Raw genomic sequence first — 72,089 nt, 5'->3', positions numbered from 1 at the left:
TAATAATAATAATAATAATAATAATAATAATAATAATAATAATAATAATAGTAAGCAATCCATTTTATCCCCAGTTGTTTCACTGCAGACCATCATCTTGTTCCTAACCTATGAGTGAAACAGCTTTAAGCCATCCTTGGAGTAAGTGCCTTGTGTTATGTGAAATTCCAGGGAAGCTATGAAAACACCTTTATAAATCTTGGATTATGAACTTTGAAAAAAGCCCCAGATAAATTTTGCCTTTTCAAAATGAATTACTGCTGCATGGGAATTAAGCTAATTTTTAATGGATTGGAAATAAGTGGAAGAAGCATAGTAAAACAATAGATCAAACTGAGAAGAAACAATCTAGAACGTGAAGAATGATCGATACTATGAATATGTATGAATCTAGTTAACATTTTCATGAATGAGTTTAAGAAAATCTTTAAATTCTTTTTTTCCCCTTCAAGAAAGTTTCACTAAATAAAAACAAAACTAGAGCCATCAAGAACATTACAATTATGAACATCTTTGTGATTTTCAGGAAAGGCAGGTCTGGCTTGGCGATATCACTAAAAGCATATTGTTGCATAATGATTTCCATTTTCTGAAGCAGTGAGTTGTGATACTATTCAAGTTTAGCTTTCTTTGGATGAAGGAACACTGGTAATGGGTGGAATGTTTGAAACATTTGCCTATACTTACAAAAATGAAAAGTTACTAAAGCAGCTCTTCAGAGTTCATGTCGGGACCATGTTTTGCAAAGTGGTCCTGGGCAAGATGCTGTCAGTGGACCACTTCCCAGAATAAGCTTATCCTGTTCTTCCTGCTGCCCATTTATTTCTTTTCCTTCTCTGAGCTAAATGCTAATCTTTCTTGCTCTTATTTATAAAGGGAACAGAGGAATAGGCAGTAACATTAAAACAGAAACAAAAGTGGGCTGGGTATTTTATTGTGGTAAGTATCTTGCTGTTGTTACATGAACAGTCATGTATACCATTCATCTAGAGCAGGGGTGTCAAACTCAAGGCCAATGGGCTGGATCCAGCCCATGGGGTGCTTAGATCCGGCCTGCAAGGCTGCCCTGAAAACAGTGAAAGACCAGCCCACAGTGCCTCTGCCAGTGAAAATGGAGCTTGGCGGGCCACACACTCCATTTTCATTAGCAGAGGGCTAACAAAACAAACTAAAAGCAAAACAAAACAAAATGAGAAATGTTTCCCCTTTTGCAGGTACTCCTGACACAAATGATGTCAAGCTGGCCATGTCCACCCTGGCCACACCCACCTAGCCTTTCAAGGTCAAACACAACCCTGATATGGCATTCAATGAAATCAAGTTTGACACTGCTGAGTTAGAAGAATCTTTAATCTTTAAGCTTTGATCGCTTCCTCCTTCTGGCGAGATCTCTAGCTTTCAGAAGGACTTATATCCCTATTTTGCCAATGAACCACCACCCAACCCTTCCAGGGAATTAATGGGGAATCTGCCTAACAAATGATATGGCTGGGCTAATATTGTTGATGTAGGAAACATAAGCCCTGCCTAAAATGCATGACATAAATGTAGCTTTGGAATGCACCAGCAATGTCCTGACCAGATGCTTCCAATTATAAATCCACAAAATATTGATTTTAGTGCCAGAAGTATATTATAGAAACTGCAGACAGAAAGAACATAGAAGATTCCTACTGTGAGTTAAATGTGTTACAATTCAGGGACATAAGGAGTGCAGACAGTAATGCTAGTGTTTGACAATGAATAGTACATCTCCTCCAACCTGGAACTATCCTCATGCCTGTTACTTCAACTCCTATAATTGCCAGCCAAAGAGATACCAAGCTGGAAGAGTGAAACAAAATGCAGATGGAAATTGATGGCAAACTGAATTGGATGGTGCTGGGGGTCAAGGATTTTTTGCTTTCAATGCCAAACTGAACATTCCCTTGAAAGAGGCCATGTTGCGTTGGCAAGGACAATAGTAAGGCAGCTCAATAGCAACTAGTGAAAGTGATTAGAACTTCTATACCAAGTCAGGATCATGAACTTACTGATGGGTTAACTTGTACATAAAATCAGTCTGTCAATCCACTACCAACAAAAATATTGTGGATCTATCTGGAGTAGAAGATATACCACTGAAGATATACCACCACGGCATATGTCACTATCTTTTTCTTATCTTCAATTAACTAAATACCATTAGCTACTGCAGTATTTCTTAACCTTGGACTCTTGAAGATGTGTGGAATTCAACTCCCAGAATTACAGTCAGCATCTTTAAGCAGTCAAGATTGAGAAACACTGAGCTACTGTTTATCTCAGTTATGCAGTTTCTCCAAAGAATCTTGTTTATTACCCTTACTTGATAGAATTATAGTTCCCAGTATCTTCTGAAAAATGGAATTGCTAAACCAGTTTAAATTTCTAAAATAGATATGATGATTTCTCAAATGCCAGGATTTTTTTAAAAAAAGTTTGAATTAAAAAAAAATGTGAACATGTCTGAAATGGTGTTCTTGCTTATATGAAAATTCACTCCAAATATACCAGAAATGCAAAATGAAATATATGTTTCCCTAAATGACCCCAAAGAAAAACTGCACTTTGTCCTCCCTACCCCATCATTTCAACTGGAAGAAACCAGCTATTGATTTGGGCTACTTGAAATTTGACTACAATTGAAACAGTAAAATTGGCTTGACATATTATAATTTTCTTTGTAAACTGTTTCTGATGGATGATCATAAAAGCCCATGTGGTTTTAATAATTAATGTTTCATTAAATGATTTGATGAAATACTTTTTAATTGGAGGCAGGGAATTCTTTTTGGCTGCCCCAACAGTGACAGATTGCTTTAGTTAAGAAAGATTATTACCAACATTTCTCTGGAAGACAATGAGCCTCAAAGAGGTATTTGTTTACCCCAAAATGGAGAAACCTTCATAAATCAAGTTGTACTAATTAGCATTAATCCATTCAATAGCAAGCACGTCTTCTTTAAAACTTATTACCTCAAAGGATACAGCACCACTGTGGGCAACTTCATCCAAAGGAAAGTTTCATTAAATTCAGTAGGATTTTTTTCATGATGGATTACAGCCTAAATTCTGCTATTTCTCATTCTGGTTTTAGGAATATTTTTTTGTTTCCACAAAAAATACAAAACCAACACACGCACACATTTTAATCCATATTTGTTTTAGTGATTGATGAGAATTGTGTTTGGCCTATTTTTCTGATAAGAACTTTGCATGGACAAATGTTTTCATAAACAAGAGAGAAAAGTTGGAAATGAAAAACATTTGGGAGAGAAAATGAAAGTGACAAGAGTTCATGGCAGAGAAATTTTATTTCTCAAAATCTTGGATATTTGTCTCTGTATGTTCACCCATATTTCTAATGATTGTTTTGGCCCACCAGTGGCTAGCAGAGCTGGCAGCAGAGACGGACAATGAGGAGGTTGGGGAGGAACATGGGCCAGTCCTGGAGGCTGAGGAAGGCTCAGACAAGGGCTCTGCATCAGAAGCAGAGGTGGGGCCAGGGCAAGCTGGCAGTTATCAGCTGCCTTCAGAGGCAGACAGCAGTGAGGAGGGGGAGCAGCTGGAGCCAGTTCCCAGCTTGCGCATGTGCAGAGCTGCCAAAAGAAAAGAATAGTTATGAACTAAGGGTCAATGTGGGAGTAAAACCACAAGTGGATGGTGAATGGCTCCTCCCATACGGATTAAAAGAAGAGCAAAAGAGGAAGGGGCTTTTGCAGGAAACAATTCATTCGTTGCAGGAGTGTGAAGATCTGTTTGTGCATCTCAGAGACTCTGTGCCGAGTCCTTCCTTGTCAGCATTGTGTTTGAAAATATTTACTTTACTCCTAATTATACCCTTGAAAGACTGTTTGCCAGGCCTTTGGCTGAATGTGAATGCAAGAAATTCACCTTCATTTAATAAAAGGGGTTTTGCTGGGACAAAAAGTCTGCTTAGTGCTTTTTGGAGAAGCCTAGGTCAGAATAGTTATTAACTCACCATTTTGGTTACTGATTTTTTCTGAAAGGCCCTTTCCAACTACATACAGAGACTTCGAACATGAATGAAATCCTCATCAATTACAGGTCCTTCTTCTAATAAAGCAAAAAAATAAAATTCATGGCATCTTTTCTAGCCAAGAAACAATTTGACCTTACAGGTAGCCATTGAATCCAAAACTTCTGTTGCTAAGTGAGACTTGTTAAATGAGTTTTGCCCCGTTTTATGAGCTTTCTTGCCACAGTTGTTAAGTGAACTGCAGTTGTTAAGTCATTATGGTGGTTGTTAAGTGAATCAGTCTTCCCCATTGACTTTGCTTGTGAGAATGCTGCAAAAGGTGATCACATGATCCCAGGACACTGCAATCATCATAAATACGAGTCAGTTGCTAAGTATCTGAATATTGATCCCATAACCATGGGAATTCTGCAAAGTAAGTGTGAAAAACAGTCCCAAGTCACTTCAAACTGTCACTGAATAAACTGTCATAAGTTGTGGATTTCCTGTACAACTTCGGATGCTTCATATTCTTCTTTTACTGATTTTATATTTTTAAATTGGAAGCCTATTCCAACAGTCATTACAAATCAGGCGGCCTCCAAATGTAATAAACAAGCAAACAAAACTTTTTGCTCCATAAAACTCAATGAAGGAGAATGGAATTCCTGTAAATACAAGTCATCCCAAGCTTGAGTTTTCTAAGTCTTGAAATAGTCTATTATGTCTTCTATGTCTTCAAGGCAAAAGAGAACTGCTTCTTTCCTCCTCCACATTTTTCATAATCCAGTAACAATTGGCTGTATAGTTTGGGACCATCATCGTTCTGATATGAAAAATGTTCTATGGTTTTTAGATGGTCTGAGTTCTAGCATCACAGCTTCCAGTGGAGAAACACAACTATTAATTCCTGCTTGACAGTCTACCATGCTTATTCCGAAGCAAATTCTAATAAACTTTGCCTCAGATAAGTAAGAAATAACGATCTTGGATACTTTCCATATTTTTTAAATGAATTGGAGATGGTAAATGGCTCTGTGGGCATGCAGAGGAGCACACATCCCTGAAATTCCTCCCCTCTAGCTTTTTAATCAATTATTAACATTCCTTGTAATTTTGAAGAGTCACTAAATGAACTGTTGTAAGTTGAGGATTACCTATACAGAGAAGCTAAACTAACAATGAATTAAATCTTTTCTTAAAAGTAAAAGAGATGCTCAGGCAGGAGTTGAACTTTACATAAATACGTCACCCTCTATAAATTCAAAATAATTAAGAAAAAGTATACAATATAGGCACGTGTGTGTGTGTGCGTGTGTGTGTGCATGTGCGAAAGAGAGAGAGAGAGACAGGAGGAGGATAGAGGGAGGGAGAGAGAGCGAGCTTTCATTTTTCTAATCCTCAAAATCATGGAATAAATTATGGAGGGTGTGTTCTATAAACAGAAGCTCTCAGGCATCCTTGGGTCAGAGTTGGAAAAACTCTGGTCTGAAATGCTGGACAGCTGCTGCCAGTCATTACTGGCAATACTGGTTTACAGATCCCATGGTTTGGCTCAGTATAAGGAAGCTTCTAGTGTTCCTATGAGATGATCTGGAAAGTCAGTCTCCCCAACTGCAGAAAAGCCTGAAAGAAGAGGCTGTTTATCACGGCCAACTCTCCACTCATGGGATGATCCAGAAGCCATGCAGCCAAGCCAGTAAAACAAGAGGTGCAAACAAACATGATTAACACATATTTGCTGGCCTCCAGCAAATGCTGGCCTCCAGTCTGAATCATGACTCCACAGTGCTTTTTTAAAATATAGATTAAGTTCCTTGCCCAATAATTTTCTTTTTAAAAATACCTATAAATTCAACTTATTAATGTATGTGTATTATATCTCATCTGTTTTAGCTCTAAGATAAAGTCAAGAGGCAAACATGAACACAGAGGACAGAACCTAGAACCAAATGGTAATCAAGTAAAAAACACATTGAAATTCAATAAGATTTTTCTTCTCAAACAAAAAAGACTGGATTAGTCAAAGTGGGAGACTACGATACTTAGAGACCATGACCTACAGATTCCTGAATAAAATCCCAGTAATTCTGTGCTGATCTTTCATTTATCTAAACAAGCTCAATTATCTCCATTCCATTCTAACTCATTGCCAAATGGTGCCTGCTGATTTTGCATAAGCAGCATCTGATAAGTAAAACAACTGATTGAATCCTCTAGCTTTGCTGACCTCCTTCTTTTGCTAATCATTAATTTTTATCAATCAGTAATAACATTAGTCGCTCCCCATTAGCAGAATGGAACAGGCCTGACTTCAAGATTTTCTGTCCCATCTCTTGACTGTTTCTGTCCTCTTACACTGCATGCTATCATCAAATGAACTAAATATTATATTTAAAAAAGATTTGAATTTGAAAGGAGCTGAGCCATAAGTAGCATTTTTATTTAGGGTCTCTCTCTCTCTCTCTCTCTCTCTCCTTCCCCCCTCTGTCATATATATAGCTTTCTTAAGTTTTCGTGGGTACTTACATGTATGGTATTCAGCTTTGTTCGGCATTTTCCCATGTCATTATAGTTGTGCTTTTAAAATTGAAGCGACATTTTGGCAGAATCTCATCAGCCATCATCAGGCTTGTGTATTGGGTTCGTCTGCGTGTCAGGCTTTTGCAGCTGTTTCTGTTTTAAATTTGGTGCTAGCCTCATGCTTTGTTGGAATGTTTTTTTCTTCATCCTGATTGGTTGGGATTCTTGGTCTATGTTTATTGGTCTTGGAGTTTGCTGTGTTCTGCTTGACTGGTATTTCTAATATCACAAAACGGACAGAAGATGATTGGTGTTTCTAATATCTTCTGTTTGTTTTGTGATATTAGAATCATTAAAATGATTAATACAAAGGGTCACTTATGGATGGATAGAAAATGGGCTGGGATGAAGGTAACATCATAGAGATGTGGGAGAAAAAGATGTTGCCAGGCACATTTGTACTATGATTAGTTAAAAGTGAAGAAAGACCTGGAATCACGGTCTCCAAAAATCATCCACCAGGCTGGTCAAGGCAGTCTCAGCTGAATAACATGATTTGAAGGTAACTTAGATTGGTTTGACTAAGTTGAGCAAGAAAATAGTAATTTTTTCTCTCCCCAGTCTCATTATTGACAGAATGTCTAGTCATTTCTCAGAAAGGATATTAATAGAGCTGAAAGAAAAAGGTGCAGAAATATGTAACAGAGTTACCAGAGGACAACTTCTGTGGAAAGAAAGATCTTAATAGTTTTGTATTTTCCAAAAGATGAAATAAGGATGATTTGGTAATATTTTTCTTTTCCTTCCTAGCATTTTCCCACATGTCTAGGGTCTGCTTTTTTAAAAAATCAACTGAATGTGATTGTGACAGGAATTGACCAGTTGATCAGGTCTGACGCTATGTGGGCTGTGAGAGAATGACTGGCCCAAAGTCACCCGGTTGGCTTTCATGCCTAAAGCCAGATTAGAGCTCAACAGTTTCTGGTTTCTATTCTGGAGCTTTAACCACTAAACCAAACTGTCTCTTCTATTGCTGGAAACTACACCTTAGAAGCACAAGGAAAAGGCTGCTATGTCTCTGTAGAGCAAACTTCTGCAATCTTGTGCCTCTAAAGGAAGTCTCAGAATTCCCAACCACCTGGTTTATTAGTCACTCAATAATAGTCTCAGGACATTTGGACAATTCTAAGTTGGTATGATTTCCACAGACAAAACAAATAAAGAGATTTTACTTATAATGTTAGAATTTAAGGCCATGAAGGTAATGAAGCTGAATTTTACAAGGGAACCAGAAGAGAGAAAAAGAAATCCACATAATACAATATTAAATTATGAAATTTGCTACCATAAGATGTAGCAAAGGCTAAGTATTGTCATCAGGCATTACATGATTCTCTGTGTTTATAAAGGCAAAATAAAATAAAACCGACATTTGCTTGAAGAGATTATAGAGAAGCTATTTCATATATAGAATGCTACTTTTCAAAAGAAGAGTTCATTTTCTAAACAAGTGTCAGTTTTTAAGCTATTATGTTTTTGAACCGAACATCTAATTCTGTCACTTGCTGGCAAGCTAGGGTTGCTTACACGGAACTGATTCTTCGTCTGGCCAAGTTCATAAAGCACCTCTAAAAAATAGAGCTGGTGTTTTATTGGTGGTATTTCCCATTGGAGGCTGTAGCTGTGATCACTGCAGGGCATTCTTTGTAGGAGGAGATGGAAATACATGCTTAAGTGCTGTTCCTCAATAAATTGCAGATTTAATATTGACCTAAAATCCAGTTATTATTTGATTAAATAGGTCTGTTGGGCCCACAACAATTAAGCACTTCCTTAGCTGGAGGAATTTGGTTGTTAAGCTTTATATTTGTGAACAAATAGTTGTTTGAAAGTTTTTTCTCTTTTTTAAAAAAGTATGTTGTGTTCATGGATAATGAGAACCAGATTGGTTTTCTTGAAGTTTACTGTGTTGCTGGATCACTTTTCTTCCATAAAGTTCAGTCTAAAAATACTGTAATTTTCAACACACTATGGGTGGACAACATTTTCTAATAACAAAAATATTGCAAATAAATAAACATATCAAAGCCAGCTTAGGTTGATTTTGTACCTGTGAGTTGTTTTGGATTTGGATTTCCATTGCTTTAATAATGCAATAGTGTGATGTACATTTCAACAATCCAAACATAAATTATGTTACTAGGATATTCTCTTCTTCATATATACTCAGCAGTATACCCCACCCCCCAGCAGGTTCTACCTGGAAAAGATGATCTTAAAGGTAACAAGAGCCAAACCTATATGGCTAACAAACAGTGTTTTGCATTGGAGTTTTAAGTCTACTCACAATTATGCAGCTCCTGCAGAATAGGTGTTATTCTGCTGTACTGATTTATACCAAGCAGCAAGTAGGCAGCTGTGTTTTGAGCCAGCACTAGCTTTTGGGCTGACTTCAATGGCAGCCCCATGTAAGTGAATTTCACTTTGAGATATGACAAAAGAATGAATCATTGTATTCAATGTTTCCTAATCCATAAATGTACAACCAGTGAGCCTGCCATAGCTGGTCAAAGGCTATTCACTTCTACTCATAGAAGTCTAGAAGAATCCCTACATTGACAACAATTTCAAGTGGAACCCCATCTAGAGCAACACATGGTACTACAGCAGAGGATCTCAGTACTAATGCTAATTCTGGATTCAGTTTCAATCAGCATTTCCCAGCCAGATAGTCATGGCCTACAGGATGTCTCTTGATTAGCAAGGGGTAGAGATATAAAGTCAGATGTCATTAGCACACTGGTAATGACAAACCCCAAATAAATAGGCAACTTCCTCCAATTGCTTCATGTAGAAGATGTTAAAAAAGATGGGTGAGAGGGCTGAGCCCAAGCACTCCACACTGAAGTGGCCAGGTTTGAACTCCTTTACCCCAATAACCTCTAATTGGAACCACTGAGGAAGGAAGAACTAGGTCCATTGCAGAACAGTATCTTCAATCCCCAACCCTCATGAACAGTCTGAAAGGATACTGTGATGCTGCTAAGTGATTTGATATGAATTAAAGGAACATCAGTTTTCCATACCACTATAATTCACACAGAAGAGAAAATAATGCAGTTACTATGACCAAGTCTGAAACCTGATTAAAAGGTATATGGAAAAGTTGACCATGTTGTAAGAAAACAAAACAGAGAAAAAAGCATTCCTGGAGGATTAGAAAGTTGGTATGAAGAAACTTTCATCAAAACAGGATGAATGAAAATTGCATTATTAATAATAACAGGTGCCAAAATAATAGGTGCCAGAAGGAAAGTCCAGTAGAATAAAGTGATTTTTCTTTTAGAAGAAGGAAATTCAAACCTTCATTCAAATAATTACTTCCAGTCTTGAGCACCAATGCAGCCTGTTCTCTGAAATCCTAGAGATAAGAACTGGTCATAAAGACTGGAATAGCCCTGTGTGCATCAACTAACTAATTTGTAGCTTAGCACTAAAACATTAGCCTCATACATGTGTAATGAAATGGCAGTATTGACTTTTCTGCCAGCTTCAATGTGTTTGACATCTGTTCTGGCACCAGGTGGTACCTGATAAGCATTTGGCTATCAATGGTAATCAAAGAGATTTGGATAAAATCTGTGGAAATGGGTCAATTTCATAAATGTATTATCCAAAATGGCTATTATATTTTAACATGCATTCACATGATTTTGGAACATTTTAAAAAAAATTATGTTGAAATAAGAGAGGTTGCTATGTGATTGTAAACAAAAGAAAAATCTGCTTCCATACCCATAAGTATGGCCAAATGTTGTTTTAAAATATTAATTTAAAACTAGATAAAACTCAGAATGATTTGGTAATCATCTTAGGTTATTTGCATAGAGCTGCTCAGCCTCATAACATTAAAATATTACAATTGACTAATGTATTACTGGCATAGCTTTCAACTGTTTAACTTAGGCCTAACAAATAGGGCTTGGATGCCCATGCCTTAAACTCTATAGCAAGAGGTGTCAAAATGGTGGCCTGCAGACTGGACGCATCACACACACAAGCTATGCCTACCCTAGCTCTGAAAGGCAAAAAAGTCATGATATGTCACATGACATCACTTGACGTGATTGAGTTTGACACCCGTGCTCTATAGCACAGGTCTCCAACCTTGGTAACTTTAAGACCTGTGGACTTCAATTCCCAGAATTCCAGATTGAAGAAAAGCTGAACAGATGAAGTCCACAAGTATTAAAGTTGCCAAGGTTGGAGACTCCTGCTCTATAGCAACTCTGGGAAGATCTTCTGGTTTAAATTCATGGTTGATTCATAAATGGTTAGTTGGCTTGTTACAGTTGTAAAGGGAAAAAAATGAAAATCCTGAGGTGCCAGGCACCTTGCCTAACGCTCTGGTTATCTACAACTGCCATTGTGTATCAAATTCAACTTCCAACACACCAGAATGTCATTTATTTCTAGCTTTTGAAATTGTATGCTGAAATACTGAATATTTAGACATTCTTAGTGCTATGGCAAGGAGCTAGCATAGGGAATATTTGGCTTTTTGAATATTATTGAGCTACAACGTTCAGTGTTTCAGCCAATATTTTTATTTTATTTATTAATTTTTTCTGATGCTCTTCTTCCCTATATGGTGATTCTGGGTGGTGAATAAAGTGAATATGGACAATCGTGAAGCTGGAGCTGTAATTCAACCTCTAATTCAACATCTGGAAAGCTACAGATTTCCCTCACTGAGCTAGCTGATCCCTCAGCATAAGAATGAAGAGATGTTTAAACCAGTTTGACCACCCAGATTATAAATTGAACAGTTTATTCATTATGTTAATAGGTTATTAATTAATCCATCTATAGTAATTTAGAGTTCTTGTCTACTTTGATTTAGTTAATATATAAATCATGACAAATGAAAATGTACATTCAAAATTTGTTGAACTTAATTTCATATCCAATTGAACTAATTAACAAGAACATAGAATAATAGTAGATAGTTAATGAAGATAAACATCAACTTAATTTGATGACAGTGGAAAGTAAGGGCAAACTCCATGCTAAGAAACCGAAAACAAAAAGACCAATAATATTTTAAAATAAATCCACAGAATGTTTGTATTTAGAATATGTTGTACTATTTGGATAATTCTGTTTAGCCTCTTTGGCAAAACTTGCCTAGTGCCTTCTTTCATCACTGGGGGTTGGGAATGATAAGGATTGTACAGCAATTCCTTTCCTTTAGAGAATTTATTCTTAGTCTTGTCTCACTCTTCTTTCCATTCTGGCGAGTTGGATTTTATTCAACAAAAGTTTGTAGAAAATGGAAATGACATTTATTATGGGCCACCAAATGTATGAAAGTCCTATGTTCAGTTATTCACTCATCATCAATAATAATCTTAAAGCAATGCTCATACTATTTATATTAATTTTATAAAAACATTTTGTATTGTGGGAAACATCTGCTGCTTTGAAACAGGGAGAAACAATCTCTGACCCCAGAGCAATGTATGGTTTCTAAGCACTGGAAAATTAGTAACATGGTTTTCTGCTGATTTGCAAAATCAGCCTTAAAATACCATCAAAAACAGCAAATAAAGATTCTTGTATTCGGGGGTGGGAAGATAAATCAAACCATGCCATCTCCATTTTGCATCATTATAACTCCAGTAAGTGAAAAAAAATTCCTGGAGTTTTGACTTAAACTTCAAAAGATAAACCTGATACTGCAGAAATACAATGAGTAAATGAAACACATAATGGAGGACAAAGATCTTTCCTATTTGGTGGGAGCACAGAAGTAGCAGTTGATATGAATCAAAGGGCTTACATCTCTTCCAGAGGTCCATTTATTGCCATTATTAGTTGTGAAATGGTATATTTCACACATTTATTTTCTGGTGTTTATCATTTCTACAAAACTCCTGGGTGCAGTGACTTCTCTGAACAAAGTGTTCATTTAAAAAAATGTGATCTTTAAATTCTCAGTGAACGTCTGCTGGAATCTGCAACATTTATTTTGCAGAGAACTCCCTGTTCTTTTTTAATCCACTGCACAAACTACTGGCATGAATGTGAGACAGATTTCCAGCAAATAGAAAGTCAGCTATAAGTTACCTAAATCATCTTTTCCTTTAAAGTTCTCTTCCCACAGTACCTTCTTTATTACTTTTTCTTGCCCTTCTAAAACCCATTCTTTGTATTTGACTTTTTTAAATCAGTGTTTTTGTTAAAATTAAGAACTTTAACAATACACCCAAAATTCTTACTATATATCTCCATCTTGGTTGGTAAGCTCCAAATCCAAGGTAGAAGAATCCTTAGTATTTATCTTAATCCTTTTTAAAAAGGAAATTCTTGCCATCAGAAATCAATAACTCATTGCCTCACATTGCAATGAACAATGACATACATTCAATTTAGCAGCTACTAAGATTGTTGGCTAAGCAGGGACAAAAATAGCTACGGAAATTATTGAAGCATGGAAAACAGACTGTTCATCATTCAGCAGGAGTGCTGCTTTACTACCAGCTTATCAGGTACTTAGGAGCTGATAACAAAGCAGCACAAGGAAACAACAGCCAACAATTTAAAAGCCAGCTATCAACACCCCAATTAACAACTAAAAAAGCCACACACAGCCAGGAACCTCATAAATACTACACATAGAACAGCCCGATGCACACATTTGAGAGAGAGAAAAGTTCCCTGAGAATGTGCTCCAGCAAGAGTCCGAAAGCTTGGAAAACTAAATCTCTGGTTCCGGTGACCGACTCACATTGAATCCTGCAACATTATCCTGGGACATGTATATTTGCCTTCATTCATGAAAAATCAAGAATTTTTCTGTCTTCGTGTGCTAGGTGAAATTAATTTTTCAACAATTGTCTGAATACCAGACATTTCTCCTCAAAATTAATGACTCCCCCTCCTTCTTTTTTCCCTCTTCTAATTGGTTTAATAACCTGCAGCAGGCTACTAGTCAGATATCTCTTCAATTGACTTGATTTTATAATTAATTCTAATGCTTTCAGCACTTGTATTGCCATTCATCTAATAGATATCTCTGTAGACAATTGTTACCATTCTAAGAGCAGAAGGTGCTGACAAGAGTTATTCATGGATGGTCTACTGTAATTGCTTCATGTGGGACTGCCATTAAAGTCACTCCTGAAACTGCAACTAGCAAAAATGGCCTCGGTACTGTCATGTAATACCCATTCTGTGGGAGCTGCATTAATTGTTGGTTGGTTCTAAATGCAGTGCAAAAGACTGACAATAATCTCAAGCTATATGGATATTTACAGGTTATCTCCAAAGCAATTTTTTCCTAATAGATTTTACTCATCCATGGTATGTCTGCAGAGAACACTTACTGAGGATTCTGACCCCCTTCTGAGATATAGCAGGAGGAGCCTTGGAGGGAACATCTTCTGCAGGAGTTTTCCTCTTACGGAATGCCCTTGTGCCCAACATAAGATCAATGCCTCAACTGCTATTCAGAAATGTCGTGAAAACTTGTCTTTAAAAAAAAAACATTTAGGGATTGCTTGAGGAATCCAAAGTACTTGTACATCTGTTGGGAATCTGATAACACACGCACTACATTTAATCCACCATGAATATATTCAAATTCATCATTATCATAGGGGCGGATTGAGTGATTGAGGTCAGGTTACTATTTCTCAGCCCAAATTACCCCTGTCTGGTTGGTTATGGGGAAAATAATGAAGGAGGATGTCCTGTTCACACTATTGTGGGAAATAATGAAAAGAGGTAAGAATGAACTAGGGCAAAACATTACTTATTTTATTATGGCTCTTAAGCTCAAGTCTGTCAGAGCTTATTTCAATTCTAGACTTCATAAAACACTGTGCTGAGATTTTCTTCCCTTTTTCTCAGTGTACTTTATTGGCGACATATTCCAATTTATCTTCTTCCTATACTGTCCTCCTCTCAAATAGGCTCCTTCCTGATAAGAGGAAAAAAGATGCATCTCATCTTGATGAGCTCTGAGTACTGCACCATCAAAGTTCTGGTTGCAGCTAGTTGAAAAACACTGATCTGAGTGGCAGATCATTAAGAGGTTATGCTTTCTCTGTAAGGACATGGGTTGTATCAGATTTTTATTAACTGAAGACGTAAGCAAAGTTCCACAGATTAAAAGAAGTCAATGTTATTTTAAAAAGTGGTGAAAATGTCTAATTTTAAAAGAGCCTGTAATGTGATGTATACCCATTGGGTTTTTATATTTGGGGCAGGTGCTTATGTCATTAAAACACATAGCTCTTTTGTTTGTAGAGATTCTCAGTCATCCAGGTCATGGTTGTCCCAAAGGTGCTTTTTCAGGAAGCAACTGGACTTTCTTGTTTATTCTTTTGAAGATGGTTCCTTTCTCATCCAAGAAGCTTCTTCAGCTCTTACAGGATAGTGGGGAATGGAATTTCCTGTCAGAGCTGAAGAAGCTTCTTGGATGAGAAGTGAAATGTCTTCAGATGAAAACACAAGAAATTCCAGCTGCCTCCTTTGGGACACATAGCTCTTTTCTATTAGCTTGATGCTTAGCACCTTCTGTTTGGACTCAGTTCTCCAGTTCCCACCACCTTCGTCAGGTCCTTGTGCTAATAATGCTAGTAATAGAGCAATATCCAAGAATATTTCCTAGTCCAGAAATGAATTTATACTACCCTGTTGTTTATACGTGTGAGTCCTCTCCCACTTCCATATGTATTAATTCCTCACAGATTGAAGGCCTGAAAAGAGTTAACAGCAATTGGATAAGTTGGGAGCCAGCATATATATGTAGAACTAAGAAATGATTTTTTAAATTAGTGGATATAATGCTTGTGACATGGGTATGGATTTATCAACTTTTAACTTTAGATGAATATTCGGATGTTCCAACCATGGAGAAATGTGAAACCTCATGAAATTCTTACTTTTTCCCCCAGCTTAAACCCACAACAGAAAAAGCATGTGTTTGGATGGAGGAGTTTCTTTCAGCTTCCGTAACAAATGACATTATACACTTGTCCAGACCACCCAACTAGACTCTGTGATTCCATGAGAGAGGAAATAGTTTAAGCAGAAATTGCTTAAAGGAAGAAAAGTATAAAGGAGCTCAGTTCATGGATTTCCAAAGCATTGAAACTGAATGGCTTAGTTTAGGTCATGGATGGCAAGATGGCATTTTGTACCGTGGCCTCCAGCCTGCCAAAAGACCTCTCTTTTCTTATCATCTTGTTCAAACAAGGCCTTGCCAGAATTGTTCCGGACTAGCAGGCTCGTAGCCTGCAAATCTGATTGGCCTGCTGAAAGCCGATCGTGATTGGTCGCCATAGACTGATGCGATTGGCCAGTAAGCGGGCTGCCGCAATTGGCCCTGCCAAGAGCGGCAAACTCAAATCGCCTTCATTGGCTGCCTAGCCGCAGCCAGCCCTATATAAGGGGCTGCTGTGGCTGGGGTTAGTTGCTCAGATCTGAAGTCACAAATAAAGAGCTTTAGTTACTATCTGAGTCTTGCCTCCGTTCTTGAACCATCTTCCCAGATATAACAAGAATAGAATAGTACTCTACATGTAGTTCAAACATCTAGAGTAGGATTGACCTTTCTTGCCAGATATATGGAACATAGTAAGCCTTCTCACTAGAAGACCCCACTGTGCAGAGAAGTGGTTGCCAACGAGTGGGCTGGGGACCATTGGTGGTCTGTGAGAAAATTTTGGTGGTCTGCAGAGAAATGTCACCCCCAAACATCCCCCAAGGCAATTAATCCAGGCTGCATGGGAACACAAGGCTGTGCTGCCCACACAGCCTGTGGGAACACAAGGCTTACGTTGCTTGCATTGAGAACAGCACCAGGTAGTGAGGGGAGGGGGAAAGGGCGGAGGGGGGAACTTGCCCCACGTGCCCCATGTGCCTCACCTGGCCACTGGGCTGCTTCTTTCCACTTCTTTCTTTTTCTGCTTTTGGCTACACACAGCAGCAAAAGTCTTTCTTTCTCTCCCTCAAACTCTGCCAGAAGCGAGTCTTTGGGACCCTGCAAGGCATCCTGCTCCAAGAGACTGTGCTGGTGCGACAAGTCTCACAAAGACTCATTTCTGACGGAGTTTGTGGGAGAGAAAGAAAGACTTCTGCTGCTTCTGCTGCTTTCCTTGCATGAAGCCAAAAGTCTCTCTCCCCCTGACAATGGAGCTGGAGGCAGTATCTGAAATCCCAAATAAAGAATGATCGACCGGTAGGAAAACGGGGTGGGGAATTTTCCTGCAGAGTTTTTTGGGGATTTCTATGACCCCTGGTGTAGAGCACTTATCCCCCCAGTTAGATGTATCTTTCTTCCATGTTGAAAGCAAGTGAAATAGGTCCTATTGTGAAGCACCTGCTACCTGAGCTGCCTGGGAATGCCACAGTGGGTTTTCTACAAGTTTTTTTTAATAAGTTATTGTTTTAATTTTAACCAACTTGTTTACTTAATTCTGCTTTAACTGCACACTGCCTAGACTCCTTTGGGACTGAGGTGGCTTAGAAATGCTGTAAGTAAATAAGCAAATAAAACAAGTCAATAAAATCTGCAAGTTCCCTAATCCACAAAAAACAAATGTGTTTTCAAGTAACTTCCTTGGATCATATTTGCCAGCTTTTGACATGAAGTGATAAAATCCAGGGTGTAAAGTCTTCAAAGTGTAAATGTAAAAAATGTACATATATTCACAATAAAGTTGAAATATGTAAAGCTATCGGATGGGCTTCTGCATGAATAACATTGTAAAAACTGCAGCATCACATCACTTTTTTCCTTCTCCTTTTGATTTTTCAACTGTCAGATCTTCAAGGCAGATGACAGAAGAAAATAATAAACTAAGTTCAGAAGAATGTGTGTGCAAGCCTGGATGTACCCACTCACATTTTCCCCCTTCATTTAATTTCTATGCTTTTGGTTTCTTAATTTTCCTGGAAGAAATTTATCTATGGATTTAATGAGCAAATTATCCAATAATGTGTTCCTCTTTGTGGTTTTTGAAACCTGGCTGAAATCAAGAGGATAAGTGTGCAATTTCACTTTCTCCAGTTCTTCAAGCAACACCACACTCCTCACATCTTTGGCAGGAGATGAATTACTTTTAATAAATGCAAGCTGTTCTGACCAAAGTATTTTCTAATGGACAAGATATTCAGGACAAACTCTACATTTGAGTGAGGTGGGCAGGATTCGGAGCAAATTCACATGTCCTTAAAGCTGTTTTATCACACTCTCTACTTAGCACTGATGCTCAAATAGTAGAATCTAATGCCAGTATAAATAATTTAAAAACAACACAAGTGCTTGGCCACTAATGATGTGACTAGAGCATTTATTAGCACAGTTCTTCACTTGAATTCTCCACTGGAAGGTCTTACAGTAATAACTCGCCATTGTTTCATACATTCAAGATGCTGCCAAGTCTCTATTTATCTAGCCATAAAAATTGAATCATTTCCATGATTCTTATGCAAATTTGTTGCTATAGCCAGGAATCTGGAAAACTGGGAGAGATCCATAAGAGCAGCAACTAGTTCAATGTCCAAATAATCTAAACTTAGATTAGTAAATTAAAAAGGACTTTTGTTGATAATGCTAGAGAAAATTTACCCATTTACATGCTTGAGTCTATGTAACTTTCATCTATCTCATCACAATGGTATTTACTGAGACCAAATGGAAGCAATATACTAAGAAAAAGAAGTGCTTTGTAGAATTAGTTACTGGCCCAGATTCTTCTCCAAGAGATTGACATTATAACTGCTTATTCAATTAAGCAATTACTTCTTTGACATACACATTTATGTTTTTCTCTGGGCCTGACATACTCTCTAAAAAAACCCTGCCATTTTCAGCTTTTCTTGTGCAAATTAGGAAAGCAGAAAAACTGGCGGGAATGACAAATATTACATTACTAGAGAATGTTGATCCCAGAGAGCTGCAATAGGATTTATAAATTACATAGGTATACGATATCAGGGCTGCAAAACTCTGGATGATTACTAAGCAAAGGATTTGAGTATCTGTTGCAATCTAGGGATGCCCAAGTTTGTGAAGCTCATATATGGTAAGTCTAGTAAAGAGACAGAGAGATTGAAAACACATTCAGACAACCAGTTTATGTGCTTAAGCTCTAAACTGTCTGGGGAACAAGACATAGGAGTAGTGCTCTCATTAAAGCTTTAATGTGTGATGGTGGATTTCCTACTGGCATGAAAAAGAGATACTAACTGTTCTTTCTAACATAGGCTGGAACTGAAGGCAGAGGTGGGTTTTGACAGAAGACTTAGTCATCTGTCAGAACCTTATAATACATGCAAAATGCATGGATGCTTTCTCTTGCTTTGGTTTTACTGGGAAACCCCACTTGCCCTATGGATCTGATTCTTTCTTTCTCCCATCTTCTAGGACTGTTTTGCGTGTTTGACTTTCTCATTATTTCTGTTTAATGCACTACTTCTTATTCATTTTGTCATTCCCCATAGCTTGCTTACTGTCAGTCTAAAAACAACTGATAGGAAAGATTAGAGGGCGGACTCTACTTCACTACAGCACCATTCTTCTGCACAAACTGCCTGACAGTTGGGGCCTTCGCCACTCTTTATATAGTTCTAGCAATTGCACAAAAGACTACTTATAGTCACATTATATCTGCCTGGTACTATGCAAAAGAATGATCAAACACTGCATATGTAGATGTTGGTATTTGGTCTGTCCGGGTCAAAATGTCCAGGAAAAGCAGTCACTGACAAGGAGGCCTGTCACAGCAGTCCAAAGTGGCCATTAGACAATTACCTCACTGCCAAAGGCACCATAAATAATTTATTTAACAAGGATTGAAGCAGAAGAAGATATTCTAACCAGATATTCTAATGCCATTATAATATCAGATCAAATGAACACAGAATTTGGGGACTTCAGTTATGGATTGGGGATAATGAAACCTCTATCATAAGAATATCTTAAAAAATAATTACCAAGGCTTCTTTGAGCTATTTGGAAAGCACATGGAAGAACTGGGGGAAATAATGCATGTCTTCCCATATGTATCCTTCTCTATATTTTTAGATTTAGATTTTAGATTACCAGATCATGGCTAGAGAAATCAGGATGGCCAGCAAAAAACAAAAACAAAAACCCAAAAACCTTTGCTGCCATCTAGTGGTCACCTGGATTTTTGCAATCCAGATAAACTATCACTAATAACTGATGCTCAGAGTTATTATTTATTATTAGAACTCAGGAAGTGGATGGTAAATAAAATAAACAAAATGAATAGTCAATGCACCTGTTAGTTATTTTATTTTAAATAAAGCCTTTCTGTAGTTATGTTTGGTACTATGTTAAGAAGGGAAGCTGGAAGAAAATGAACATAATACTTTAAATCATATGCAGCATTATAGATCTCATCACAGTCAGAAAAAAAAGTTTACTAAATACAAGAGAGGATAGTATGTCCTGTTCTTATGCCAGCTTCTCTACTCTCTGGTTTTCAAAATTAGGAGTGATAGCTAATGAATTAAAGCATGCTGAATTTTAATATGAACTGTCCATTTTAACGGGAAGAACTTTTCCATTCGATATCAGACTTCCTTCCCTTGCAGTTCCAAGTCATTACAGTACTGCCAATCCAATTGAATGAGAGTCTGCAGTTTAGTGCTGCCTGTTTCATTCCCACGCAGTTCAAAGGCTCTGTGTAATTAAAAGGACTAAATATGTCTTGAAACAATTTGCTTTGCTTTGAAATGTGATTTGCTTTAAATGTTAAGAAGATTAGTATCAGCCTTTGCAAGGATAAACTTCCAGGTTCCAAAACCAGAGGATTTAATCTGTTGATATGAGAAGGCAGGGAAGACATTTTTGATGCCTATGGGTGACATCACAGGTATTAATCCATTTATCAGTTTTGCTGACTCAGTCAAAGGATATGTAGCTGTTATAAGTGGCAGAGTATTCCTGTGTTTGAGATTTGTTCTCCCAACAAAAAGTCTTTCTGCAGAAGGTTTATTCCTCTGGGGGCCTTGAGAAAGCAAGATTAAAAACTGCAAGAACACAACCATTATTTAGTTCTCCGTTCTTGCCCAGGCTTTCTTGGCCATTTAGGCAGACGCTATATCAACAAATGGAGCAGAGTAACTTTCAGAAAGTCTCATAGCAGTTTATGTGTATGATGACTCATTGGAAATACTGAGCACCAACAACTTGATACTTTCCATTTGTGTGTATGTTTGTGTGCATGCATATGTACAAATGGGAATGTCTCCACTTCATAGATCAGATCCATGAAGAGATCCAGAGATGAACCAGTTATTTGATTAAACAAATCTTTGCGTCTGTAACATTATTTCAAAAACCAAGAGAACACAGCTGTTTAGGAACCATCAGAAATGATGTAGAAGATAAAAGAAAGTCAACCAAAGTTCCAATTTCTTTTTTTTTTTAATAAAGTTTTATTTGGGTTTTCCCACATACAAAATACAAGTAAAACATCTTTTCTGAAAAGAGCATGGTCCCGGGTTGAACTTCTTTATACAGACACAAAACTCAATTTCATGCTCCTTTTTGTGTTCTATTCCATGTCTTATACTATTCTACATTTTCTATATAGTTTTTCCCCTCTTTTAATTTTCTCAATTTTCTGTTGATTATCTCATCTCAATTCAAATCATTATATTTATACTTTTGTCTGTTCTGTTTCAATTTCATATTATCTTTTCTCATTAAACAATTTTCTCCTGTAGTTACTAACTGGAGTATGACACCTTTATATCTTTTAATTACATCCATTCAACTCTTATTTAAACTTCAATATATACCTTAAGGTTATGACCTTCAATATAATACATAATACATAACTTCCAATCGAATATTGCTTGGTACATTCTTATAATACACACTATATTCTTTAAAAAAAAGATTATAAATATATGTAATTATAAACCCTCATTCCATTCCAATTCAGTTCTATCATTAATAATCATTGAAATCTTAGCATCTTTAACATTTCTTTTCAATTAAATATCATACTTCCTTAAAGTCATGTATAATCTCCATAATTAATTTTTTCCCTTATTTCTCTTCACATATGTTTTGTAAATCATTAAATATTCATTTTGTTACATTTATTTATTGACAAGCATTCCACTGAATTACAATAGCTATTTTATCAAACATTTTAATCATACATTGTTGCATATTTTCAAAAATTATTTCTATTTCTAATATAACAATACTATCTTATGTACCTTTGCAGAATCCCTTTTTCCATTAAATTTTCACCCATTATCTCTAAATAGGCCCCGTTTCTCTATATTTTGTTTCTGTCCTTTATAACTTCTTTTCCTTTCTTTCTTCCCTCTCATCTTCTCCCTCCCCTTTTTACCCCCTTGTCTCTCTATTTCTAATTCTCTCTTCTGCATTTCCCTCTTCTGTTGCTTTCTGATTTTATACTTATTTTTCACTCTATTTTTTGGGGGGGGAGTTGTTTTTCCCAATCTTAAACTTTCCATTCTCTTTCCCCCTTTTCCTTTTTTCCCCCCACCTAAGATTACTTGTTCATTAAAGATGGCTTCTTCTTTGTCGCAATCTTCTGTTCTGCAGGCATTTCTTGTTGTTTCTCATAGTTCCAAATCTCCATTTCTAAGAACTGAAATACGAAGCCAAAAGAACCTCTCCCTTCATGTGTATCTTCTTTGTACTTTTTAAGTTCCATTTTCAGTTCTTCTAAAAGTGGAGCCATTTTAAACAGTTTTAAACAACCACCCGATTGATTTTAGTCATTCAAATTCTCTCTCTCCTTCACAGCTTAAAAATCTTCTTAGGGAACAATGTTATTGCTTTTTTTTTTTAATAGTTTCAATTCCAGGGTACCTTATTTGCTGCTTTTGCTGTTTGACCACCATTTCTGACCACCACTACAACCGCCTTCGGGAAAGGGAATAATGGCCAGCTGGGGAGGAGAGATGCGGCTCTCCTCAACCCTGCAGGCAGTGTCCCCCTTCTTCACCACCTCTAGGGGGTGGCTTAGCCCTGAAACCAGCTGGCTTGGGGCGCTCCAGCAGCAAGCATGGATCGAAACCTCACAGAGACGAGTCTTCGGTCTGTTGCCGAAGAAACTGGAAGTCCCCAAAGTTCCAATTTCTAACACAGAGAGAGAGAGAGAGAGAGAAAGGGAGAGAGAGAGAGAGAGAGCAAGAGAGAGAGAGAGACAGAGAGCTGATACACATTGGGTGTTCCTTGCTCTCTTGACTTCTTCAGTCCTCCTGTCAACTGATTCCCTTCAAGATGGAAATTACTGGCCAATCCACTTGCCTTGAATCCAGGCTTCAGGCAGGCACACCAGCAGGATAGGGAGCTAGACCTCATGTATTCTTCCTTTACTTCTTGCTCATAAATTATCCATTTCACTTTTTCCTAACAGGAATGGTTTGTTCTTTATTTCCCTTTTGTCATCTAAAGCTGCCTGACTCATAAGTAACCTTTCTTTCTGTTTATACCTTCACCACTTTCCCCCTTTTCTCTTGTGTACTCTTGCTGTCTTACATTAAATCTCTGACTCCAGTATATTTCCTCAGGTTGTTTTTCTCATCACCCCCTTTTCTGTTTGGAGCCATTTCATCTAGGCTTGTTCTTTCGGAAGCCCATCTGCATCAGTCAGTTTCTAGATCAGTTAGCATTTCTTTTGCTAGGTCTGTTCTTGTATCACAAGTCCGTATCTTTTATACCTTTCTGCAAACTCTTAAGTTTAATTTCTTATTGGTTATGCCATGGGTGTCAAACGTGCCGCATCACATTGCTGTCATGTGATATATCATGACTTTTTTTCCCTTCGCGTAGCTGGGTTGGACATGGCCTGTATGTGACCATGCTGGCCACCAGTTTGACACTCCTGGAACTTATGCCCTCCCCCCCTCTTCAAAAAGTCTCCAATTATGTGATTTCCTTACAGGCCTCACTCCTTCTAAGAAGTATTCATTCATTTTCATTCTCATCCTATTTCCCACTGTTTAACTTTATGTTTGAGATCTCTTTCCTCTCTACTTTAATTTCTAAAGCTGGGTGCCTTAGGCCCAATTTATTTCTTTGCTTCCCAGGGCAAATTTGTACTGCTGTGTACCAACTCATTTCCAAGCCAAATTACCATTTTGCATCCATCAGAGAAAGTCATTTATTTACCCCATCAGTGTAATTAGTGTAATTGGAATCCTTGTAAATATTTACAAGCATATGAAGACAGGAATGAAGGCAGAGCACAATTTAAGTTGCATTTTTTTGTCATTCTTGTCACAACAGTATTGTATCTATTGGCAGCAGCAATGTCTTCTCCACCATAACACAGAACTTTTATTTTTCAATCTTAAAATAATGGGGAAAATCTCAATGAATATAGAAAGCTTCTTGGTGCAGGCAATCTTCTTCCATGTGCAGAAGACAACAAGAATGACAGTAGGATTGAGAAAACTGACAGAAGTAATACGTTCATCTACATTCTCTTTTTAGTCATGATTAGTCATAACTGCAGATTGTGTTCAAACTTGCATTTTATGATCTTGCAACAGTGCATTTTTGTGGAGGTTGAGTGATCAAAGATAGCAGATAACAAAGAAAGTCAGGCTTCTATCTCTGTCATACAATTAGCATTCTTTGATATCTTAATGATAAAAAACTATAAATATATTGTTGAGTCGTTATATATTTGATTTTGTCATTGAGATTTTAAATTATTTTTCTGGGTTTGCATTCCTTCAAACTTTTCTACATAAATGAAGAAAAGCAACAATTTTTTAAATTTAAAGCTTGTATCTTCTATATTGTACTGCCATTTACTGATACGGGGATGTTTATGCTTTTGTGGCTGAGTTTTATACTGTTTAAGTGTTTTAAGTTATTAAGCAATGCTGTGATTTCTAGTCACAGTTTAGCCAATCCCAAAAATTTGCCTTGAAAACCATACAATTAGTTCTTCTTTATCAGGTTGTACAGTATCTCATTAGACTTTTCAATTCATAATAAGAATGCTATTGAAGTTGGAGCAGTCATTGTTGTCTATGAAGAAACAACTACAAAGTAACTGTAAACACCACAGAACTGTATCTTCTGAATCCCCCCTTTCTGTAACAGATTAACATATCAATACTCATCTTTTTGCCATTCTTCATCATCTTATTTTGAAAATTAAATGCCATTGGCATTCTAAACATCTCCATTTAAAACAGTTCTCCAAATACTGCCTTGTCATAATTTTAATACCTCTCAAACTCTGTATTGGCAATGCAATTTTTTTTCCATCTTCTTTTATCAATATATATCAATGAATATAATAAACCTAATGACAGATAAGAATTTTAATCTAGCTAACAACGACTTACATTTTATTATGTGTGGCCAAACATAATCTGCTTTTGAATCTGTTCCCAAAGTATAGAAGCTGCTATATGCCTCTCACACATTTTTTTTTCTTTGTCAATCAAGTCAAGTGCATTTGCAGAATTGTTTGTTTATTTAAAAAATTTATAAGGCCATCTGTATCGACCTAGACAGCTAACAACACATAAAAAGTAAAATATAACAGATTAAAACAAAGACATGAGATGTGATTGTGGTAATCTTTTTGAGAGATTTTTGACAGTTTCTCCATTCATGGTCCATCATCCAGCAACTGATTGAGAGAAAGCTGTGAATTAGCTAAATGCATTTTGTTCCAAGAAGGAACATACCTTTTTAATCAGGCATTTATTTTTTGTGAAATGACATATTGATACTGGAATAACTTTGTGTTTCTGATAGAAAATACTTCCGTGACTGATAACTTGCAGTATCCTTTCCTGTATCAAAGATCATAGTTCTACAGGCAGCCATTGGATTTTTACAGAACAATTTTTTTTAGCAATCATCTAAATTTAGAATGTCTTGATTATAAAACAGCAGAATTGACGATAAGAAAGCTGTAGGTCAGGCCTGTCAAACTGCCTGTGGGCCAGATATGTCACACCTGGCCACGCCCACCCTGGCTCCGCTAAGGCAAAAAACATCTCAATACATCACAATCTGGCTCATGACGTGATCGAGTTTGACACCCATGCTCTGGGCAGTCCAGATGAACACAGAAGAACTATGGGAAAAAGAACATCCTAGTCAAGGACAAGTCCAAGCACAGTTGCAAACAAAACTATTTATGTGTGTGATAGAGTTTCATTGTAAGAATAATTGTTAAAGATGTTTAATTCCTTGTTATATACTATATTGTGGATTTTCTAGCTATATTTTATATATAGATCCATTTTTGTTATTGCTCATTTGATATTTTTAGTCCACTGGGTATATAAATGAAAATGCACTAATTAAGTTTGCAAGGCCCAAGTCACAGAAAATTCAGTGGGTTTTGAGTTGGGTATTCAAACTGTTTGTTGTTATTTTGGACTGAGTGAAACATTCAGGAAAAGAGAAACAATTGAAACTAATTGCTGTGTTGATTCTCAGCTTGCAACTCAATTGGAAGTTGCTGTGCTACTGCAAGCTATGATTTGAGAGGTGGTGGCTTGGTTAAAAAAAACCTGGAGTGGACCTCTTTATCCTCAAGGAACCCTGCTTCAGCATTTTCTCAGCATTTTCTTCAGGGCATGGGGGCGGGGAGAAACAACTCAGCCCAATCTTCTCATTCCTGTCACTTCAAATTCTGAATGTTGAGAAGAAGATCTGAAAAATGAAACTTTGAACTTGAAAAAATGAACTTGCTTTTGATCTGCCAAATAGCTGAAACATTGTTCTATTGAAATTCCCCACTGCATCAGTGGTGGTATTCAGCAGGTTCTAACCAGTTTTGGAGAACCAGTAGCAGAAAGTTTGAGTAGTTCAGGGAACCAGCAAATACCACCTCTGATTGGAGATTTTACAGTTTCCTTCCCCTGCTATGCCCACAGAACCAGCAGTAAAAAAGTTTGAATCCCACCACTGCACCTCATGGAAGATTTTGAAAATACCAAGAGATGAATGCACACATAATCTCTCCTAGAATTTCCTGCCCAGGCAACAGTGAAATGCTGAGAGAAAATCTTTTGTCAACAAGACATCTGGATCCTTTCATTCAAGATTCAGACCTGAGCATGGAATGGCAACTATGTTGGTCACACTTTTGGATGATTTCTGCAATGGTCAGGATGGGAGGACTGGGGATGTCCACCCTTACCTTAATTTTCTTTCGATGCCATCAACCATAGCAACCTTCTATGACCATGTCCAGAGCCTCCTAATGGAACTGGCATATATGATATCATTGTGCAAAAGTCTTCCTGAACATGGTCTTTTTTGTTCTTGGTCTTTATTCATGGAGACGTCTTAGCCTAGTATTGGAATATGTCCCTTATATGTTTACAATTTGTTTAAATTAAGAATCATGAAAGATTGGATAAGCAGTGGTAATGCCTGGCTTCTGACAGTATAAATAAATAAAATAAATAAACAAATAAATAATACATCACATAGCAAAACCCATGTAAAGGAAGCCATATATCTTGTGTCTGTATGTGCATATATATTTCTTTGTTATATATTTGTTTCACACACACACACACACACACATTATATATGATAAAGATAAATCACCCATTTAACCAGACATCTGTTTAATCTCAAGAAAAGAAGACATTTGTTTTAATTATAAAAGGAGACATCTGCTTTAAGTCTAAGATAAGAACACATTTGTTTGTAATAAGCTAATAAATTCCATTCCATTGATAATGATTGGTTAAATTTAAACTAAAACCTATAAAAAGGAGGATAGAGAAGCAGCCCATTGTGGTCACTCATGCAAAGTTATTTGACAGCTTTGGGTTGAATAAATATATTTTATTTGACCTTCACTGAAAGTCTGGTTTGTTTTATTGGAATTTCTGGTCTGGAAATAAATCAGGAAAAAGGAGTTTGATCCTTCAGGCACTACAAGTGAGATCTATTTAAAGGTATACAACCACATCCAGATGGACTGTTTCTGACATCAGTCCATCTTTGTATCTATAGTCGCTCTTACTCATTAGAATTTATCCTGAGATAGTTTTTCCCTATCTAGCTTGATTGAGCAGTAAGTTCTTGAGGAAGGACACACCACTGCCTCTTTCAGAATAGGAGGCAGGCAACTCCCATTCAAGAATGTATGAGCTACAAACTGAATCCAAGCCTCCTGTCACCACCCTGAAAGCTTTCACCAGCAGACAATACCAATAGGAATCCAATAACTTAGAAAAAAACTGTCCATTTCCTCAGGGTCCCACAAGTTAAAGTTGATTCCAGATCACCACAGACAATGAGGTGTTTGCTATGTCAACTGAATTTCAGTCAAGCAAATATGAGCATTTTGTTCCTAGAAATTGAGCAAATTTCTCATAATGAACCATCCGTAGATCTTGTGGTTTGGTTTTCTCCAAAAGGATGGAAGGAATTAAAAGTTCAGTAGGGCACTTTTTCATGGATGCAAGGAGCAGTGAATTAGGGCTTCTTTGCTGCTCTTGCTGCCATTGAAGAAGCTGGGCGACTGGAAAAGAGAATTGGCTTAAGATTTTGGAGACAGATATATTTATAGATGATTTTCCATGATTTTTCAACTGTCTTTGAAAGAATACTGATAAACATAAGTGATTTCTGAGAAAAGAAATCAGTTGGATTTCCTCTGGGCAAAGAGGACATAGGCCTTGCTTGTGCATTTTTATAGAAGTTATAGAATAATAAGTGTTTGTTTGTTGTCTTATATGCTTTGTTGTTTCTAAGGAAAACATTTTGAAAAGCTTTACTTGAGAAACAACTCATGTACATCTGCAACATGCTGTATTTTCTTTTCTAATGGGAGCTTGTTCCAAGACTTGGTGCATTTTGTTCTATGTATCTAATATTGAAAGGATAAAAAAAAAATAGGAAAGACACATTACTCTGAGCTGACCAGTTCTGTATTTAGAAAACCAAAAAACTTACAGAAGTATTTCGAACTGAGCCTTGTTGGACCAAGTAGTTGGTTAGCTGACAAAGAAATGTATCCTGAAGATTGTCATGGCTGGGCTCAGTAGGGTGCTGAAAAAGGACATCAACCTCAAATGAGAAAGCAAAGGATGCCAAGGAAAAGAAATCCTGTCAGGGTGAGAAAAAAAACCATCAAAGTCAATGTACATAAAGCTGCTGGAACATTACCACAGGAATGTTGTGCAGTTTCTTCAAAACAATGTGCCAAAAACTCATTAGGGGCAAGGAAAAAGAGAAGTGTCTCATTGAAACAGCTGCCACCTCACATGAAATCAGTTGCTCTGCACCACCAGCCAGGCCATGTTCTCCAAGGGCATTTAAGCACAAAAAAAGAACACCATAACAGCTGGGGAGCAGAAGAGAAATCCTGAGACTAATTTCCTAGCTTTTCTGCTTTATGTCTTCTTCTCCTTCTCCTTCTTCTTCCTTCTTCCTTCTTTATTCTTCCTCTTATATTTGTACAGAAATCTCCCGTGAAACAGTGCACTTTGAAAATGACAAAAAGACCAATACATTTTTCAACTGAGTCTGAGTTTTTTTTAAAGGATAGACCAAGAAAATTAAATACTGTAGTGTACAGTTAAATCTTATAGCTAGGTATTTCATAATTCATCTTATATTACCTTAAATTGTACAGATTTAGATACAACTCTTTGAAGTCTATCAGGCTGAAGCAACTATTTTCACAGGTCTGATATTAACCTGAAATCTTTGCAAAACTGCAAGAGACTTTTGAGAAAGAAAAAAAAATCACTGGATCATTTGAGTTTCAGGCACATACACATATCCCAAGCTGCCATTTCTTTTTCAGTTGGATGAAATAAATGACTGAATGAAATATAAGACTATTATACAATAAAAATACCTTGTTGAAAATATCTTGGTTAACAAACAAGTAATAATTAAATAGTTTAACATATTATTAACTGTATAGGGCTATGATATGGCATATATTAAGACTTAGTATTTAACATAGGATTACAATTAGTTTCTTGTTAACTTTTATCTTAGTTTACTGTGCAATCCTAAATGTGTTTAGGCAGAATTTAGGCTCTTTGATGTCAATAGATGCACTCCCACATAAACATGCCTTAGACTAAACTAAATGGAACTTACTTTCAAGAATACAAACATGGGATAAAGTTACGATGAAACGATGCAAATTACCTCTGTCCATCATTGTGGTTCCTTTTTCTGAGCTGCCTTCTACTTTGATCATAACAGGTATTGATTTGAATTCAAGATCTTGAACAGAAAGGAGTAATTTGATGAGGAAATTTCACTTATTCTAGTTTAGAGAGCTTTAAAGAAAAGTGATACATACATTTCATTATGCTTTACATTATACTTACATTGTAGAGTACCCTTTTATTCTTAAATTGTCAAATGGGGGTGGGGGGAGATACAAGTGACTTTTAATTAGTGAGTTGGCACTATCAATATTAATAGCATAAAAGAAGAACAGGGTAATAAAAGAAATTGCGTTTAGAAAAATAATATCCTTGCTAACTGCTACTGTTCATGCCCAAACCCACAAATCCTGCCAAATAAGTGAGGTTCATATTTCCTTCTGTCTATTTTGTACCATGTATTGTTTTACTGTAAAGTCAGGAGAGGTTACCCTGCTAATAATAAATGCAAAGTGCAAGGTAAATATATAAAGTGTGGGTATGTATGTACAGATTTGCATAGGCACATGTGATTTGCTTAACGAGGGTGGGGAGCCCTCTTGCCTGAGGAGAAGGAAATGTTTTTCCACATGATTCTCTCCACCGGCAAGCAGGACACGCATGTAGTTTAAACGCTGAGGAGTTTGGCTGCCAAAGAAAGACGTTATTGTTATGATTTTCTCCTCCTTCCCTCGCTCCCACCCGCCCTCTCTAAAAGAATCTCTGAGGAACAAAACCAGAGAAAACACACACAGCTTGGAAGAGGCTCACATTTGTATTAGGACTGGATCAGAGTGAGAGAGGGAAGAAGGAGGAGGAGGAGGAGTAAAGTGGGGGACAAAGAGTCCGGAAGTTAAAGAACACAAAAGCAGGCAGGAGGAAGACAGGTGTCAACAGGTAAGCCTGGATCAAGTGTCTTCTTTGGGAATAACCTCATCTAGCAGGGACTGTTTCTTTCTTTCACCACCAGTCAAATGGGATGTTTCCCTCTCTACTTATCCTCTTGTTGTTTTGCAGGGTTTCATATCTGATTTTTTGACTCATAAAACTTCTGACCACCAGAAAGACTTGCATGTGAAGTTTGTGATTAAAAAGCTGAAACTGTTTCCATGGGATTTACGGATTTCCCCCCTCCCCCTTGTTTTGTTTTCCTGTGCATGTCAGTCTCCTGCTTATGAACCCCACAGAAAAGCAAGGTTTGTTTTCAAAAGCTGCATCATTGATCAAACTGGTTCACAATAATAGCTTTAATAGATGGAAGAAAGAGAGCTAGACTCCAGGTCTATATGTTCTACATTCTTAAGAATGGAATGTCTAAGTGGTACTGATTAATTCTATTTGCATGAAATTTAAAGTTGTTTTATCAAAGCTATGTATCTTGTTTGAAAGAAGAAAGAGCTTCAGAGTTCTTTTGAATAGCCAGTGATGAAAATTTGCTTCTTATGAAACAATGATATTTGAAAAAAAAATCTTGTGATGTTTGCTTTCTCTCCAAGCAAAAGAATACCCAGGCTTTTCATTTCTTAAACTAGTTTTCCTTTGTAATAAGAAACTGAAGTTCAGAAGGAAGGAACTAAACAAACATTTAAATACTCATAAACTAGGATCTTAGTTTTCAATTCCCTCCCCATTTTTTCTAAACCTAAAGGTGAGTCTTAAAGGATTTAACTAACTGCAATGAATACTTTACCTGGAAACTCTCTTAATTTAGAATTATTTACTTCTGAGTAAGTATGTGCAGAACTGTTCTGCTGCTTAGCAATATGCATGTATTTACTTGGAAGCAAGTCCCACTGTTTGTTGTATTTGTTATCCTTAAATAAATAAAAGCAAATCGGTCCCCAATGTAAGTTTGAACACATTAGATTTCCCTATAGCACAATCCTAAATATGTCTAAGTTGAACATGCATCCCGTTCAATAAATGCAATTTTTTCCAGTGACAGATTAATCTTTATTTCTTTATTAAATTTATATGCTACTCATCTCACTGTTAACATAACTGTGCAGGTTTATTGAATGACTGATTGAATTTTAGATATACTGTATATGCTGAATTTAGGAACATGCCTTTCCAAAGCACATTACTGGTTTAGCATTTCTTTGAGCCAAATGATCTCTCATTACTTGTTCCTGTGATGACTGGAGGGTTGGGAAAGATGACATTCTGCAGAATTATTCCACAAGTCCTCAGATTTGCTCAGGAGCCTGGACATTACTTTCTCTGGACCTTTATCCATTTCAGTGGAAGACAATCACATCAAAGAGAGACGCATGAGATATATCTTGTAACATTTCAACTCTTAAGGGACAGCAGATCTATTCTTGATAGATTGAGGTCAAGTGCTTTCCAAAAGAATTGTTTTCCTGCAATATATGTACTTTGTGCCTCGCTTTTCCAAGTGGAATTGAATCTAACTCATGTGATTTTGTGAGAAATTAAGAAATGTTGCTGAAGGGAAGTGTGGGCACATTTCCCTCACACAATAAAAAAAATTGGGGGAAGGCAAGATAATAAATGAGATTGAAATGTGAGAAGGATATAAGCAATTATGAGAACTCATACAGGCATTCACCTCCTGGGGAAATAGCTGGACTGAATTAGAGGTTCAACTTCATAAACAAAGTTGAAGTACACAAGTTAATCTGATAATGCTTTGAAATGTTTGATCATTTTTACTATATTCTCTCATAAACCAGAAAACTAAGTAACCAAGTAACAAAGATATCACTAGTACAAAAATCAGTCATGAGAATAAGACGGATGGCGACATTATCAAAAGTGGCCATGATAGACAATTGGTTAATGGAGTAGATGCAGCTTTCTAATCCATCTCAACCTGGTCATACAAGTTGTCAAAGAAAAGGTGTCTTATTCCAAGTTACTGCAAGATAGAAAATGTGTAGAACTCCTTTACAAGGCTCTAGGCAGATCATTAAAAATCATGTGCATGAACTGCTTCAGTTTAGATAAATACAGGAGACTTATATATTCTAGGTGATATGTGCTATTTATGATATGTCAGTCAGCTTTCTTTTAGGAGGCCAAAAGCCTTGGTCAGCACTGCCCAGTCTGAAATACATAAGTATAAACTTCAGCCATCAGAGATACAAATGGAGATGGTTCATGGCTGTTGAAACCTGTAAACTGGACGTGTTTTAAATGGGGGAAGGCCCTTTTTTCAGGATTCTTACCCTCCCAGTTATGCATTTTATATTTGCAGCTCCAAAGAGCAGGAAATTCCATTGGAAAATTATGTTCTCAAGGGAAATAGCTAGAAGACTGGGCAGTGCTGATTCTCCTTTATAATAGGAAACTGGATGGGGAAGAGACAGCTTACAACTCTTATAGCTTTTCATCCTGTTTTTGTGTCCTCGGGCCAAGAATTGTAAATGAACCCCATAAATGCATAATCATGCTATTGTTTTTGAAATCTGGATTTAGGCATCTGGAACCATAACATTAGCTATAAAGGGGCAAGTATTAACAAAGAGGGAGTTCTCCCCTGGTGTACTGCAGTATTGCAGAAATTAACAGACTGGTTGGTCCCAAAAGCTTTCATCTAGGCAGGCACACCCTATCTGTGAGTAAGCCTTCGCTGAAGAACAAAGGATGTTGCAGGACGTTGCAGTTGAGGCTTCTTTCTTAACCCAGCCCACACATAATTTGGACTGGTTAATAGTATAATTGTACTTGCCCAAGGCAGGCACTTTCCTGTTTGGCTTTTAAAACTTTTTGGTCTAGTGGGAGAGGTGGTCTTTTAGCATTGTCTCTTTTTCTGCATTTGAAAACAGAGCTGTATACCTGCTGCTTATTGTGAACTCCATGTGGCCCTCAGTACTCTGATATCCACCATGAGGTGGCATGAAATGGGGAGTACAACAGGGGATAATCCATAAATTTACCAGCTAAACTTTGGGGTAGATGTTTTTCTTCAAATAGAAATGGATTATTAATATTGATGTCGATTGTAAGCTTTTACTTTGGCTGTTTTGAATGTTTGGTTCCTACTTAGCCTGTTCTTTTGATGTTTTAAACTCCAAATTATTTTGTTTTAACAGCAAAAGAAAGATTATGACTCATATAAACACTGGCAAGCAGAGGAAGTATGAAAACAAATAGTCAAGGCTTAAACATTTGGCTAGAATCCAGAATATTACCAATAGAGAAAGCAAAATTACCAGTTTTTTATTACTATGAGCTCTGGCCCAATATGGAGAACTAACCAATTTGTCCAAGGTTACTGCCCATGAAATGTACTTCATCAGTGCATGGAAAACCAGGGATTGCCCTAGCCAGACAGCAATCTTATTGCTAAAGGCCAATGAGAGTCGTCTTCTCCAATCATATGTACAATTGGATCTTTGGTTGCAATTCAGGCAGTAGACAGATGCTGAAGCCAAAAGAGACAGATGCTCATATGTATAGCACATTTTTGCATGCAAAAATCCCATTTTCAATCTCTGGCTTATACAGGTAGGGTTGGGAAATGCTCCAAATTCATATCCAGACTCAAGAGCAAACAATACTGGGTAAAGTAAGGGGAATGATGTTCAATCAGAGAATTATTTGGATTTTTGTATTCTGAGCCATGTTTCTGAGCTAGCTAGTCATTTAGAGTATAAGAGTCCACGGGGTTCATGAAGGGAAATCCTTGTAAATTTTCTTTCACACTTTTCTGAGAATGAAGTGATTGCCTTTTATATGAAACTCCTGTATTATAAGACCAACATGTTTATAGACATGGGTCTGCTACTACGTGTTGTTAGTTTTAAACCTCTATTCTTAGGCAAAATTGTTAGAGTATTACCTTATTTATCTTCTTAAACCTGTGAGGTAACCTATGTGAAAGATATAGAGAATAAGAAGGTCTTAATCCATATACTATCCAGTGATTTAATTAAAGCATATTTAATTAAAGCATATTATATGAATGTCTATGAAGATTCACAGTTATCTAGGTCATGGGTATGCCAAAGGTGCGTTTTCAAAAAGCAATTGGCCTTTGTTTTTCTCTGAAGACATTTCGCTTCTCATCCAAGAAGCTTCTTCAGTTCTGAGCTTTGGGACATATTACATGGAATCAATTCCACAAGAAAATTGAGTTTAGAAGCAAGGCATTAGTTTACAAGAGGAACATTATATTTGGAAAACATTATAGAATTGCTCTATGAGGGAGATAGGATATATTTCTAGATAGGATATAAAATAAATACATAAACTATTTTGAACCAGTGCTTGTGCCACCCACCCCCAATGTTCCTTCCCAAGTTATTGTTAGGAGGTTAAAATGAATGTTGGTCATGAATGCCACCTTAAATGCCAATAATAAATAGAGGATGTACATAGGAAAAAACAGTAGATAATCTGAATCTAAAAAGGTTTCCCAACTTAGTTGGCATTGCTACAGAGCAAGGCAAATGAAGATATTCTTATCTCTTTTTCTTTGTCAGATCCAGGATAGGCTTTTATTATGATATGGCTATCACAAGATCAAAAGAACATTGAAATAAAAAGGAATATTCTGAAACATTTGGTTGACAGTTCTCATTTCCATTAGCTTTTTAGCTGGATACTAGAAGTTAGTAAGAAAAGGGTGGTATGAACTGTATGCACTCCAGAAAAAAAAACCTGCTTGGAAAGATTCTCAGTTTGTATGACTTGCTTCTGCTCTGGATGGATTTGCCCACACAAACTCAGCATAGACATTTTGCTTGGCAAATCGATGGGATTATTTTAAGGAATGTCGTAAATGTTTAATCTTCCTTAGGGAAGGTTTATTTCCTAATGTACTTGGCCAGACCCAGTGGCTTGTAGCTGATTTGTTCTATTTTATTAAAGAAAATAATTTGTGTAAATATATAATTTATATAAATGCTAGCCAGCTTAGATGAAACAGTCAAACTATAGCAGAGATATTATTTGTTAATTCTCTAAAAGACAGGAGGATTTTTTTTTTTTATGAAGCTGGCATCACTGCAAAAAGAACTCAATCTTTTTAGGACAGCCCTTATAGCAGAAGGAATTACTGGCAAGACATTTCAGGATTTCTATGTAAGAACAAGCACCTTGAATTTGATCTGGAAACCTGTGGAGAGCCAAAGTAGCTCAGCTAGAATTTAAGGACATCCTCACATACAAAATGCTAAAATAATCTAAATGCTTTAAATTTTACACTGAATAATTCATTTATACTCACAATATGAATCCTTCATCATTTGTAGTTTTTATTAGCAATAAAGTGTCCTAGCAACTTTGGTGTTCTACTTTGATTACATAACCCTAATCTGCCTCATCTCTGTCTCATGATTTAAACAGTCTTGTGCAATGCTTTATGCCTTACAAAATGATCGTTTTTTCCTGATAACCAATACAGAACAATGGTATGTGAAGTTTCTTTCATTCTTTCCCTTCTCAGAGAGATATAGTTATACGACCTTGATTGGTTATTGATAGATTTCTGAGCGAGAAATAGAAAACATTGGCTACTCATCAGCCAATTGGAACCCTCAAAATATTTGCCCCTCCTCACTTGTTGCAGTGAAGCTAATACATTCCATTCGCAAGCCAGGGTAGCAAAGAGACTATAAATATTCTAGCAAAAAACTATATTGATACATAAATGTCTGGCTATGTTAAGCATGAGGAAATGGTTTTATATACTCATTTGGTTGATGAAAAACTGGATAGTTGAAGAGAAGAACTTGCCAAATCATCATAGCTGGACTCTCCAAACATCAGGGTGTCTCAAGCAATAACAATGAAATGTGCACTTGTTATTTGTAACTAAGGCTCATATCATACAAACAACAAATACTGTGGTTACTATTGGAAATGAAAAGGAGTCATTCCCCTGTAGTGAGCTGTTTGTGTGCAATGACTTTCCTTGCACATATTAATTTCCACACAGTTTGCTGTTCAGAAGTGCCAACGGGATAATTTCCTGATGGAGAAAATGGCAGCCAGCCAGTGAGATGAATGTCTGTATTCGTAGAACAGCTACCTTCTTCATTCTGTTTCCACTAATCTTCACAATTATTATTCAAGTGCTGGGAGAAACAGCCAAATGCCATTAAGCAAGGGGCTGGGAAGTAGGGTAAAGACCCTCTATATTATTCCCCTCCTTTCCTGCATGCCCATTCTTTTGAGCAAGCACCAGTCCTTCCTTGCTACTAGCTTGTTGTTGTTGTTGGCTTCACTTAATCACCTTTCCCTGAATTACAGATCAGTTTTGGGGAAAGGACCATAACTAAATGAACAGGCAAAGACAAATCCCTGTTTAGGTCAACAAGTATTATGCGGGATTGATAAATGAGCATGCCTTCCCTATTTCTCTGATCGACATTGGTGTCACTATGCCTACAGCACCACAGGCTGATCATTGCAAAGTGCTGGAAGTCAGAACTATACATGTCTGCATCACATAAGTTAGATTGCTGCTATGGTTGAAGATGTATGTTCTGTCCTTGTTTTAATGTAAAATTAAGCTGCTGCTCAAGTAAACTTCCATAAAGGAAAATATGGATGCCTGTGTGTCATTAAGCAAACAAGAAAGTCCTTCCAAGTCTTAAAAGTAGACTTTTATAACAACAAGGTGAGGGACGCAGCTGGTGGTTGTCACTGCCTCCTCATAGATAACAGTGAAGGCAGTTGAAAAGTAAACAGCCACCACATTCTATAAAGACTTGGTGCTGTCTTACTTTGTCCTGTTGTTTCATTTTAGCTTTTAATTTACCTTCTTGTTGGAATCAAATAGTGACTTCTTGGCACATCAGGAAGTTAACAAGTGTCTCATTAAACAGGAAGGAATATATAATCTCTTCTTTTACTTTTTCTGAATGTGTTATTTGATGATATGAGGATTCAAAGTAGATATACAAAATGACCTAATATCTATTAGCCTGTAATATAGATATCAGTAGTGTTTATTGCCCTCTTGATCAGGGAAAAATGCATTCCCTTACTTTGGAGTTATCTCTATCTTCATTTCCTCAGTAATGATAGATTGTGTTAACTTCTAGAGCATCTCTGTACTGAAGTGAAAAATCTGTTTGTACATAAGTATTGGTTACTTAGGAGTATCAGGTCCCGTCCCCCCAGTGTTTCACCTACTACATTGCTTACATATTATGTAAACCTAACCTGGTCTATGCTAAAAGAAGGGGGGAAAGGCTAGTAAAGGAAAATTTGAAAAAAAAAACCTTCCTGGAGCTTTGTCAGTTGTCATACATGCCCTATTTTTACCTGAAAATCGAATGTCATCATAGGAGTAGCTTTTCTGCAGAATGTACATGCTTGCCAAAAATGCTCATAAAAAAAAGAAAAGAAGACAGGAGTGGGGCAGGGGTCAAAAAAAAAGCAAAAGTTGATTCTTTCATTGCCCATTAACTTGTTTCCTGGATGTAAGTGACATATAACACAACCCATGTTTTTCTTTCCTTCATGTGCACATTTTTATTTATTTATTTGATTTGTCAATCGCTTACAAGATGATAAGTATAAGTATAAACATGAGTATGAATACAGGAAATAGGTACGAATAAATGGGGACAATAGGACAGGGACGGTAGGCATGATTGTGCACTTATGCACACCCCTTACAGACCTCTTAGGAATGGGATGAGTCAATAGTGGATAGTTTAAGGTTAAAGGAGTGGGGGTTAGAGGATGTAACAACAGAGTCAGGTAGTTCATTCCAGGCATTGATCACTCTGTTGCTGAAGTCGTACTTTCTGCAATCAAGTTTGGAGCGGTTTACATTGAGTTTGTATCTGTTGTGTGCTCTTGTATTGTTGTGGTTAAAGCTGAAGTAGTCATTGACTGGTAGGACATTGTAACAGATAATTTTATGTAGCAGATAATTTTAAGCATGTACTCCACTTAAGTTATTATGGTTCGTCATAGAGTCAGCCAGAAATTGAGACTTGGATTTGACATTTTTATTCACCTATTGAGTTCTTTACAAGGATCTAGGATAGGCAGATGCTGTTGATTGATAGTCTTAAAAGTATCATTGCAGTTGGGGATGAAAAAAAATCTATACTAAAGTAATTAAAAACATACAAAACCAGCCAATTAGTAATTAAAAACATACAATCACCAGCCATTTAAAAACCAAGTAAAACAATGAATGTAGAATTCATCTTACTAAAATTATTTAAGAATCACTATAAGGGGGACTAGTTGAATATAGGCTTCAAATGTGACTTTGATAAATCAGACATTAAACATCTTAAAAGTACAGATTTCAATAAAAGAAGTATCCAGCAGAGATCTGTTAGTATATGTTTAATTTGTCTGGATTACTTGTTTATATCCCATTGATTTAGACCAATTTCATCAATATGCTTTCTCCATGCTGAGTGAGAATTCCCAACAGATCTTAAAAATTTAGTTGTACGTAGCCCAAAGTCTCTTTATCAGGGAAATTGGCAGTTCCTAAATCTGACTGATTGATAAATAAATTAATAAATCAACAAAATGCCAAGCTGGGAAAAGTTGACCCACACCCCAGATGGCCACCACTTGTCTGCATATAGAAATCGACTCTCCAGGACACAATCAAGAGATTACAATTTTTCCCAAGCTGCTGTAGGACTGTGCAAGAGATTAATTTTAACAATGACATCACAGGAAGTTGTACTGGCAGATTAGTTTGACTGTTTTTCCATTTTGGCATTTTAAAAAAAAGATAGGAATGGAAATTGGCAAGTTCTGGGAAGCAGCCTATTCCAATTTCCATGCTTAAAAACTTAAACACCATAACATCACACAATTTCAGGGCACTGTTGCGGTTTCAGACAGTCTCTTAAATGTGAAATTTCAAAAGGTTGATTCTTTCTATTTCCTTCTTATTTTTGGAAAAAAAAATGACCATTTGGGAGCATAATTACAAGAAGATATGCAAGCTGAGGTTTGCCCATTCCTGCAACAGGGATTGATATTTTCTGCACAAACTAACCCATTGGCTCCATAATCAAAATGCAATAATGATCTCACATCATAATTATGAAACAACTGTATATAACCGTGCCATTGCTTACAAATGTATCATCTTACAAAAACATACTAAAATCTAGAATGTCTTGTTTCTTATAGAACTCTGTTGCTCTGAAGGTGGAACCAAATCTAATGTTATACATTCAAAAGATGTTGATTACAATTAAGTAAATGGTTTAAAAGAAGATGCAACTCAAGAGACAGCAGTTGGCCATCTCTAACTCAAGCACTAGGAGCTAAATATAACTGTGACCTTCTCTGGATTCTACTTTAGTATGTATACATTGTATTTATGTGTAACTTGCTGACTCTTAATTTTGCCCTTTATAATTTGCAGTTCAACTCACAATATGTTATTTAAACTAGTAGACAAATGTGTATTATATTATTGAAAGCCCAACTACATAAATATAGAAGCACATGACATAATCACAGATTTCATCATCATAAACGAAACTAAACAAATTCAAAATAGATTAGCAGCTCTTCTGTAACTATGGGAAAATTCTATGGGAAAATTCTAAATGAAATAGTTACATTTTACATGCAGTTGTTTGTTTATAACATGATCAGTTACATCTTGTCTCAAAGATGACATGCATTAAAACAGAACTGCGTATTTTCATTTGCTTACATATATGTACATGTACATTTACAATTACAATCAGTTGTATTACAATCCAATACAGACATAGAGAGAAGATTCTGATGTGGTGATTTGTATGCTTCAAGAATGAAACATGAATGGCAATTTCAAAGTCCTTGAATTGAAAAGTTTTCAAAATAAAGGACTGTCCTCTAGCTATCCCTCAGTTAAAAGACTCATGTGTAACATAAACATTTGGACATGTTATTTATTCACCCTAAGGGTGAGTTACAGTTTGAAGAATGTAAGAACAAGGCTAGCTCAGTCCATGTGTCCAGATAGTCCAGCTATCAAGCGTCAGGGAAATCAGGACATCCAGACAGTTTAATAAAGATTTATTGCAAGCTTAATAGCAAGCAATAGCACTCAGACTTATATACCGCTTTATAGTGCTTTACAGTCCCCTCTAAGCAGTTTTACAGAGTCAACATATTGCCCCCAACAATCCGGGTCTTCATTTTATCCACCTTGGAAGGATGGAAGGATGGAAGGATGAGTCAACTCTGAACCTGGTGTGATTTGAACTGCCAAATTGCAGGCAGACGGTAGTCAGCAGAGATGGCCTGCAATAATTCACTCTTAGCACTGCACCACCGAGGCGCTCTACAAGAATCTGAACCACTAACAGTTGAAGCAATTTGGTGGTAGATAAGGAATTGACAATGGGCTGGACTTAGATCTATTGTAGGTGTGAAGGGATTCATGACTGCTGACATTTTTGACCCCTTCCTTGGGCTCAGCCTAGCCATCTCCTACACCAGCATTTTGGATGGGACATGGCTACCCAAGTGCATTTGGAAAGCTCAGGTGCACATGCAGAAAGAATGAAACTCTTTTTAACTGGTATGTACTAACATCTGGTATTCAAGACATAGGATACAGCTGTCAAGCCTACTAGCTATTGATAGCCCAATCCTATCTAAATTAGTGTCCATCATCAGATCACTGCTGAGCTTGAATGTATTCTCTGGTAAAGTAATATAGTTTTGATATTTTTCATGTATGTAAAAAACTCTAAAGAAGGAAGCCAGAATGAAAAACTCTTAGATTTTTCTGGGAAAAAAATCAATACATAAACATAGTAATGTTTTAATAGCGTTTTCATATTTTCACACATTTTTTCCTCTGCTTACCACAGCTCAAATATTTTACTAGGGCACAAGCTGGGGGCAGAGAACAGAAAGGTTTTATGGTATCATTAGTAAGTCTTCACACACAACTATTTTTGTGCTAAGATTAGTGTCTACTTCCAAGTCTTCCTATTGGAAACAGCAGGAATCAAAGTTCCAAAGTGAGACAGATGTCAGCAAACTTAGAAAGGGGAGGGACAAGGGATACAGAATCTCTTCATGGAAGAAGTCAGTCAGTTACTTAGAGTCCCAGGAATGTATTGCATCAGCTTAGTTAAAATGTCTTGAAAGGAGCCAAGCTTTCTGCTAATGCAATATATGACAGCAGTCCCTGGTGCTTTATTTCTCCCTTGTGTATATCCACATTTCTTCTTAGACAAACAATTTTGCAGTTTGTGGGTATGAATTTAGACAAACAACTGGAATAGGAAATAGATTGCAACAACCAAACAGGGAGCTCCTATTCCATTGTATGAGAAAAAAGTGGACTTCTAGAAAAATATCTGCAATCATGGGGAAATCCCACTATGGTCATGGTTACTGACTACAAGCAAGGGCATGGTCCCAGGATCAATATTTTTCAGATATTTTTCATATTTTCAGTCTTGTTGATTTCCTTTTATTTTTTTTCAAATGAATTTATTAAGATTGTAAACATGAAATAACTAATATTTAGAAAAAAAAAGAAAGATGTAAAGGAATAAAGGAAAGATAAAGTGCATAAAAAGGAACTTGAAGGCATAGGTGCTATATTATTATGTCCATATTGTGCACATCTATGTTTAGTTCTTTTAACATCAATTTCTTTGTATTGATTCTGAGGGCATCTCTGAGGTGTTGGCATTGTTCAGGGCTGGCACACTTGTGGTGACACACTTGTGGTCCAATTTCTCTCTTCAGCAACTGAATCACTTTACTTCTGGATCAACTGAGGTGCCAGAGGGGCTCCTCTCAAGTACATGGGAATAAGTTCTTTCTCCACTTGCTTCACCAGTTCCAGGTATTCTTTGTCAGGCCTAATAATGACAATGTTGGCTTCACACCTCCCCTTTGGTAATTCAGGTACCGCTGCAAGGATGAAATGGGGAAGACTCCATTGGTTTCTCTCTTCTTTTTCACAGGAGACTAGAAACGCGTAGACACTATAACCATGTTAATAATTTTATTTCATTCCATTATGTGTGGAAGGTTCTTTTGCCTACAGAGCCTGCAACAGTTCAGAGCAAGACCAATCATTTCTTTTATTTGTCTCAGCACTGTACTACTGGTAATGATTTAGAAATACTTTCAAGTTATTTTGAAGGATTTTGAAGGATAGTAAATGGAGATGGAGTGGAACTGCTTCAAATATCACACTATGCCATTTGAGCAGTATATATTCAGACTGGGACAAAAAGTCTAAACCTATATATTTCTTTTGCTTGAATGAACTTGTTGTATACAATCAGTCATGAACAATGTCAAGGTACATTTTATTTCAATTACCAATTACAAACTTACATCCTGCCTTTTCAACTTAAATGAGATAGACAGCATAATTAAGCACAATTATTTTAATAACTAGAAATAACCAAGAAAACATAGGACTTATGAAGCTTCTTGGATGAGAAGCAAAAACAACTTCTTCCTCAAGGAAAAAAACAGTCCTGTTGCCTTTTGAAAAAAACACATTTGAAACAACTATGATCTGGATGAATCTCCACAAAAACGCAGGAGATAGTCAGCAACCCAATTTGCATAAATACACAATCTAGAAGTCAGACAAACCATAAGTTTGTTGGAATAAAAATATGGTGATCTGGAAGTTAAACTGCATGAGGGAAAGAATCAACATGTTGTCTTGGAGCAGGAAATTCCATTGCCTGAATGTCATAGATACAATCTTCTTCTGCCTTTTGGCTAGGTCAAGTAGACCCACTCCAGAATAGATGAACTGTGGTCTCCAGCAGGCCAGGATTTTAAAAAGAAGATCATTTAGAAAATCTGGACCTTGTAGAAATTAACTCTTCTCTTAACAGTCCCTGGCTGCTGTTAGCTCCAATGTTTTCATGCAGTATCTTACCTTCCTTGTGTTAAGATTGCACCTTGAGTTGGGATAAAGTCTAAATCCAGGATGATTTGGGAAAATTCAGGATGTTTTTATTTGCTTGAGAGAAACTGTACAATAAAATGTACAATAAACATTGGCTTATGTTAAGAAGATCCATTGGCCAATTTCACAAGATAGTTGATGAGGTTTTGTTTGGAAGAGGAAGTGTAGTAAGGAAGGATAACTTCTGTATTTATTTATAAAATTTATGGCTACCTATCTTACATAGGGTAGCTCTGGAAGTCTTACAGTCATAAAAATACATCTATACATATACATTAAAACATACATTAAAGCCAAACATTAAAATTTAAGGACATATGGGGAAGATAGGGGCAGAGTGGAAGGAGGTGGGGTTTGTTGTTATTCAATCAACCACCTGCACTGTGTGTTCCCCCAGTATGTGATGCAATTGACAGTCAAATGTTGAAGGAAAAGAAGAGTGATCTTTTCTATAAAAGAGTCAGAAAATAGGCAATTACAGACATTTAACATTGTTATATAACTGTTAAAAATAAAAAGGTCAAAACAATAAAGAAAAAGTATTTTTTTAAAAAAAAATGTCTTTGTTTCCCTATATTTTGTAATTAGGGGTTTAATTCAGACTTGATCACAGTAATAATCCTTATTAGAAAAGATTCTTGCTGACCATGGATAGCACCCAGTTCTTCTCCTTCCATTCTTCCCATTAGAGTACAAATACTAGAACACCAATTGCAAACCCCAAGAGGATTTCCCCCTTTTTGCCTTAGCTGCCCTACAATATCACTATTTAGAATGTAGCAGAAACTCCAAAATGCAAAACAGGTTTGGGGCTTTGCACAATCTTTTGAATTAGGCAGGTTGGTTTGAGCATTTTTAAAACTACTGACATCTGCCCATTTGTACTCTATCCAAGACCAGTCTATGTTATCTATTATAAATTATTCTTCACAATAAGAAATCCTGTCTGATGACTTCAACATTTGTTCAAAGGATGTCATTTGTTGTTAAATTATACCTACTTAGATTTTATGGTAAATGCATTTTGTAACTGCAAATCTATTATCCTTTATATTTAGGAAGCTATAATGAGAAATTGTTGGATTTCATATTGTGCCTTCCATTATCATTGAAATTATCTGAAAACATATCACATGTCAGGAATATTTAGGGAAAATCATTTTATCCTGCATATATTTTTGGACTTCAATAAACTCAAAAGGTAATTGAATCCAGATTAAGCTATTTAGCTAAATAAATTATAGTGTTGTATGCTAGGCCTCCTGCTGTATTCTATTTAGCTTATACTTATTAATATTGGAATACAATCTTCTCTGCATAACAGAAACACTAATTTAAAAACCCATTAAAATATCCTTGTTTATAACTTCTTGGCTTCTGCATTTGCTTAATTTCATATAGACTGTTTTTTTCTTTCAGGTCACATGGTAGGCTATCTTATTTCATCCATCATGTGAACAAAAAAATGTCAAGTTGAAAAAACATTTTGCTTGATATAAATTTTAAGGAAGCAAAATCATGTTTTTTCAATACTTTTAGTCCTATTTTATATGCATTGCAGGAATGATAGATTTTTAAATTTTAGATAAAAGGCTTCCATTGTTGGATTTTTCTGACAGTTTCTGCAAGTATTCCAGGGCAAGTAACATCCAGTGATTTTTTCCCCAGATGCCTGCATATTTCTTAGAGAATAACTCTGCTTCTTATCATGCTCCTTTCTGATGTATATCAAAGTGAGAGGTCCAGCTAAATTTATAACTAGACTCAGACTATACAGATAATGCAAAAATAGAGGTTAAACTAAAGTCATATTCATAATAGCACATAATTGGAAGGCAGGAAAACAAAACTGAGATAAACTGAAGGTCAGGAGTAACTGGGGAAGAACAATAAATGACAGATTGTCCCCAGTTTACTTTGGAAATTTTTTAAGTAGGAACTTAACTAGGTCAAATAGTAAAGGAGGAAAAAATTCCTGTTTTCAACTTTTAAATTGACAAACTTTACATTTAGTTTCCTCAAAATCCTTTTAGCTCAGTTTAAATACATTTCTAGAAATTCTCAACATTTTTGTTATTAAAATGACTGAAACATTATTTGAAACATTGTGATATCAGTCCTTCCATGCCTGTATTTTCTGAATAAATTAACTCAAGCAAGGTGTATTTCAAATCTGTAGGTGCTGTGAAAGTGAATTCAATTTCAGCATCAATCTGAATTTTAAAATAGTTGGGTTTCAGACTTCAGCATAGTTCCAAGGCAGCATTGATCACACATCTTGATGAGTTCTTTGGTGAAACTGGGATGATGATTTTGCATTCGTCCTGGCCCTTCTTTGGTGTCTTAATAACCATCAATCACATTGATTGTGATTTAGGGAGTGAAGGTGTGGTGTTGTCATGGCCATTCTTCCACTGAGTTTGCTTCCAGCAAGTGGTAGTTGGTGGGAGAGATTCATTTCTAACTCCCTGTTTTGGGACATTTTTCTCTGTCTCCCTACTGCTATATAATTATTATGGTTGGTTACATACTCAGCCACCTGTTTACATTGGATTTGGCATTTTTACCCACCTATTTAATCCTTCCCAAGGACCTGAGATTGATATATATTGTTGTTTAATAATATTAAAGTTTTAATAATATTGAAGGAACAGCAGGGTGTAAGCTGTTCCATGTAAAGCTGCCTTTTGCAATTACTGATGATGATTTTGTCAATGCTGATGGTGTCTAAGTGGTGTCTAACTTCTTCAATTCTGAAGAAGTTTCTTGGATGAGAAGCAAAACATTTTCAAAGAAAAATCAAGAAAGTCCAGTTGCCCCTTGGAAAAAGAACCTTTGGGGCAACTATGACCTGGATGATTGAGAATCTCCATAGATATTTGTCCGTTTGGTCCTTATCATCAGTATAGTTTCTTCAATATTCAGTAAGCCTTCATGGTGTACTAGATTCAATACGTCTTTTTCACTATCCTTCAAATATTCTACTAATGCCCTTTTTTCCCCTTCAACTATCTGGTTTATTTGCAACATTCCACTGCTACCTACATTCTTTGGTAAATAGAATCATTCAATATCATTGCATGGATGAAGGGTGTGATTCACTGTCATTATTTTTCTGGTTTTCCTATCTAAGGTTTTTATTACTTTTACTTAATTCTAACTTGATTCCAATGCACTATATCTGCTCTATATCTAATGACTGGAATTGCACAAGTGTAAATCCCCTAGATGGTATTCACGATTGTCCAGCAATTGTGTTTTCCATTGCATCATTGCTTCTAATGCTTTATTTCTTTCTATTTCTATTTCTAGATATTTGATTATCCAATCCTGTCACATGATTATCCAATCATGTGGATGGAAATCAAATGATTTATTTTAATCAATACAAGCTGCATTCAAGTTGGTCTCCTCATCCCTGAAATCTGGGAATTTTTCACCATTAATTATGGATGGGGTAGCATTTTCCAGACATAAAGAGCATGCAGTTTAGGGTACTCCCGGATTCTCACAAGGAGAATGGCAGCGTGCTTGCTCCACTTGGAAAGAGTCTAGGGTTCGATTTGTGGCATTATTCATAAGGCATATTGCTAATATTGTGGAGTATATGATACTATGTTACTAGTAGTGGAGAAGAATGCTTCTCAGGGACCTGTGGAATTGATGGCTCTTATGGATCTTGAGTCCACCATATTGGATAGTGTTGAAAAAGAAGCTGTGGCACACTTATATCCAACAATTTTGTTACATAGCACAAGAGTCAACAGGGCCCCATCTTTAACCAATGTCATATGATTGAATGAAATCCAAAGCTTCACAAACCATTCAGACAATATTTTCAATGGCTAAAACCTCCTAGCATAATCTAGCATTTCTAATTTTTTTTTTACACATTTTCACCACAGATTTTTAAGCAATGTGGATTTCAGTACAAACACTTGTACAGTGCTATTAAAACATATATGTGTGTGAAGAAAAATCATAACTTCAGAACCATCAGGAATTTTACATGCACAATAGGAGAACTCCAGGAAAACAAGAAAGTAACCTTACTAAGCTCATTATATCCAAACTAGGTAATACACTTTCCTTTTCTTCACAATGAATGCTATCATTTGCCAAATACACATAGCGTTGGAGTATTTCCAATGTTAGGGCATGAGTATTGTTTTGTCTTGCTAAGACTATAAGTTGTTGTGAAAGCTTTTGGACACAAAACAACCCATCTGTTTTCCTCATATATCTCTAAATGATAAACACAACGTCTATTAGGAGTTAAATGCTTTGATCTTTGCAGCCTGAATAATATTTTTTTCCATTCTGTGATCACAAGTGGTGCTATGTTTTTATATTCTTAAACATCTCCTGCTAAATGGATGTTAGACATTGCAGAAAGCCTGGCAGAAGCATATTTGAGTAGCAGCATAGGCTTAGAATATGATTCATAAGTATATGAAGCAATCATCAGCTGGAGTCATTCCATGAATAAGAGCTCTTTAAATCTTACACATATGTCTTATGGTCCCATAGTGGAAGGAAGAGTGAAGTATAAATATACTTACATAAATAATCCATCAACATTTAATCAGCTTTTTGCAACAGGAGTCATCCTCTAGTAGAGAAGAAAAGAAAAAGGGACTTCCAATTTGGCATTGCTGTGGGACAGTTGTAGGGAATGGGACTCCGCCAACCTAGGCTGAACCCTCATCCCTGGGGGGTCCTTAAAGGGCTAAAGTCGCCCTGAAGAGGTGACAAAGCAAGGAGGAGCACCTTGCAGGTTGCAGAGAGTGGCAACTCTCCTGCTGATCTGAGGCTTACCCTCCTATCCTACAACGAAGAAGAAGGCGGCCATTATGGCCACCATGAAGCTGGGACAATCAAAGAAAGAAATGTGCTGGAGTGGTGTGTGAACAGTGGATTGGATTTGGGTGAGATGATTTTCAATTTCTACATTAGAGATTAATACCAAAGAAAAGAACAACTTTTTAAAATGCTAAAAAAGTGGCAAATAAATACCTAGAGAAAGACTGCAGACCTGAAAGAAAGTGAACCTAAGAGAGAAAAGAAAGCAAAACAGTCTCCCAGACTTGGGACATTTCCAGACTTGTAAAAATATAGTGTAGTTCCTTTCTTTCACCAGAAGATGGCACTATCACCTATGTATCCAATGTTATATCTGATTTAAAAGCTAAGAATCAATTTCTGATATTATTCAAGCAAGTTTTCCCCAAAATCAACCAAATATTTCCAGCATTTTAAAAAGCCTTTTTAAGATATTGCCCATAAAGTATTCAAGTCCAGTCCCTCTGTATTTTAAAGAATTTTATATTTTCTTTCATTTCTTTGGAAAATGTCTGATATCTATTTGTTTTATGGCTAAGAAGGGGAAAATGTGAGACTTTTGAAGATTGCCAAGTAGCGTGGATTACAAATATCCTGGAACTACTATTGAAACTAAAGAGTTGACTATGTGATTTATGAAGATATGGTGAAAACCTGTTGGACTATAAATTTTATCTGATAACTGCATAAAGAGATGGAAGAAGAAAATTTAAAGGAAAAAAAAAGACTTTTTGGGAAATTTGGAAGAAGTAAACTGACTGTTGGAGGACTATAAAGAATGATAAATACTGTCCATCCTGAGGAATGATCTCAGGACAGAGAGAAATTTTTTAATACTGGCTTTTTGGTGTTACAGACAACAGGGAGTTTGGGACCCTGGTAGATTATTCAATAACTTTGTGACTAATTAAAATAAGACAAAATGTGTCAACAGAGAAATACCAATATATTTCAAAAAGAATTATTATTGGTGTTGCAAAGTCTCCATGAAACCATAACAAAGAACCACAGGGAGAAAAAGGATTTGATACATGATATAGTTGTGAGACCAGAAAAACTCAGCAAATAACAATGGAAAATGAACAGGCAACCCTGGAAATAGAAAACAGAAAAAACAGAGGAGATAGAACTGATAAAACAACAAATTAATCAAAAAGACAAGGAGAAGGCAGAGATAATTAAAATTGATGAAATAGACAAAGCAGATTATGCATTAAGAGCTCAAAAAATAGATTTGGATAACAAACATTCCAGAGACACTAATAGAAGTAGAAAAGGTTTGTCAGCGAGAGATAGAGGTAGAGATACAGAAAATACTTACATTAAATATGAATGATATATGGAGATATAAAATACCAAGAGAGGAGTATGGAAAACATGCCAAAAAATCAATAAGAATTGAAATACTAAAATGAGCAAGAGATGATGGATAAAAACAGAATACTTATTAATATAAGATTTGTACTAAAAAGACTTAGAGGTAGAAATTAGAAAGAGGGAAAATATTGGTACGTATATTCTTACATAATATTTAAAACTAGTATGTAGATGACTAGATCAGAAGTTGAAAGATGATGGTAATATATATACTTAAATAGTGTCATTATGATTATTAGTAATATGCTAACAATCTTAATCGTAATATCTATAATGTTACTATAATGATAGGAGATTGATTAACGCTATCTTATACAAAATCCCAAGAGAGGAATATGGGAAATATTGCAAAAATCAACAAGAATTGAAAAATTAAAATGAACAAGAGATGATGGATAGAATCAGAATACCTACTAATATAAGATTTGTGTTATTAAAATTTAGAATAGAGGTAGAAATTAGAAAGGGGGGGAAATATTATTATGCATATTCCTATGTAATATTTTAAAATCAGTATGTAAAAGAAAGGATTAGAAGTTGAAAGATGAGTGTATTATGTATAATGTTATTATAATGATGTGAGGATGATTAATGTAACTAAGATTACTAAAATTATCAATATTATTACTATTCAGTATCAAAGCTAAGGATACCCAGATGTCACGCTGCTCATGTATTCAATACTTACATATATTTAAAAATAAAAAAATATACCAAAAAAAAAGTAAGAAGAAAAGAAAAACTCAAATGTTTAGCAGAGCAAACTCAAATTTGGGACATGTAACAAGATTCCATCTTGGTGTTGTCATATAAAACACCTAGAATCAGACTTCCGGTTTGCAAGGCTTCGGCGGCGGCAGGAATCCGCGATCGTGCGCGGTTCCTGCTGCGCTCGCTGCTGGAGTGCCCCCAATCCAGTTGGATTTGGGGGCTATAGTTATCCTGTAGAGATAACTGAAGATAGGGGAGATCCGGGCAGGGGTCCGGTGGAATCGCAACCCCCCTCCTCAGCCAGCTTAACTCCCTTTTCCAAAGGTGGTGGAGCGGCAGTCAGCAATGGCTGCCACAAAGAAGCTTTCAGCCGGACAAGAATGTGCAGGAGGAAGCTGAGAAGGTGAAAGTTTTTGGCTGAACCGGGACAACAAAAAACATTTAAATACCCTGGAAATTCAACTTTCTTAAAGATACATTGTTCCCAAAGAAGATCGTAAAAAGCGGCATATGAAAGTGAAAAGGGAAAGTTTGTTTTTCTTCACTCTCCTTCCCTACGGAGATAGCAGATGGAAATTGGAAGAACCCATTTTGGCAACAGAAGATAATTAAATTTGAAAATTAAAGCCAAGGGGACATTAAAGATTTCTGAATGTTGGAATTAAAATATTTAAAAATTCTTTTTTTGCTACAAGTGGGAAGGGAGAGGTAAAGAATTTATGTTAAGACTTTGCTGGAGGAGACTGCTTGGAGCTTGTAAGATCAGAGATAACCGGTAATAAGACTTCTAAAAAATACATTTTGGAACTTTGCAATTGAATTCTATCCCAGGAAGAGCAAGTATAAAAAGAAGAAAGTGCTAAATGAAACAGCTTGTGTTGATTTGGGTTGCTTGGTGACTTTGGGACTTTTGGAAACTATATTTTGAAAGACTAAAAACATCTGGGTTGTTTAAAAAAAAATCTTACAATGGCCTTATCTGTTGAAGAATTGAAAATGGAATTCAAAAAGTTAAAAGAAGAGGAACAAGAAGGGAAGGGCTCTTCTGGATCTGTTTTTCACTTTTTAGAAATGGTGATTTCTACCTACCAGGAATTACAACAACACGAAAGCTGGGATGAAGAAGAAGAAGCCATCTTTAATGAACAAACAACTTTAGCTGAGGAAGAAGAGGGAAAGAGGGGAAAGAGAATGGAGAATTGAAGATTTAAAAAAACAACCAAAAAAGGGAAAAATAAGGTGAAAAATCGATACAATGTCAGAAAGCAACAGAAAAGAGGAATACAACAGAGAGAGGAGACTAAGAGGGCAGAGATTAAGAGATGGGGGGGGGTAAAAAGGCTAGATTCAACAAGAAAGGAAGGGAAAAAGGGAAGAGAAGTTATAAAGGCTTGAAACAAGATGTAGAAAAACAGGGTTTTTTCAGAGACAAAGGGTAAAATACAATTTAAAAAGAGATTCTGCAAAAGTACATAAGACTGCATTGTAGTATTTGTATTTAAAATAGAGTTAGAAAATTGGAATATTATATGATTTAATAAAATATTAAAGGGAATGTGTAAAATGTTTAAGATTTAATGATAGAGTTTAATTTGCTATGGATCATTGTTTTAAATATATTATAAACTTATTTTCTTATTTTAAAATCTAGTACATAGAATGTACTAAGCAGAATTAGAATGGAAATTATATATTATTTTAAGTGTTAAATTTAACTACATAAAACTGTATTGTAGTATTCATATAAATAGAGTTAGAAAATTGGAATATTATATGATTTAATAAAATATTAAAGGGAATGTGTAAAATGTTTAAGATTTAATGATAGAGTTTAATTTGCTATGGATCATTGTTTTAGCTATATTATAAACTTATTATTTTCTTATTTTAAAATCTAGTATGTAGAATGTACTAAGCAGAATCAGAATGGAAATTATATATTATTTTAAGTGTTAAATTTAGGGGAAAGATAGAAAGGCATCACACTTCAATCAGTGATTACAGGAGAAATTTTGTGTTAAAGAGAAAAGATAAATAGATAATTGAAAAAGAACGGACAAAATATGCAAGTATAATGATTTAAATTGAGATGAAATAAATAAAATAGAATTAAGAGAGTGAAAAGAGGGGAGAAGCCATATAGAAAATATAGAATGGTAAATAAGATATGAAATGGTATATAAGGTGAGCATGAATTTGATTTATGTCTGTACAAAAAGATGTAACCCAGGATTAAGCTGCTTTCCAAAAAGAAGTTTTTATGTTTCCATGTTTTGTGTTTTGTTTGTTTATGTTTGTTTATTGAAAATTAATAACATTTTTATAAAAAAAACCCACCTAGAATCAGATCAGGTCTACCAGATCTAGGCAGCAGAAAGCCAAACGCTCAGTAAAGAGATCTGGCACTGGCATACTCCTTAATTAGAGCATATGTAACAAGCAGAGAACAAGAGCAAATGATGGCCACAAGACACAAGAAGAATAGACATAGTCTTTGTATGGAGTTGTTTTTTCTGCAGTTTGTTTTCTTTGACTCTAGCCAAAGAACCTTTTGTACTAGATGCAAGATTCGATTAGAAATAAGAAACTCTGAATTATGCACTGAGTTCAGAAATAGAAACATGAGAAATTAAAGCACTTCCTATCACAAAATGAAAACACTAAAAGCATGACTTAGGCAACCACAATATAATGTTTGAGCCCTGGGTAATGGAAAGGACTGGAAGCTTATCATCAGAATTGTTAGCCACATTCATCATCTGTATGCTTGATGTGAAAAGGTGAAAAGAAAAAAACACATTAATGAAGAAAATGCAATTACATTCATTCACAGGCTTGAAAGAAATATCTAGTAAAAGGCAGGTATGTTTCTTCCCCAGTGTGCTGTCCAGACAGTCAGAGTTAATGGGATTTGGATAGTTAGTTAGGAATTGAGACCTGTTCCCTTAAGGGAATACATCATGGTAAATGTAGTTAAGGTGTCCTGGAAAATGTAGTCCATATTTGTGGTCACATCTGTAATTCTGATTGGTCACTAAATTGAACCTTGTTGGGCTGGGGGAGGCTCCCTCACTCTTGCCTGAATCCACTACCATGCAGATGCTTCAATCATCATGGGGATGAGAGTTTATTATCTTTCTACACCATAATGCAGATATGCAAAGGATTGGACATTAAGAAGAAACTTGTCATAACTGTGAGTTGATAAGGATGCCTGATGAACCAATAAAAAAGACTTTCTATGGATGCTTTGTGGAGTTGCTCTGTCTGCTTTATACCCATCCAGAGAGTGATAAGCAGAACACCCAGGATTCAGAAAATAACAAAACTGGTAGTGGATGCTACAAGAATGCAAACAAAGTTTTCCAGGTTTGAAGATAGAAATAGCATAGTTGATAAAGTCAATTTGTCTTTTCCATAAAATGCAGAATAGAAACACATCTATGGGAACAATGGAACTGGGGGGTGGGGGGAATGGAGGAGGTTTAATTATTTTTCATCTAGCTGGATCATACTTTCTAAACTTTGACTTTCTAATACAAAAGATCAGGAATTACAAAAGCACATCACCTGTGCTTTTATGAATTATGAAGGCTGAATGCATTTACACGCTACCTTTGATCCCTATATCAGGATTAAGAATAATTTTCAGTAAAAGGACATGACTTTAATTTTCATTTGATGACGAATATTCTTTTTATTCACTTGCTTACTTATAAATGGCAGCAGCTGTATTAACATTTTAGAGATTGATGGATTTCCAGCCACTGAGATTTAGTCAATATTTAAAAACATATAAATATGATGGTGACATGCAACATTTATGCAACGTAACTTGAAAGAAAAGGAAAGAAAATTAACATAGTCGGAGTGGTGAACAATCTTGGATGGATTCAGGTGGCACAGAGATCCATTTTCAGAGACTGGTGAGAAGAACTGATGAGCACCATGAGATGACATGTAGAAATTTGACTGGGCAGGGGTTAGGAGGGTATTAAATTTAGGCTAGTAAATTGAAATGGTAAAGGAAATGAGGAGTATAGTTGGATGATGACTGAACAGAGCATGATGACCTCTGACTGGATAATATTATATGGAAGGTATGTACAAATGTATATCTATCTTTTAAATGAAGCATATGTTAATGGTGGGGAGCCTGAAAAAGAGACAAAACCGCTTTTGTTTGGGAAGTGTGAAAGACAAAAATAATGTTGGAGGAATCCTTACATAGGTAGAACTATGGATTAAAAAGAATAATGTTGTTAGTTTGGAAATCAGACATTGCCTTTCCTTTATTCTTAGAATCTAAGGGCAAATTGTTGGACTTCCGGTTTGCAAGGCTTCTTCTGCGGCAGGAATCCGCGATCGTGCACGGTTTCTGCTGCGCTTTCCACTGGAGTGCCCCCGATCCAGCTGGATTTGGGGGCTAATAGTTACCCTGTAGAGGTGACTGAAGACAGGGAAAATCCAGCAGGGGTCCGGGGGAATTGCAACCCCCCTCTTCAGCTGGCTTAACTCCCTTTTCCAAAAGTGGTGGAGCGGCGGTCAGCAATGGCCGCCACAAAGAACCTTTCATCCAGACAAGAATGTGCAGGAGGAAGGTGAGAAAGTGAAAGTTTTTGGCTGAACCGGGATAACAAGTAACATCTAAATACCCTGGAAACTTAACTCTATTAAAGATACATTGTTCCCAAAGAAGATCGTAAAAAGTGGCGGATGAAAGTTAAAAGGGAAAGTTTTGTTTTTTCTCACTCTCATTCCCTACAGAGATAGCAGATGGAAAAACCCTTTTTGGCATCAGCAGGTAATTAAATTTGAAAATTAAAGCCAAGGGGACATTAAAGATTTCTGAACATTGGAACTGGAAAAAAAATAAATCTTTTTTTGCTATAAGTGGGAAGGGAGAGGTAAAGAATTAATATTAAGACTTCGCTGAAGGAGGCTGTTTGGAGCTTATAAGATCAGAGTTAAACTGTAATAAGACTTCTAAAAGATACATTTTGGAACTTTGCAATTGAACTGTACCCCAGGAAGAGAAAGTATAAAAAGAAGAAAGTGCTAAATGAAACAGCTTGTGTTTATTTGGATTGCTTGGTGACTTTGGGACCTTTGGAAATTATTATTTGAAAGATTAAAAACATTTGGGTTATTTAATTTTTTTTTACAATGGCATTATCTGTTGAAGAACTGAAAGTGGAATTTAAAAAGCTAAAAGAAGAGGAACAAGAAGGGACGGGCTCTTCTGGATCTGTTTTTCATTTCTTAGAAATGGCGATTTCTACCTATCAGGAAGTACAAGAACAAGAAGGTTGGGAGGAAGAAGAAGAAGCCATCTTTAATAAACAAACAACTTTAACTGGGGAAGAAAAGGGAAAGAGGGGAAAGAGAATGGAGAACTGAAGACTTAAAAGAACAACCCAAAAAGGGAAAAATAAGGTGAAAAATCGATACAATGCCAGAAAGCAACAGAAAAGAGGAATACAGAAGAGAATGGAGATTAAGAGGGTGGAGATCAAGAGACGGGGGGGGTGAGTAAAAAGGTTAGATTGGAGAAGAAGGGAAAAAGTGAAGAGAAGTTACAAAGGATTGAAACAGGATGTAAAGAAACAGGTTTTTTTCAGAGATAAAGGGTAAAAACATAATTAAAAAAGAGATTCTGCAAAAGTACATAAGACTGTATTGTTGTATCTGTATTTGAAATAAAGTTAGAAAACTGGAACATTATACGATTTAATAAAATATTAAAGGGAATGTGTAAAATGCTTAACATTTAATGATAGAGTTTAATTTGTTATGGATTATTGTTTTAATTATATTATAAACTTATTATTTTCTTATTTTAAATTGTAGTACATAGAATGTACTAAGCAGAATCAGAATGAAAACTATATATTATTTTAGGGGAAAGATATAAAAGCATCATACTTCAATCAGTGATTACAGGAGATATTTTGTGTTAAAGACAAAAGATAAATTGATAATTGAAAAAGAACGGACAAAATATGCAAGTATAATGATTTAAATCAAGATGAAATAAATAAAATAGAATTAAGAGAGTGAAAAGAGGGGAGAAGCTAAATAGAAAATATAGAATGGTAAATAAGATATGAAATGGTATATAAAGTGAGCATGAATTTGATTTATGTCTGTACAAAAAGATGTAACCCAGGACTAAGCCGCTTTCCAAAAAGAAGTTTTATGTTTTCATGTTTTGTGTTTTGATTGTGTATGTTTATTTATTGAAAATTAATAAAACTTTTATTAAAAAAAAAGAATCTAGGGCAAATTGTTTATTTATTACCCTTGAGTTTTTTTTTAATACCTGGATATTTTTCTGCAGCAGCCATTTTGTGATAAACCAGCTAAGCTTGCTAGATGGATTTTACAGGTCACAAGAAGTAGACATTCTATTTTATTAAAGTAATAAAACCAATTTTAACACTTTTCATGTGTTAATTACAATCCAAATTAGAAGTATTTTCTAAGTTTCAAAATGTAAAGCAACTGAACATAAATCTCATATTTTTTTTATTAACTAACATTGCTAATGCTCTAGGGAAAGGCCATCACATCTTAAAATGAATTACTGGAATGAAATTAGCTTTAAGAATGGAAGGATCCTGTAAAAGCAAGGACATCATGATAGGGTAGGTCATTCTTTGTAGGCTTCTGGAATGTAAAACCTAATGAATGCATGTTATTTTTCTTAAGATCACAAAAAAATTATTTGATATCTCAACTCTGAAAAAAGAAGTAAGGAAAATGCTGTTGTCATAAAAATAATGCATTTTTGCAACTAAGACTTTGTGGAATTTAGGAAACAAAACTATAGGCAAGATTTGTGGTGGTCCTATCATATTAATGAAATCTGACATGTGCACCTTTTAATGGCATAAAAAAATCAGTTCCAGAAATATATCTCCTGTTGATTTACTTGGAGGAAATACATATTTAAAAGAACAGCATCATTTCTTTGATAAAGGAGAAGGCACCACATATTTCAATTCCCAGTAATGACACTCTAGCGGTATAAATATATCACACATAGGCATCTGGTTTTATATTGCTCAGACATATAATTCACTAGAATTAATTTTAAAGTAATTAAAATTTGCACCCAAAGGAAACATTTAGAAAAACAAACTGTCTTGAGAGGATAACTGGGAACTTAAACAATAGCTAATGGTTCTTTGCTCAGCATCCTTACAGTCATGTTGCTGTCAGCGTTCCAAGTAACAACCTCCAAATTAAAAGACTCCAAGACTGTCATCTTCTCAAAGATCCATTTTATTAGAGATTTTTTATTAGAGATTTTATTGGCACATCTGAGGAAAACCTAAATCTGAGATTTCCAGGTTTTCCTTAGCCCAAAGATAATCCAAAATCCAACCCAATAGTTCATCACAGTCCAGTCATTACTTCATTCCAACCAGAGACTATCCCCAGACACTCCCCTCCACGTGCAGAGTAACATGTCCTTGACTCTCTGAAAAAGGAATGTTGTGGCTAATTTTCCACTGCTCCTTGAAGTCCCCCTTCCAATTTCCTAGGCACTGAATGTGGCAGCTCAGAAGCCTCAAAGAAAAATGGTTTCCCAGCTGACAGTTGCTTTAACTTGCCAAACAACAATATCCCAACTGCAATTCCCATGTGGCTGCAGTTGGATACCTGGATGAAGTACTTGACACTGTTACGCCTGTGAAAGACAGAAGGGACCATGATAGATTTGCTGCAATAATTTTCCCTGTCCCCAAATTTTGCTTTAGATTGTGTCTTATCTTACCTGTATAACTTTGTGTGTGGGAGAAGAGGTTACCTCGCAGAGGAAGAAGCCTTCCTCACATGCGTCTGCTATGACATCGGCAGGATGAAGAAACCTGCCTGGAACAATGATCCCATAGAGGACTAAGTAGACTAAGCACCCTAGCAACTGCTGTTGAAATTGCAGGGTTTTTTCTTATAAACGCTTACAATATCACGTAACATGAGTCCTTTACCTTTTGGAAGAAATCTCTGTTGGCAGTAGGCCATTTTAGTCACAGCTTTGCTTCTCAGTGTTTAAATCAGTGACTAAGCTGAGAATCTCAGTCCAGATTCTTGTGAGCACTTTGGCCATATCTGGATGTTTAGAGCAGAACAAACATGAAACCAACATGAAATTCCATTACAATATCCATGCATATAAATAATCCCCAAAGAATGAGGGCTGGATATGCAGTCAAAGTATGAGCCATAATCCATCATTCAAGTGGTGCCATTCTGTCTTCAGACTCTCCTTAGCACGAAAACCTCCCAAACACTGACATTCTCTGGCTACTGGCTATTGCTAATTTTACTTTCTCTCTGTCTTTGTTTCCTGTCCACATACTTTTTTTCCCCAAAAGGCAAAGGGCTCATGGCACATCATATTCCATGCATTTACATGAAAGAACCCTGCAATCACAACAGCAGTTGCCAGTGTGCTTCTGCTTAATCCTCTATAGGGTCACTTTCCTCTATGGAGTCACTTTCCAGGTAGGCTTCGTCATCCTGCTGATATCATAGCAGACAATGATAGGACATAGAACTGGAACCCTGTAAAGCCTTTACAGCTTTATTGATGGAGCAATTCCTACTATATGTACTCTTCCAGGGTGCACTCTCAGGGAAGTTGGTATTCCCATATGTCTTTATCTTTCAAGATCAACTTTTCTTGAGCTGCAATAGGCTTTTGCCATGTATGTCATTGTTAATAATGGATGATGGATAGGTTGCTTCTGGAATTTGGTCAGGATGATGAGAAAGCTTGATGAATCTAGGAACTTTTTGTGATTGTGCCCTAAAAAGCAAGCAGGCTGTTTCGTCTGTTTTGTCCTCGTGTGGACTTTTCTCTCTTTATGGATCTCTAAACTTTATCCCAGAAGGGCAATGTGTTTTCCTTGCAGGCCTCCTCCCTTTTGTATCCTGTGCTCCAAATGAATGGCTGGGAACAAGAACAAATAAAGGTAGCCCTTGATCATACCTGAGCCGAAAATTTCTGTTCCTAGCGAAACACATTGCCCTCCTGGGATAAAAGTTAGAGACCTATTCAGAGAGAAAAGTCCACACTAATGAGGACAAAACAGACTAAAGCAGAGAGATGGACAGTGACTTCAGCTTCCTCCATCATCTGTGAAGTATGAATAGGGTCAGGGAAGCAAGAGATGTGATAATGGAAAGTGGGAAATGAGAAACAGAAGTTCTTAAGTGAATTTTTGCCCCATTTTATGACCTTTCTTGCCACAGTTGTTAACTGAATCACTACAGTTGTTAATTTAGTAACATGGTTGTTAAGTGAATATGGCTTCTTCGTTGATTTTGCTTGTCGGAAGGCCACCAAAGTTGATCACATGATCCAGGATAGTGCAACCATCATAAATATGAATCAACAGCCAAGAGTCTGAATTTTGATCATCTGACTATGGGGATGCTGCAACAGTAGTAAGTGTGAAAAACAGTCATAAGCCAGTGCTGTAGTAACTACAAACAGTCAATAAACAAACTATTGTAATTCAAGGACTACGTGCATCCAAGGCCTGGCAAATATGCTGTTCTATGTTGGATGTGCTGATCCAAGAGGGTTCATTGGCGTTGTATGTTTGCATGTGGTGATCCAAGAGGGTTCATTGGTAGTGTATCCCCATTATTGTTAACTCCCTGCAACTATTGGAAGTATGTGACTACCATTCTCATTGACTTCATCCTCATGGATGGGTTTTTTTCAGCATTGGTTTTGTATATTCCAAAATTTCTGTCCCATCCCAGTTGGATCACAGTTAAGTATAACAGGTGGCTGACTCCTAAGTTCAAGCATTCCATTGCAGATTTCCCCAGCTTGTTGTTATCCAATATTTTGAACTGTTGTCTTTAACCAGATTTGCAAGCTCTCAAAATGCTATTTGCAAACATAAATGCAAAACAAAAGAAGAACAGTCTATGTAGGAAAATATTGACTTATTATTGAATGAACGAATGAATGAAGGAGTATATTTTTAACGCTTGCTTTTCTTCTTGTTCTATTTAGCCATGAAGAGGATTGCCAGATTGATTTTCCCACTCATTTTTTTGCTGATCTGTGAGGTAAATGGACAGAGGCGCAAACCTCCCAAACCTCCCAAGAAACGTCCGACTCCTTCACTCCCTGAGCCAGTTGAACCGACCGAGTTCCCTCCACCTCTTCCCCCAGGACCACCCTCAGTTTTTCCAGATTGTCCCCGAGAATGCTTCTGTCCCCCAGATTTCCCTTCAGCCATTTACTGTGACAGCCGCAACCTGAGAAAAGTCCCACTCATCCCACCCAGGGCCCAGTATGTGTACCTACAAAACAATTTCATCGATAAGATCTCTGAAGAATCTTTCAAGAATGCGACAGGGCTGCGGTGGATCAGTTTGGACAACAACCGCATTGATTCAGTGGGATCACAAGTACTACAAAAGTTGGATAATCTTGTCTTTCTGTACATGGAAAAAAACTTCCTTAAGGAAGTGCCCAACAACTTGCCTCCCAATCTTGAACAACTTAGGCTGAGCAGAAACCGTATCTCCAAAATCCCTGAAAATGTATTCAGCAAGTTAGATCAACTCCTCCTTTTAGATCTTCATCATAATCAACTGGATAATGGAGACTTCAAAAAGAACACCTTCAAGGGGCTCAAGAACCTCATGCAACTCAACCTGGCTCATAACCGGCTAAGCAAGATGCCTCCTGGGGTTCCCAAAGCCATTCACCAGCTCTTTCTTGATGAGAATCAAATTGATAATATCCCCAACAATTACTTCAAAGATTTCTCCAATTTGGCCTTCATCAGGCTTAACTATAATAAACTGTCTGACAAAGGATTGCCTATCGACACTTTCAACATCACCAATTTGCTGGTTTTGCATTTGGCATACAACAACCTCACCAGCATCCCCTATATCAGCCCCAAGTTGGAGCACCTCTACATGAATGACAACTCAATTCAAAGTGAGTTGGCACAAGTCTGTAATTGGTTAGATCTACAAGAGATCCTGTTTGTGGGGGGAAAGGGGAGTGGGAAGAGGTGAATTATCTCATGACTCAACATTCATTTTAAAAACTCTAAAATGACTTACTTCTGTTGATGCTTTCAAGGGAACCTTAGTAAGAAATCTTATTCTCCCTCATTGTTCCTAACTCCATGGGATTCCACGAAATTATAAATTCCATCTTGCCCAAAGCTGTAACTTTATGACTGATGATTGAACAGAACAGGGTGGGTGGCAGAGTAGAGAGGAGTCAGACTGAGAGCAAATTGTTCTTTTCCATGCAAATTGTACTATTGCCATATAAAGAAACATTTAGATCTTTCCATATAACAAAAATGGAAATTATTTTTATGTTTCTTTGATATAGGAAGAAAGAGAAAGGGAGGGGGAAAAGTCAGCATCCATCCACTTACTTTTCTGCGGCTTCTCTCAATCTATAGCTAATAGATTTTGGGTTTAGGACTGATTTATTTTCCCAAGACTTTTCTCTTTGCTGAGAAATCATTGCAAATCAAAGCAATTTTAATTTTTTTGCATACTATTTTTATGTTAATTTAAATTAATGAGTGACTGTGTAAAGGAGTACGAAGAAAAAATATCAATGAGTTTTCACATTTTGTGTCTTTAAATGTGATTTTTTAAAATCAACGTATATTTCGCATACTATTGGGTAAAGCCTTAATAATTTAATAGATTAGTTTGTATCCTTTAGAATACATCAACATATCTGTAGAAAAATAAAACATTTCTTCTTCCTGTTCCCAGGAGTATGTTCAGCAGGAGTTCCCAACATCTGTTGCCTAATTGAAAACATCTGCATTTAAGAAATGCAGAATTCCTTCCAAAATGTCTTAACAAGGAAGTAATAAAGAATATAATGAGCTGCTATAGTTTAAACCAACCCCAAAAGCTTGGGGTTGGTTTTTCTTTCAAGTTAAATTTTTGGCAATTCTGTAGGTCAATAAAATGTCCTTATAAGATGGACCTTATATAGGAAGGACCTGAATCTTATTTCAAACCCAGAATTTCAGTAGACAATCATAACACTCTTTCACATCTTAAATTAAAAGAACTGAAACTTGTTTTTTAAAGTTGTGCATACATTTCCGAGCATTAGCCTGAACAGTAAGGATAAAATATTTTCTAGTAGCAGATACTAATGTTTTTAATTTTACTTTTCATAATACTGCTTTAAGATACAAAAAGGGAGGAAAGATTAGAAAAATACAAAAGATAAATAACAGAAACAAAAGAAACAAGGTAAAAAATATAACAGAATAACGGAATCAGTAAGTTCAGAGAGAGGGGACAGTTACTACTGTCATTCCCAGCCCAGCCATTGTGTTGGAAACAGTCCTCAGAAATTCTGTTTTGATCCTGATGTTAAACTTGTATCCATTCATTATTTTGAGCCGTGGTGGCACAGTGATTAGAATGCAGTACTGCAGGCTACTTCTGCTGGCTGCCGACTGCAGCAGTCTGGTAGTTCAAAGTCTCACTAGCTCAAGATTGTCTCAGCCTTCCATCCTTCTGAGATCAATAAAATGAGGATCCAGCTTGTACAGGGCAATATGCTGACACTGTAAACCAGGGGTATAAAACTTAATTTCATTGAGGGCCCCATCAGAGCTGTAGTTGACCCTGGAGGGGGGGCAGATGGGTGTGGCCAACTGGGTGGGTGTGGTCAACTTGATGCCACTCCCCAAACTCCCCAAACCCAAACATGTTTTCTCTTTGCATTGGGTAGACTGGGCCAAAGACACTGGCCTGATTGTTCCTCTTTGCACTGGGTAGACCCAGATGGCCCCTTGGATCAGATGCAGCCACATCACAGGCCAGATGCAGCCCACGGGCCTTGAGTTTAACATCCCTGCTGTAAACCATTTAGAAAGGGCTGCAAGAAAACTGTAAATCAATAAATAATAGCTATTGCTATTTTGTGCAGAGTTTGTCCTGTTTGTTCTATGTAGACTCCAGAGGGGCAATGTTGGCAGATGATGGTATAGATTTCATTAGAGGAAGAACATGTAATGGTACCTTTAATCATATGTATGAGGTTGCTGGAATCTATATGGTACTGCTGGTGTAAAATAGACAACTGGGCTTATTACATAGTCTTATTTGCTTGTTAACATAATCTTCTTATTGTTTTTTTATTGCATGTGAGAATCTGCTTCATATTGGGTGGTTATCTATATGTGGATATGGGTTCTGCTACTCTGTCTGAGAAAGTGCAATGTCATTGCCCAAAATGGCCTGTAGTTTATTAATAATGTGCTTGAGTGGGGCTTTTCAATGGTCTAATATAGCAATAGCAATAACACTTACACTTATATACCACTTCATAGTGCTTTACAGCCCTCTCTAAGCAATTTACAAAGTCAGCATATGCCCCCAGCATGATCCTCATTTTACCCAACTTGGAAGGATGGAAGGCTGAGTCAACCTTGAGCCTGGTAGGATTTGAACTGCCAAATTGCAGGCAACCGACAGTCAGCAGAGTAGCCTGCAGTATCGCACTCTAATCATTGCGCCATCGAGTGGTTAGATGATCAGTACAGCATAATCTTGTATTTGTATAAAGTAATATCCTGCAAGTTTATTGCACTTCAACTCCATAACACTGTACTGGTTAGAAGATTATATAATTTACCATGTTTAATAAGCATGATGTGGAAGGCTTAGAAGTCAGAGCTATCCAGAGAAGGAAACTCCAGATCCAGTTTTTGACCCTCCCATTTGCTCTTAGATTTGCCCCACATTGCAACCAGTCAACAAAAAGTACTTGATTTATTCCAAGATGATTATACAAAAGGCACAATAACTTGGTTTCTATAAGGAGAGCTTAGTACAAATTTCGGAGTTATCAATATCATTCACAATTAATAAATTGTATTTATAAATTCTGAATATGTAGATGTAGATCTCATTATAACAACATTCTAATAATGAAATATGAATCAAATGCACACCTGAAGACAAGCATTCAGGTAAGTATATTATATAACAAACATACTTGTTAGAAAAGCAGTCCATAAATGTTTTGTGTTTTAGGCTGTATTGCATAGATATGAAGAAATATGATGCTACTAACTTTTCTTTCCATCTTCATTCACTCTGTGGAGTTCTGCAACAGGGAACCTTTATATTCCTGAAATTTCAGTGTACAATTTAGAATTCTAAAATATGTAGGAATCCTTCATGGAAACAAAAGGCTTTGTATTACAGTTTTCCATCAATGTGTGTGTAGAAGGAAGGGAAGGGATAATAAAAGTTAGAGCAAAGAAAGTGCATGTACTAGCTTGTTCATCCCTGGTCTTCACTGCACATTTCTAATATCTTAAAGCAGAACAAAAAACAAACGAACTATAACTTGTAAAGTTATAGAGAAGATTAAAATCCTAACTATTATAAAACATTGCAGGTTTTCTAAGGAGCTTTAGAATGTTGTTTTTATACTTCTATTTTACACTAACTGTTATTTGCTTTTGTAGATACTCAGTATTTAGGAGTGATTTATATAGACCTTTTATTAAATGAATGTGGGGGGAAAAAGCATGGGAATGAAAAACTGAATAGAAAAGGCTTCGTTTACTGCAGGAAAGGGAAGTTTCCTCCATGCTTTCAAACAGAGGAGTAGAATTATAAATATCTTTAAGCTGGAAGGGACTATTGCAATAATACAATATTGTATTTGAATAACTCTGTCAATAATTAGTTGATGAATAATAAATGCTGAAAGAACAGATTGGAATATGAAACTGATGATCTCTACAACTTCCCTAACCCTAGCTTATTACTTACCTGTGGTTTTTTTTTTCTTTTTTCTTTTGCCTTCAGAAATCAATGGGACTCAGATATGCCCCACTTCTCTGGTCTCTCTTAATGCAGCGTCTTCAGATCTTGAAAATGTGCCACGTCTTCGCTACCTGCGCCTTGACGGCAACCTACTGAAGCCACCCATCCCTTTGGACCTGATGCTGTGTTTCCGACTCTTGCAGTCGGTTATATATTAAGCCTTGCAGCAATTGCCACTACTTGGAACTTTGGCTTTGCACAGTGACTTGATTCCAGTCTATGTTAGACAAGGAGAATATACCTTAGCATCTCTACCCAGGCTTTTCCTGCTCCACTCTGCTTCATTCTTCTTTGGCTGCTGGAAGCTCTGTGCTTTGTGCAGCTCTCTTTTATACAGCATTTTATGGATGCTTTTTGCCCCTCAAATGTTGCAAGGAGTCTTCTGAGATAGGTGCAGCCTTCACAGAAGATCATGGCAATATTACAATATTGATTTCTGCTATATTGCCCTTTATCTATATACTAGAGTGAGAGAGAGAGAGAGAAGGAAGCATGCCTAAATGTATTTAGCATGCAGCATTTCTTTTACTGCCTTGCTGTCTAGAGCTTCGCAAAGCATTACTGGCTTTCCGACATCACCAAGCATACAAAATAACTTAGATTTGTTATCACTGAAACAAGCAATATAACTTCATTTAGATGGATACAACGTTAACGTGCCATTGTCTAATGATGCTGAATTAATAGGTGAGGGATAGTCAGATTAACAGGTATAATAAATAGCTTTAGCAAGTGTGACCAAATACACAGTGTACTGTACATAGCAGGTTGCATACTGTGCAGGCGAGGCAGTATGGAGAAGATGAAATGAAGAATAATGGAGAATTTTCTTCCTGTTTGTGCTCTTTGGGAATTAAACTGCTTTGCACTGTGGAATGTAATGAGCAGCTAAATACAGCACGACCTTCAGGACTGGTGATGACATGCTTAGCAGCAATAAGTTAGACGACCTCCTCATCTTCATAAATTTACTCCACATAGGTTGGCTGAAACTCAAATGCAGTGCTAAAGAGGAATAAAGCAAATCCAGCCCTAGACAGAAATTGCCACCCAATAGGGTGACATACTTGAACAGGACAGATCCATCATTATCATGATGATTTCAAGGTTATCTTCACATCTGATTCCTCCTCCCCAAGTTGCACCTATGGATTATGTCATTAATCAATGGAGCAATCTGTACTCCTTGAGGACCCAGGGCTTTGCTAGCTTTCTATGCATGGTAATCAGCAGCCTTAGCAACAGTTATCCAGGCATAATGAAGGAAATTAATCCTCCCCCTTTGTTACACTAGAAATGTCGCTGCCCTCCTGATAAAGTCATACAAGTGAGGATCAATAAATAAATGTTAAATTGTACTTGAAAAATATTTTAGCAGTGGCTGGAACCACAGTACCTATGGTTGATATGATATCCATAATACCAAAACATGGCATACATATTTAAAACCTCATCCACATTTCTAACACAGAATCTTGCAAGATCAGAGCATTCATGCCTTTAGTCATTTTTTATTTTTATTTTTTTTAAACTGGGGGTATTGTGCCAAATCTTATGATGGTACTCCAAAATGTTGTTGATCTGTGAGCTCTAACAGTGTGCAAATGTAAGTAAATGCAAATAATCAAGTATTAGCAGACTTACCGTATGGTGTACAGGGACAAAAATCTCTGTTATGGGAAAGCCAGAAGGAGCTATTTAACATGGTCTTCCCATTTCTTGTGCTATTCTTTGTTTGTGTTATATTTTGAATATAGAAAGAATAAAGCTGTTCAGTAACAGGCAATGAAGTACAAAGTAAGTAATCCTTTTTTTAAAAAGCACTTGCAGAGCACTAATTCAGAGACACACCCAAACAATGTGAGCTCTTTTTGGGTACTCTGGATGAAATTATGAAAAACATACAGATCACATTAAAGAAAATGTTTCTGCTTAAACTTTTTATGAAAGCTCATCTGGGAACAAAGCCTTCAGACTCACTGAGAAAATGTCTCAGTGAAAGTACCACCCTGTACAAAAAACAAAATACATGTTTTTTTTTTAAAGCACAATATGAATTTTTACTGAATCAGCAAAATCAAAGACAAGCCAAAATCAAAGCTACAAGAATGATAGTCACATGATCATCCATTTACCAGATGAATTTTGTATCATACAGCAATCACTATGTTATTTACCCTCCCAGTTGGGCCCAAGGGGATTTCTACAAATAAATACGATGCTAGAATGTAATGTAGTTTAAGCCAGTGCCTTTCAAGTTGTTTTTAAAACATTGCTTTAAAACAGATCAGCTTCCTAATATTTTACAGCAACCTTTTATTTTTCAGAAGTAAGAATGGACAGAGAGCACCGGTATTGCTAAAGAAGGTCTCTGAACACCTTTGTGGCCACAGGTAGCCATTCCTTTTCCTAATTTTATTATCCATTTATTTTCCATTTTCCCATTAGATCAGTTTGTCTGTTTTGAAATCAACCGAGTCCTCTCAGAGTCTCCAAATGTCAACTGTCCCTTCCTCAGGGGAACATTACACTTTGCATTACCCTTTGCAACATTTTACAAATTAAAGAGGCTTCACAACTGAGATTGTTATTATTCTTATGGTTGATCACAGAGTCAGCCAGATGTTTAGACTGGATTTGGCTTTTTTATCCATCTTCCCATATTGTTTGATGGTGTTAAAGGTATCTTCGCAGGATGTAAGCTTTTCCAGGTAAAGCTGCCTTTTGCAATTGACTGATGGGGATTTTTTATCACTATTAATGGTGTTCAAGCGATGCTCCATAGGTTTTCGAATTGCATCCAAGGAACCTATTATTATGGGTACTATCTTTGCTTTCTTTTGGCATAGTCATTCTATTTCAATTTGCAAGTCTTTGTATTTTATTATTTTCTCCTGCTTTTCTATGTTGCCAATCTTAGGTGCTTCAATATCCACTATCCTGATTTTTATTTTTCTTAATGACAATTCTTTAGCAAAACTGTCATTAAATGGACTGTGTGGCCAGTATTCGTCTGTTGGAATTCTAAAGTCTCAGAGCATTTTAATCTTTTTAATGTACTGGCCATGTAATATGTTGTTTTCCCATGCCTCTTTTCTGTTCTTCATTTGGGTTTCTTGTAGACCAGTTTGGTCCAGTATGCAATAAGATTTTCTGGTATATTAGCTTCGCAGCATTTTCTTTACTGTCCTTCAGATATTCTTCCAATGCCATTTTTTCTTATTCTACATCTGATGTATGTACAACATTCCATGTCCACCTATTTTTCTTGGTAAGTAGAGTTTGTCAATGTCACCCCGAGGGTGAAGAGCATGATTCATTGTCATTATTTTCCTAGCCTTCCTATCCAGAGCTTTTAGCCCTGCTTAACTCTAATCCATTATTCCATTTGTGTATCTAAGGACTGGAATTGCCTAGATGTTAATTATTTTGATGGTATTTCCTTCACTGAGTTTGGATACATCCATGTAAAGGAGGTGGGATAGCCTGGCAAATGTTTTTAATGTTTGATAGCAATGGCCTGAGTTATTCAGTATCGTTGACAGAGGAATCAGTGCATTGACAAACAGTAGTGCTTATAGTAAGTCTCCTTGAAGGATTCCTCTCTTGACATTAACCTGTCTCAATCTGTCACAATTGACCAGCAACTCTGTCTTCCATTGCACCATTGATCTTTGCACAAAGCTTCTGAGATTTCTACTGATACCTGTTATTTCTAGGCATTTGATTATCCAATCATGTGGCAGGATAAAATGCTTCTTGTAATTAATTCACACTACATTGAAGCTGATTATCCTTCTTTTGCAGTTTTCTAGAATCTTGCCAATTAGGAGCTGATCTTTTGTTCCTCTGCTGTTTCCTTTCTGTTTAGGTGGAAAGAGCTTGTTTTCAGTCAGATGTTATCAGACTGCATCAGATACCATACCAGTTAGTAATTTGAAAGTTGTTGGTAAGCAGTTAATTGGCCTGTAGTTTCCTGGTCTTACCCCTTTTGCTGGATCGTTATCAGATAGGTTTTCTAGATGTTAACTAATCTTCAATTTCACCTTCTTGCAGTATGTTGTGTCATTATTTTTCCACAGCAATTCTTATGCATATATAGTATAAATCCTTATCTTGATGGCAAATTTTATGCAATGTTAGATGCACTTTTTATATTTAACATTTGTATATTTTAAAATACAAATAGTAGATGCTGGAAGTTGGTCATTATGAGATACAGTATGGCAAGCAGGCAATAAAAGTCTGCCTGTCCTCACTCATCCTGTCCTTGTAAAAATGACTTATTGGAGGAAACCTTCTAAGAGAAAATTTCCTGTAGGCACTAAGGAGTTTTGGTTGCCTTTTAAAAAATACAGAGAATAAGTGTGAAAAAATAGATAATATCAAACCCTTCATCAGGTCTGCAAGATACATTTTTATTTCTCTTGTATTATGCTAAAAAAGAATTAAAGTTGGGAAGGTGCAGTACAGTCAAGGTAATAGAATAAGAATCCCTAGGTTATCCAGGCTCAATAAGCAAATCACCAGATCCAATGTCTACATGGAAGGTTACATGCTTTTATATTTAAACTGTTGCGCTACCTGATCTGGGCTGCAAACAATTGGATAACTATTAAGATAGCAGTGAAAAAAATTCAGTTAGGAGGGGAAGGGGAGTTGTATGCAGGGCATCCCAACTGTATTTTGAGACATCCTATATCATTACTGTTATCTAGTGGTCTCCTGGACTTTTATAGGTCAGATTTGTATCCCTTTGTTAAGCCCATTTAAGGGCTGACACAGTCCATGATTCTGACATCGCAGTCAAAACAGACTTATTTCAAGATGCTTATGTTCTAGCTCCTTTCCCCTTCCCTCTCCTTTCTTGCTTCAAAAAAGACAAATTATCCAATATCATGAAAGCTTCTCCTTTCCTGGAACACTGTCTTTCTGTGTCATTACATTAAAGGCATTAAATCTCTCACTTGTAAGTTCATCCTATGTCTGTAACCCACAACAGTGTTTCTATTGTGTATTTTCTTCATAAAAAGGTAGGGTTAAATGTGTGTGTGTGTGTGTGTGTGTGTGTCTGTGTCTGTGTCTGTGTCTGTGTCTATGTGTGCATACTTTAAGCAAAGTGTTTTGTTTTTCTTTCTATGAAAGGATTCATCGACTCCAGAACTTTTTCCATATAGGTAATTCTCGATTTATGACCACAATTGAGCCCAAAATTTTCTGTTGATAAGTAAGACATTTGTTAAGTCAGTTTTAGCCCATTTTATGACCTTTCTTGCCACATTTGTTAAGTGAATCACTGCAGATGTTAGGTTAATAACTTGTTTCTTAAGTGAATCTGGCTTCCCCAATGACTTTGCTTGTCAGAAAGTCACAAAAGGTGCACATGTGACCCTGGGATACTGCAACCATCATAAATATGAGTCATTAGTCAAGTGTCTGAATTTTGATCATGGAGTGCTGCAATGGTGGTAAGTGTGAAAAGCAGTCATAAATCACTTTTTTCACTTTGTTGTAATGTTGGACAGTCACTAAACAAATTGTTGTAAGTCAAAGCTCATCTGTACTCAAACAAACAAGCAAAGGGCAAACAGCAAGATCAGTAATTGACTACTCCCGTCTTTCCCTATCCAGTAAGCCTTTCCCACTAAAATAGAATTCAAAGTTGTAAATGATAAAACAACAATGAGCAACAATAGACATCTCAAAAGGAATTATTGTATTGTCAGTTGTGAAGACAGAACTGGCGTCAGCACCATTCTGTAACAAGACTAATCAATATTACCAGTTGCTCCTTCCCTCTTTAATCCTCACCCCTCCACCAGGCCTTCTCAGAAGAACACTAAATCAGTAATAGGTCGACTGATACACTGCAAGTATAGAGATTCTGTGATGTGTTAGGCAAATTAGCAGGTGGATACGTATAACAGTCCAAGCATGTACAATTGTGCCCAACCCTGGCTTCCTTAGGTTAAGCCATTGTGGGAAGAGAAAAAAGCCATGAAAATTCACCAATCCTTTCCTTGACTTGATCCACATTAAAGCACAGAGATCGTACCAGTCACTGGTTTTATTACCATGGCAGAATGGAGTTCAGCAATTAAAGAAGCAAATTTTATGCTTTTCTAGTGGTAGCACTAGAACATGGCTGGTTAGTTTGCTCTCAGTAATTATAGTATAATGAGAAAAGTTTGCAATCTTTTTTTCAAGAGATTTTATTAATCCCTCATTTTAGGCATACTTACACAGTCTATTTGCATGCCAGTCCGTATGTCCATGCAATTTTACTTAGACATTCATTCATTCATTCATTCATTTATTACTTGGGTGCAATGGCTTGGTGATTAAAGATGCTAAGCTTGTCAGCTGGAAAGATTACAGCCCAAGTTTGAGACTCAAGCATCACACGACAGGTTGAACTCCTGTTCTTTGCTCCAGCTCCTTCCAACCTAGCAGTTTGAAAGCCTGCAAATGAGAGTAGATAAATAAGTACCACTTCGGTGTTTCATTTGCCCTGGCATATAGTCATGTTGGCCACATGACCATACAAATGTCTTCAGGCAATACTGACTCTCTCAGCTAAGAAATAGAGATGAGTACCGCCCCTTAGACTCAAACATGAATGTACAATTTTTTTTTTTTACCTTTTATTAGTTAGGCTTTAATGATACTTCAGGTAAAATT

The 72,089-nt window shown here is 36.5% G+C and overlaps 1 protein-coding gene across 9 annotated transcripts; it reads left to right on the top strand.

The window, feature by feature from the left end:
* Window positions 1–30,453: 30,453 nt before the first annotated feature.
* PRELP (proline and arginine rich end leucine rich repeat protein) lies at window positions 30,454–67,198 on the top strand. 9 transcript variants are annotated; one of them, XM_087929503.1, is made up of 6 exons: window positions 30,454–30,625; window positions 30,746–30,924; window positions 39,827–40,000; window positions 57,082–57,172; window positions 60,568–61,509; window positions 65,391–67,198. In XM_087929503.1, exons 5-6 carry the CDS (start codon window positions 60,570–60,572, stop codon window positions 65,564–65,566), a joined length of 1,116 nt encoding a protein of 371 aa, XP_087785629.1. In that variant the 5' UTR covers window positions 30,454–30,625; window positions 30,746–30,924; window positions 39,827–40,000; window positions 57,082–57,172; window positions 60,568–60,569; the 3' UTR covers window positions 65,567–67,198. The 9 variants fall into 9 exon arrangements, with proteins under 9 accessions (XP_087785629.1, XP_087785628.1, XP_087785627.1 ...); XM_087929502.1 differs by lacking the exon at window positions 57,082–57,172 and adding an exon at window positions 44,654–44,796; XM_087929501.1 differs by lacking the exon at window positions 30,746–30,924.
* Window positions 67,199–72,089: the final 4,891 nt, after the last annotated feature.

This window comes from Pseudonaja textilis, chromosome 3 (genome assembly GCF_049901715.1).
Source record: "Pseudonaja textilis isolate UNSWEBS1 chromosome 3, rPseTex1.2, whole genome shotgun sequence".
Taxonomy (NCBI): domain Eukaryota; kingdom Metazoa; phylum Chordata; class Lepidosauria; order Squamata; family Elapidae; genus Pseudonaja; species Pseudonaja textilis.
Note: the sequence above shows the minus strand (reverse complement) of the source record. Positions and strands in the feature narration are given on the sequence as shown.

What these genes read in the sequence shown, in the direction of transcription:
- PRELP (XM_026715543.2), top strand. Translation starts at nt 60,570, where the DNA reads ATGAAGAGGATTGCCAGATTGATTTTCCCACTCATTTTTTTGCTGATC. An exon ending in GAATGACAACTCAATTCAAA is followed by an intron (nt 61,510 to 65,390) that starts GTGAGTTGGCAC and finishes TTTTGCCTTCAG; the next exon opens with AAATCAATGGGACTCAGATA.